General features: G+C 36.0%; 2 protein-coding genes, 1 long non-coding RNA gene and 1 pseudogene across 42 annotated transcripts; all 4 read right to left on the bottom strand.

Moving 5' to 3' along the window:
* Positions 1 to 21,861: 21,861 nt before the first annotated feature.
* On the bottom strand, positions 21,862 to 36,372 carry LOC132639542 (membrin-11-like; annotated as a pseudogene).
* A 5,727-nt stretch (positions 36,373 to 42,099) lies between these two features.
* Positions 42,100 to 50,244, bottom strand: LOC132641035 (uncharacterized). 15 transcript variants are annotated; one of them, XR_009582624.1, is made up of 10 exons: positions 49,290 to 50,244; positions 47,128 to 47,277; positions 46,158 to 46,349; positions 45,865 to 46,004; positions 44,983 to 45,103; positions 44,823 to 44,865; positions 44,019 to 44,287; positions 43,777 to 43,907; positions 43,560 to 43,683; positions 42,100 to 43,003 (listed from the first exon to the last, which is right to left on the bottom strand). It is a non-coding gene; the product is annotated as an uncharacterized LOC132641035 (long non-coding RNA). The 15 variants fall into 15 exon arrangements; XR_009582619.1 differs by having other exon boundaries at positions 44,019 to 44,304; XR_009582617.1 differs by lacking the exon at positions 44,823 to 44,865 and having other exon boundaries at positions 44,019 to 44,304; positions 49,290 to 49,325; positions 50,035 to 50,242.
* A 1,884-nt stretch (positions 50,245 to 52,128) lies between these two features.
* Positions 52,129 to 57,734, bottom strand: LOC132641033 (uncharacterized). 19 transcript variants are annotated; one of them, XM_060357892.1, is made up of 7 exons: positions 56,879 to 57,430; positions 56,694 to 56,775; positions 55,800 to 56,000; positions 55,662 to 55,720; positions 55,389 to 55,416; positions 54,868 to 54,912; positions 52,129 to 52,593 (listed from the first exon to the last, which is right to left on the bottom strand). In XM_060357892.1, exons 3-7 carry the CDS (start codon positions 55,992 to 55,994, stop codon positions 52,312 to 52,314), a joined length of 609 nt encoding a protein of 202 aa, XP_060213875.1. In that variant the 5' UTR covers positions 55,995 to 56,000; positions 56,694 to 56,775; positions 56,879 to 57,430; the 3' UTR covers positions 52,129 to 52,311. The 19 variants fall into 19 exon arrangements, 15 of the variants coding, with proteins under 15 accessions (XP_060213875.1, XP_060213874.1, XP_060213870.1 ...); XM_060357891.1 differs by having other exon boundaries at positions 56,694 to 56,782; XR_009582613.1 differs by lacking the exons at positions 56,694 to 56,775; positions 56,879 to 57,430 and adding exons at positions 53,328 to 53,464; positions 57,522 to 57,733 and having other exon boundaries at positions 52,364 to 52,593.
* A 5,028-nt stretch (positions 57,735 to 62,762) lies between these two features.
* On the bottom strand, positions 62,763 to 69,153 carry LOC132641036 (uncharacterized). Of its 8 annotated transcripts, none has more exons than XR_009582633.1 (5): positions 68,860 to 69,153; positions 66,814 to 67,707; positions 66,009 to 66,055; positions 64,084 to 64,227; positions 62,763 to 63,128 (listed from the first exon to the last, which is right to left on the bottom strand). XR_009582633.1 is itself a non-coding variant. In XM_060357904.1 (4 exons), exons 1-4 carry the CDS (start codon positions 68,681 to 68,683, stop codon positions 66,049 to 66,051), a joined length of 321 nt encoding a protein of 106 aa, XP_060213887.1. In that variant the 5' UTR covers positions 68,684 to 68,845; the 3' UTR covers positions 64,234 to 66,048. The 8 variants fall into 8 exon arrangements, 1 of the variants encoding a protein (XP_060213887.1); XR_009582629.1 differs by lacking the exon at positions 68,860 to 69,153 and adding an exon at positions 68,584 to 68,845 and having other exon boundaries at positions 67,565 to 67,707; XR_009582635.1 differs by lacking the exon at positions 66,009 to 66,055 and having other exon boundaries at positions 67,565 to 67,707.
* Between the last annotated feature and the right edge of the window lie 2,936 nt (positions 69,154 to 72,089).

Below are 72,089 nucleotides of genomic sequence, written 5' to 3' on the forward strand. Positions count from 1 at the left end.
CAGATTGTGTATATACTGTGTATAATTTATGTATAATTCTAACAAAGATGTATACTGATACTATGGAATATATATAAAGCTTAACTAACGCATGTTCACTTATTCTTTCGAAAAGACTTCAAGATACTTCGAACATACAACAAATATACCACTGCCCCTGTTCTAAAACACGGGCAACACGAAGAAAAAAAAAGCTGCACGACAATCCCCTTATGTTTCTCAAAGTTTATCCTTGGCATGGTTTAACCCAATTCATAACAGTAAAACAAACATTGTGTTGAACTTTTAAACTTCAAGAAGAGATGCATGTACGTACAACATAGGCAGAGAGCAACCATCAACCTGGGTTCTATTAGAGCCAGTTGACTCGGGTTATTCACTGCTAGAGGATGTGAACACTTGGAAATTATAACAGGGTGTGCCAAAATTCAGTCTAACCAATCAGACTTTGGTTATGCATGTTAAACTATAGGAAAGGGGATGGGGAAACATGAAGATGGACCAGCCATGCTATGATAGTTATCCTAATCTTATGGGCAGTTTCATTCTTCAAAATTAGCAGGCAAATGCAAGACAAGAAACAGGCTGATACATTGAGACTCTCACATAACAAATAACAAAAAATGACATGAGGGATGCAACACTTATATTCCACATGAACTATAAGGAATATTCAGCCACAAGTTAGATTAAACTAATGAGACCAGACTCTGGACAGAAACATAGGTTTGTTTAACTGGACAACTACCATTCTAAAATGATTCCATGAATTTGACACAACTAGACTTAAAACAAGATTTATAGCAGCAAACTCACACACCAGGCACCAACATATTGACAGTAAGTAGGATGCAGATCTATTGTGAACTACTTCCAGTTTTCTAAGGGTTAAATGAGTCAATCATAGATTCTCAGGTAAATAAATAGTTATGTCAAAGTTGAATATGTCGAAAGGGAAGAACAAGTGTAAAGAAGGTAGCATGCCATTACTTCTGCCCTGCCTTAAACATGTTTGAAGATAGGGCTGAAATACAAGCCACATTTATTAAAGAAAGGGTCAGACTTCAACTTAAGCTAACAGTCAACAAGTCTTGAAAGAAACTGATGCCTCAAACAAAGGTAACCTTGAAAATCGTGCTGAACCATCATTCTTTACTCAAACAGAACAGTAGGTAAAATTGCAGATTCATATTCCCAGTGTTAAAAGTCTTGAAGAGAAACCAAAATGTCTTTGAGGAAAAACATGCATCTTTGAGAAAGGTAAACAAACTTCTCTTAATCTTGTTACAGGGTAACAACATGGAGACTCTGAATCAAGGCTCAATCCCAATAGTTGTCTGACTTCACAAAACTTAGTGTTATCACTTCAAACTTTCAAGATTAATTCCCAGAAAACTTATAAACAGCATCAGATAAATATTAATGACTAGAGCAGGATTAGTCATGGTTTAAGGCTAAATCATTTTAGAACCTATCTAGATTACAAAACATGTAATGGACTGGAAAGACACAAGTTGAGTTGGAGTTAAGATCACAAGTTATTGATTTGTCACTATTTTCATTTAGGATCATAACAGGGATACATCAAATACCCAAGGAAACACTAAGCAGAAATATAACTAGATATGCGTTTAAGAAGATTCAAGACTTGATAACCCCTAGTACATAATCTACATAACACATAAAACATGCTTAATCATGAAGACACATTTAACAGTCATACCAAGCATTGTGCTAGGATTAGTTATTGGAATACACTTAACAAATTAGAACTAAATATATGTGTATCATCGAGGCTGCCAAACACCACTTTGAAATACTATCTCTATTGGATAACATACTACCTTATATCTACTTGAAATGAGTTTATGCTACCAAATATCAAACAGCCCTTTATAACATCCTACAGAGATTTAGTAAGCTATTAAACGTACTATATAAGTATTTTAACAATTTTGACCAAAACAAATATCCTAACTAGCATAATATAATCATACTGTGAATAGGCAAATTTCTAATGGATAGTATGCTCAGGCCAGGGAGCAGACCAATTCGAGAACTTGGCTAACTATACTAATACTAATTTTAAACTAAATGATCATGGTGACTGAGTTTCGAATGGAAGATTCAACCTATTCGCATTCATATAAAATTACTAACTTGATAAGGTTTAACAATAGAAAGCCCATACATCAATTGTTAGCTTAACCTCTACCTAAAGCATGATATTTTAATCATAGGGCCTAAATGAACTTTACAATATAGACCTAGAAAATCAGATTAGCAGCTACGTTATCAACCGTTTCAGATCATAGCTTCAGGAAAAACACACTCTTTAACTACTAAAGGCTAACTATTTAATAGACGACAAGAGCAGATTCAAATGAAAAAAGACTGTAACGTAAAAACTAAACTCATATGCAATCTGAAACTAAATCATATCATGGAGCAGCTTATACTTTGAGTTAATCCTCTTAAACTAACTCACCTTTTAACAGACAAAGGGTACTAAAAGCTGTAAATGGCCCACACTTCGCAAATTCGAAGAAAAGAGAAATAATCTCAACAAAGGCGCAAAAGATATATGCATCCATACAAAATCGAAACAAAGCTGAAGCAACCATCAAACAGACTAAACTCATATTCCTAATGAAATTTAGACAGATAAACCTTAACTAACATGCTGGAATCTATAGAAAACTAACAAAAAAAAATATATTAAACACGACGAACAGATCTAAAAGTAAAAGAGAAGGAGAATTACGAACCTTTTTCGGGTGCAGCGAAATGAGACCTCGAGTCTTCGATCTACCTCGAAACAACACAAACTCCGAGTTCTTGGCACTCAGATTCGAACGAGCAAAAAAAGAATGGATTTAGTATTTTTGAGATAATATCAAGAAAACTGAAACTAATATTTTAAAAGGTAATTGGAACGATTAAAGACTTTGTATTTTCAGAGGTATTCAAAGCTGAAGAACTGTTTTTCAGGGAGGGTTTTATGCGGCTGAAAACTTTCTTTTGAGTCGATTTTTAGGGTTCAAGAACTCGTTTTTGTAGGGGGATTCTTCGATTTCCAGGCCTGTCTAATGAATTAACAGAAAACGATTATTTATAGGGCGGATTAGGGTTTTCGTTTGAGAAGGGCGGGGACAAAGGGAAGTGGAAGAGAGAGAAAAGCGTGGGGGGACAGAAAGAAGTGGGGGGGGGAAGAGGAGCGTGGGGGACAGAGGAAGGTGGAAGTGGCAGAGGCAACGTGGGGGGAGATGAGGAAGAGACGAAGTAGAAGAGAGAGACGAAGGAGGAAGGGAGGAGAGAGAACAGGAGAGGGAGGCGGTGATGACAAAGATGAAACCCCTAGGGTTTCATTTTTGTTAAGAGGCGAATTGGGCCGGGTCATCGGGTTACTGGACCGGGTGTTGGGCTTAAATAGTGGGTTGGGATAAAATGTGGACTGGTCTGAAAATTGGGTTGCGGTGAATTAAAATGGGTAGTGTCCTATGAAAATTGTTTTGGGTTAATCCGAAAATATTGGGGTAAATTGGGCTCGTATTTGAACTAATAATAATAATAATAGCTAGTAACTGTAATAGAATAATGAAACGCCGATATTGATAAGAGGCTAATAATTATAGTAAAAATATAATTATATTTTTTAATTTGCCAAAAATATTAGAAGCTTAAATAGGTATTTCAGAGGAGAGGCGGGACAAAATTGGGTGTCAACAAAGTTTTCCTAAAGTTTTTTTTCATCTTAATCTAATATGCATTAAATTCTTTAACTGCTGGTTCTATCCAGATCACAACACTACAAAAGTCTTGCTGGATGTTATTCGGAGGCTTTATGGCGTTCATTTTTATACTTCATGGGGTGAAATCCCATATGATACTCGACAGGCTATGTTTAGAGAGTTTAACGTATGCATCTTACTATACATTTCATAACTTGAATTTACTTTTATATAAATCATCTAACATTAGCTATTTGATTTGCAGATGTATTGTACATGGGATCCAATGGACAATGATAGGGTTGCTGCAAACTTTGAGAGGAAGGGGAATGCAAGGTTGTGTGATTGGTTTTCGAGGGCTAGAAGGTATATGAAGATGCCCCAATGTCTAAACGCTGAACAGTGGGAGAAACTTAAGGCATATTAGCGAACTCCTGAGTTTATCGCCAAGTCTGAGTAGGCAAAGGCTGCCCGTGCATCCCAGAAAGGTGGCTCTTTGCACACTGCGGGTGCAAGAAGTCAGGGGCACGTGGCTAGGACAATGGTAAGTAATTTTATATTTTTAAAGTTACCTACGATCAATATATCATTATTGAGTTATTAATTTTATGTTTAACGCTTTTTTTTTTTGCAGAAAAACGCTACGGGACAGATGCCAACTCAGGATCAGCTATTCCTAAAGACCCACACAAAAAAGAAGAAGCAGGAGTCGGATCCGACCGTATGGGTTGAGGACAGGGCTCGTAATTCCTATGTAAGTGATAATTTTACTATTTAAGTAATTATATATAAGTTTAATTATGATATATTCATTATTTACTAAGTTTCATTTTTTAATATATAGACGCAATTTATGGATAATGTGAACCAGTACAGCCAAATTCAGCCTGAGCATCCGAGTCGTCCTCCACCGGAATTAGAGATAGATTTTTGGTGTAGAGCAGTTGGGGGAGTACAAAAGGGTAGAACGTACGGTCTAGGCCCAAGGAACAACTTAAGTCGCCTTCGGTCAGGATTGCGAGGTGAAGGGTCTTCTCGACAAGCCGAGGGAGTTGATGGTGTTCAGGTCGCAGCTATGGGGCAACAAATTGCTGAACTTAATAGGAAATTAGCTGAGACTGAGGAAAAAAGAGTTGAGGAAAGTAACACCATGAAAGCAAGCTTTGAATCGCTCATGGCACAAGTTAAAAGCCACATTGCATGTGGACAATTTGGTGTGCCCCCTTCTCCCGCCCCCTCCGACCCAGAAGATGATGATGACGGTGATTACGTAGCCCGGACACCGGATGATCAGTTGTAGTAGTTTGGATTTAATAATGGACTTATGTTAAAACTAGCTAATTACTTTTGGTTGGACATTTAAATATTTCTGAACTTTGAAGGTCTATTTAGATCGTATTTGATGTGTTTAGATAGTGTTTGATGTGTATTATTATTACTTAGGGTGATTTTATGTGTTCTAGCTCTTTTAGAATTGATTTGGAGCATTTTAATGCTAGTTTTGAGCAGCTTTTGGTACTGGTTTCTGTGCAGGTGTGGCTACAGAAAATGCATGAATTGCATGCAGGAAATTTTCTAGAAAACCGACTCAGTCCGTTGGTTTTATGGAAATTAATTTTGGAAATTTTCCAGAAAACCAACTCAGTCTGTCGGTTTTCGGTTTTTTATTTAAAATAAATAAAAAATCGACGTAGTGCGTCGGTTTTTTCATAAAATATATATTGTTTTTATATAAGATCAAAAATCAGAAATTAAAAAAACCGACTCAGTCCGTCGGTTTTTTTTTTTTTTTAAATTATTAGATAAAACTCGACGGACCACGTAACCGACGGTGTCGATCGGAAAAAATCGACATTGTTCGTCGGTTTCCAAAAAGCGAGGCTATGTAAACCGACGGACCGTAAAGGATCGGTTTCCCGTCGGTTTCATTAAAAAAACCGACGAGTTCCGTCGGTTTTCGTCGTCGATTTTTTCTCGTTTTTTTAGTAGTGGGAGATGTTGTGTGCCTTACCCAAAAGAAGGGACACAATGTATTCCTTGAGCTCTTGCGATAATTATAAAAGGAGAATTAAAGTGTGGATCATTTTTAATTCTATATATACCTAAAACGGCTATCATTTGAATTTGGTCATAGTTTTGGAGATAAAGTATATGTTAATTTAGTTCTGGACTTACATGTATCTGTTCTTGCTTGGTAAAAGATGCATTTGCAGTGATTGATGTCGCTTTTCAGCATTCTGAGATCGTCTAGATGAGTTTTAGGTACTTTGTTGGATTAAAATTTGTTTTAAGTAAGAAAACGATATTCTTTATATCGGTTATATTTATGTTAAATCTGGAACACGATTACACATGATGATTCAACATGAAATTGATATATGATTAGGATATAGATCAGATTATGTTTTCCTTAAATCACCTGAACCGGTTAATTTCGGTTTTGGTCATAGTTTTGGAGATCAGGAATTTTACGAACTCCGATTGACCTGAAATTCAGTAAGTTCATCGAAAACGACCCAGTAAGCAATACCCATTGCGTTGCAATGAATCATGTTGTTTTTCGGTGATTCGGTGTTGTTTAGATGGTGTTTTGGGCAATTTTTGTTTTCTGAAAAATTAATTTTTTAGGTAAAATTACTTGGCTATGATCTAATGGTGATAGATATTCTTCCTTATGGTTTTCATGACTAAATGCTAGTGAAATAATAAATTTATGTGTTGACTTTAGGTCTTGCTCCCCATCGGATAGATTTATTATGGTTTGTCCCTATGTATGATCACTAGTTACTGATAACTTGTATTAACTCTCTATCTGAGTTACATGTTGGGTCAATGGAACTAGAGATAATGATAATGATATTCACTTGTCTTAAATTAGCAGCATACTCTTCGTCTGAATTAGCTTTGGTTTTAAATTTATAGAGTGAATATCTGGCATCACATACATATGTTGCATGAATTGTTCTTTTATATAATTTGTTGTTCAATATGCATGAATATCTATGTGGTGTGTTTTGAATTTTATATTCAATGATTACATAAACATGCGAATTTCCAAAAAGAAACACTAATATTATGTAAACATCTTTTAAAATTTTGATTGTTGTTCTTGATTCATGTATATTAGTACGCTAATGATGATATGTGATAAGAACTACTGAACAAATGTATATGTTTTTTAAATTCTATTTTGGCTGGGACAAAAAAAGATTTTTTTTTATCCTAATTGGTCATGGTTTTGGAATTCTGATTTTTGACGAACTCCGATTCGAAATTTGGAGATTCATCGGAAACGACCCACTGAGCAATACTCCCTCGTGAACTGGGCCCTTTTTGGCCATCCGGGGTCGTTTAGATGGATTTTTTGGTCGTTTTTTCTGTTTTCTGAATTTTTTTTTGTTAAATAAAAAACTTATGTCTTCAAACTGTGGTGGTAGGGCTCATTCTCTATGGTCTCCATTGTATATAACAGTGATATAATGAGTTATATGTCACGACCCAATCCCGTGGGCCGCGACTGGTGCCCTACTTGGGCACCCAGACAGACAAACATATCAAATCGTAACACATTTATCCAAATAGCATATACGGCCATAAATACTATATGCCGTCTCAAACTTCATCAAACTGTATCGGACACATTTTAGCACAACCATATCCATATATATAACAAAAGCCAACAAGGCTATCAAATGTATCAAAAGCCGACAAGGCTAACAAATGTATCAAAAGCCGACAAGGCTAACAAATGGCACAACGGCCCCAAAACATATACAAAATGCACGCCGACAAGGCTGCCATCACGAATGGGTACGCCCCAAACATAAGTCATGTTCATACAACGCAACAACAACTATATACAGACCCACACAGATATCCACAGACCTCTAAGAGTAATGACCGTATCATATGGCGGGACAGGGCCCCGCCGTACCCAAATAAACACATATGAATTCAACATAAGGGAGTTATACCACAAGCTAGGCTCCGGAACAAAGGAGCAGTCAAAAATAGCTGAATAAGTATCATAAGCTGGCAGATCTCTGAAACGAGCGTCTGTACCTGCGGGCATGAACGCAGCCCCCCGAAGAAAGGGGGTCAGTACGGAATATGTACTGAGCAAGTAAAGCATGAAACATAGTGATAGACTCATACTGAGACAAGGTGTGTAGGACCCAATGCAACAAACAGAATTTTATAAAACTTGCCTTTGAACATATTTCATCTGTATCATTCTCATATCAATATCAATATCAATATAGAATTTTGTAATCAAAGCTGCAAAATCATTCTGTATATAACATATATAACGTGTCCCGGCCCTTTAATGAGGGACTCGGTAATTAAAATCATATCATCATAAACATAAACATATACGTGTCCCGTCCCTTTAATAAGGGACTCGGTAATTAAAATCATAGCATCATAAACATAAACATAGACGTGTCCCGGCCCTTTCCTGAGGGACTCGGTAATAAGGAATATATGCCCTCCTGGCCACCATCTCCATATCATCATATCATCATATCATCACATCATCACATCATCATATCATCATATATATATATAACGTGTCCCGGCCCTCTAGTGAGGGACTCGGTGATTAATATAGTAAACATGCGCACGAAAACGTGTCCTGGCCCGGGACTCAGTGAAGGATATAGCGGTAAGCACGAGCAGAATAATAAGCAACCACATATATGCAAATCATCTTTTGAGACTCAATAGATAAGTAACTGACCAGCTCTAAAATATTAGGATAATAATCATATTCAATTCTTTTCAACTCTCATTACAAGCCATAGCAAGGAACGTTTCAGCTTTCATGTACATGTATCAATTTCCATGATGTAGTTTTTTTTTTTTTTTTTGAAAGTCAAGTATGCTTCTATTTGTGCAATTCTTTAAGAGTAGGAACTTCTATACATCATTCATTAGTCAATCATATAGTAGGCTTGTGACAATAGCATTAAGGAAATATAGAATCATAAGTCATGCATGGAACTAGAGAGTAGAATTTACCCCAAGGTTCATATCATTTCATACTTACGTCTAGGACATGCCAAGAAAAGAAAGAATAAGCTTTACATACCTTTAGCGTTTAGTCGTATTATAACTTGTACTTGCTGCCCAAAAAAACTTATCCTATATCAAGATATCAAGAGCTACAATTAGTCTACGAGGGAATTCAATACGTACTTTAACGTTAACAATCCCTTTCAAACATTTAGACCACGTTTCGTTCGCATTCAAACCAACTACATACAACCGATCCAACGTCAATAATCATATGCTCAATACCAATCCGGACAGCCCACATAACATTCCAAATAGCCCACATTCACAACATTCCATAACGATTCACATACGGCTACTACATTCTCAAGTTACTCCTAATAATCCGTAGCCTTAACGTTTTCGTGTAACAACTTTACAACAACCCAAACAACGTAAATACAATATATATTCTTAACTATCATTTGTCTTTCCAATTTAAAGAAGACACATGTACAAAACAGTTCCTAACCACAACACGTCCAAAACAGTCCCTAACCAACAACACGCCCAAAACAGTCCCTAACCAACAACATAAAGATGCCCGGAATTCTTGCGAACGTTTACGAACATACCAAGCAAACCACATATGATTCTTACACATTATTTCATGTCTTCATTTCATATAATTTTAGTAAAATACGACCAGCAGTCACACGATAAATATATCAACAAATTCGTACGCAAATAGCTACATTGTCGACACTAAAACCTTACAACGACAACAACATGTTTAATGACATTACTTTCATGATTCTTGGAACTGTTTTAGCATCATTTCCATTCTTACAACAGCCCACAATTCATCTCAATTTAAACTTGAATCATTATGCTTCACTTCCACTAAACGTTCATAACAAGAATCAACACTCAACACATACAAATTCACCTCTAGCACTAAAACAGTCCACTGTTTTGGACTGCTCGTATACTTCAACATAATTCATTTCTTTAACACCTTAATTCACATATTCAACATGCATACAATACACCACAATGTCCATAACAACAACAATCAAAATGTGACACAAAACAGTCCATAATCTCCCCTAAAACAGTCCCTTTACACGGCTTCAACACTATTCCAACAACTTCATGATTTTCATCCTTTTATCCAAACTACAACACATTCAATCCACTTCCAATATATGTAAAAGAAGATTAAACATGATTTCATTAGAGTCTTCGACACACGGCTCATTTTAATTTTTAGAAAAACAGTCCAATATCCAACATGCCACATCACAAACAAACTTCTACAATCTTTGTTCATTTACCTATGTTGATACATATTCAATTCATCAACAATACAAGCAAAATGAAATCAACCATGACTTCACCAATACTCACGGCTAACTCTCTACTTCAACTACAACAACAATCCAACAACAACCTTCATGAACTACACATTCAAATCGTCATGAAACACAAGAACAATAAGCATTCTTACCTTACAATCTTGTTCTTCACTTTGGCCGAATCTTCAACACTATTGAGGTGCTACACTTCTTTGTTTCGTTTCAACAAATACTACATATTCTTGTACACTAAATGAGGAGTTGATTTGATGGAAGAAAACTGATTTTTTTTTTTTTGAATCTCACTCACCACTCTCGGCTAGCTCTAGCCGAGAGCTTCTCTTTCTCTCACTATGTATCTTCAACTTGTAAGTGTTGAAATGAGTTGTTAAGGTGGAGTAACACAGATTTTTTTTGTGTATATGTTTCCCCCATGCTTTGGACATGTGTATCCCACTAACTTGGGTCAAGAACCTTTGACCATGGCACTATTATGCACGGCTACACATGGAAAATAAAATATGGGCAGATTTTTGTTCCCAATCCCACTTATGGTTAGTTTAATCCCATTTTTTTCCATTAATATATAAATGCCAAACGAAATTTGTAGTTAAATTGTGACTTGAAACGAAACCGGAAGTTAAAATCTCTACTTCGTATCTTAAAATAGTCTTGTCTTTAACTTGTCACGTTTAGTTTAAAACGTCCCAATGTATGAAAATATGGGATATAACATTATATATGTTGACGTAGGTCTTCTTCCCCATCTGATAGATTCATTATGATAAATTACTGTGCTTCAGTCCCTAGTTAATTGATAGCTTGTCTTGACTCTCCAACTGAGTTACACGTTAGTTCAATGGAACCAGGATTTATTAAAAGTGATATTTACCTAACTTGAATTAGCAGTTTACTCTCAATCTGAGTTGGTCCTGTTTTAATTTATGGGGTGAATTATCTGGCATGACTCATATAGTTTGCATGAATAGTTAAGTATCCATATCGAATCTAGTTATTCAGTATGCATGGTTGTATGTGGGATGTGTGTTTTGAATTTTATTATTCTTACTACATAACTAATGATCTATTTAATTATTATATCTCAAATTCTCAATAGACTTTATCCAGCCCACTTACTTCTAGTCAGGAACTTCGTCTGATAGAGATAAGACATTAATTTAAAGAATGTGTTATATGTAACTTCTATTAGAAAGAATTCTAACCAAACAAGAGATGGATAGTTAAACTCTTGTGTTTCTTGTAACTCTTGTGTTATTGAGTTTGATAAACATTTTATCTCTTGTGGTACATTGATGCGTGGACACTTGAAATTAGTAAATCTTCGGAACTGAATAATGTTAATATGTCCCATAAGAGATTTTTTTTTTTCGTGAATTGAATGAACTTATCTGTGGAACTTGTGTCTAGGTCATTTTAATCTAGATAGGATTTCAAAGTTGATCAAATGATGAACTTTTGAGGTTCAACGAAAGTGGAGGCAATACCAACTTGTGAGTCTTATTTAGGAGGAAAAATGACTAAGAGACCTTTTCTCTTAAAAGGAAATAAAGTTAATGATAAGTTAAGCTAATCTATTCTGATTTGTGTGGTATAATGAACTTCAAGGCAAGAGGTGATTTTGAGTATTCTGTGACATTCATAGAAGATTACTCATGATATGAATATATTTATTTGATGCTCTATAGGCCTGAATGTTTTAAAAATTTTAAGGTATTTAAGGCGAAAATGAAAAGCGTCAGGGAAAATACATTAAGTCACTGTGATTTGATCGTAGTGGAGAGTACCTCTTTGCAGAGTTCATTAGTTACTTATTAGATAGAGGGATTGCATTTTCAATTGTCTACACCAAGTTTCTACAATAGATTGGTGTGGACGAGAAAATAAATATGACTCTTTTGAAGGTGGTAAGATTAATGATTGACTTATTTATATTTGCTTTTTCGTTTTGGGATATGTCTTAGAAACTGCGAGTTACATTCTTAATTTAATTCCTTCTAAGTTAGTACCTTTGATACCCATAGAACAGTGGATTGGATGTAAGCCAAATCTGCAACATGTTCGGATATGAGGTTGTCTAGCACATGTGTTCAAAGGGAAAACAGATAAGTGGGAATAAAAAACGGATGTACGCATGTTTATTAGATATCCAAAGGGAACGAAAGGAGGTTTATTTACTGTCCTAAAAGAAAATAAGGTAATTGTTAATACAATTGCTAGATTTTTAGAAAAGGACTATTTAATAAACCAAGTTCCTAGAAGTAAACTAGTCTTATAGTAACCGAGCAAAGAAATAGCAAATGATTCATCTAAAAATTCAGAAGTTCAAGAACATCTAACTGACAAGTCAGGGTTGACGTTCCATTGAATCTAAGTAGTGGGACAAACGTTAATAGGTGTAAGGAAATTCACTACTTTTAAGTAGTGGGAGTGATGTTGAGCAAATAACATTATATGAAGTCGTTTTGCTAGTTGTGCAAAAGGAATAAATGTGAAAGTTGTAAATGCATGATTAAAAGTCTAAGTAGCAGATTGTTGGGGCATATACCATTAACCATGTATTTAGACATGGTATATTCTAACAATTATCATGGTTAAAAGTCTAAGTGGGAGATTGTTGGAATATATACTATTAACCATGTGTTTGGATATAGTATTTATTATAGAACAATTATTTATTCATTTTTTATTAAAGAGTTAAATAGATCATGTACTAGTATGTGTGTCTTTTACTTATATAGTAGATGATTAAGTGTATAGAGTTTACCTTATACACAGAAGATTAAATCATCGGTTCTTATAAGTATAACGTTTACGTTCACAATCTAAGATGAAAATTCGACAAAGCCATCGGTATGATTGTAGCACAAGATTAAATATAATGTATCTTCATTATGGGAACGGTATAGTTCCGTCTTCTTGTGCTAGTACATTTTGTATGTATTGAACGGACCAAATAGAGATAAGTGTTTTGTACTGAATATATAAAACAACCTCTCTAGCTCACTAAATGTACTATAGTCTTAATCTTGATATGATATATTATGATCAATGTGATTTGTTCATTATTTTGATTTATTAAAAGGTATGACTCAATTGCTGGTCTATGTATTCCTGGTAAATTGGATAATGACAAATTACATTTGTGAAATAATAATTAGTTGATAGAATTCATGTCTCAACTTTGAGATTGATAATACCCCTTTATGGATGCATATGAGTTTCATGTGAAAACCCTACAGGTGGATTTTGTATCCTTCAAATGATAAAAGTTAAGCGGAAATATAAAGGATTCAATTAGTTAATGAATTAAATTGTCAGTAATTTAATTTAATTGATTGATATCTGTAATCTTAACACGGGGAGTTAAATAAGTTTTAATGTATGATTTCGAAATTGAACTGAGGAGTGCAATTACGAATTTTTAGTGGAATAATCATTAAATTATTATGGTAGGATTAATTCAGCTATTTCGAATTAATTCCATAATAGGAAGCCTCGTTAATTAAATTTTGTGATCCCTGTTGTGCCCGAATAATAAAGAATTAGATGGCATCCGATTTCTTGGTGGAAAAGAAAGACCTATCAGGTTTGGGAAAAGGATTTAAACCATAAAACCTGTAGTTATAAAAAAGGTTTTATTTCATAAGGAGGCTAGAGGTTCTACAAGTTTCTACACTTTTTCCATAGAAATTCGCTCACACGAATTTCGCAGATTCTGGTATTATTCGGGTTACACAGTAGAAGACCGTCGAACTGGAAGATGAACGCGTGGATGGTTTTTGATCATGCTTGAAGGCTAGATTTGAGATTACATTCACGCTTCAAAAGATAAGTATCAATTTTATGTTTGATTAATATCTTGATTATGTGTTGTCTATATTACATGCAAGTTGATCCTGGCTATTTTCTTCCACTATTTATACCTGTATTCCATCAGTAATTTCTAACTCACTCTATCTATTGACGATTTGATCATGTCCAAAATTCGAAGAAAAACAGAAAACTATAACAAGCATTGGCAGGCAGGTATAACAAGTTCATATATTGCTCTGAACATGCCTGCTCATGAAAGCATGACTACTAGAGCAACAAACGGATCGTGGACATTCAAGAGGGTTAGTAACATAATATATAGATGGTGATAGTTCAGTTAGAAAAAGGGAATAACTGATAGTTAGGATCTAAAACTCGCGAAAAGGGTGATAGTTCAGGTATGTTTTTAACCATTATCTCTTCCAAAAGATGAACTTCACGAGATTGGAATTCTGGGGTGGATGATCCTCATATTTGACATTCCCTGTCTCAAAGGTGAAGAGAGATTCGCTCAACGAAGCAATGAGTTTTTCCCCCTTATTGAGGGGCTTATAATAACCACGTGTTTCCCTGTTTAGTAGGTTCTTTTAGTCTAGGAAGCATTTGTAGAGGGTTAGGGGGCAGAGTCTTGCATTTTCTCGAAGTGTTCCTTGGATATGTAAGCCTTGAGTACATTTAAATGTGACATCCCCATCGGAGACTCCATGTAGTTGTTAAGGATGTCCTCCAGTTCTATAAACACCCAATCGTTTAGGTATGAAATTCGCAAAATGGTGATAGTTTAAGGGGGTTTTAAACCTATTCACTCTATGAGAATTTTGGAAAAAAGGATTTCTTATGGAAGAAGTACATTTCTTTCCTTAATATTCCAATTTGTCCACAACTTATATTCTGAAAACTATCCTATCTCCCCTCGACGTAAATAAAAAAAAAAAAAAAAACCAGAGACGAATTGAACTTAGTAGCACAAAATAGTCACGTGTTCTTACTTTCTCACAAATGAGATGCATGAATACAAGTAACAAAAATCCAATAAAAAGAATGACTTCCTTTCTGCATCGATCTTACTAATTTAACAAGAATTCTCAACAGTTGCTTATCATTATCATATCATATATCATCATATCTCATATAATATGTCTATATATATTAAAAATGGGAAGCTTCAATTGTCAAAGTTGAATTACAAGTAGAATACACGTATCTTCCTTTAGAAATTTGTGATATATTTTTGTATCCTGACCATATTCATGTAATGTTGTGCATTAAGTTGGATATTAAATTTTAAATTGATTAAATGAAGGTAGTTAATTATTCATATTGGCTTCTTTCTTGACCATTTAACTTCTTGTTAGACGCTTATATTTATTATAGTTCATAGAAAAGCTCTTTGTCAGATTGATAAACTATTTTAATTCCTTATTATCTTCTTTTATAGATCATTGTTTTAAAAGGCAGTGTCAGGACTCGCCTCGGGGCAGGGCAGTGGCAAAACGCCCTGAGGCTAACGTGCGGGGCTTAGTTCCTATGAGGCTTACGCCCTAAGCGCCCAACCGTACGCCCTAAACACGCCTAACGCCCAACGCCCAGGGCTCGCCTAACAGTTCTTACACACATTATATTTTAAATTCCTTAATTAAAATCATTCACCCTCATAATTGTTTAACAAAATAATGATACTTAATAGTTTTTCATCTATAGAAATAGAAGATTGGGTGTAACTCATATAACAAGTCGTAGTATTGGATATTTACTATTTGAGAACATCGTGAGGGTGAATATCACTTAATTTTTTTAAAAAAAACACATAGCGGAATTGTATTCACTTGTCATTGGTCATAAGTCCTATGTATCAGAATTATCATATAATTTTATTTTTTGTTCATGAAGAAGTTATGTTTTAATTGTAATATTGATAAATTTTATTGATTATTTGCTTATAGGGAGATAAAATGAATAGTATGATAGTAATAGTGTTTTAAGAAACTGTATTTTTTTCCGTGTTTGAAAGTTAAAATGTTAGAATTGTTTTGCATTTCATAATAGCTTTTATTTCATTGTATTGTTTATACTTGTAAAGTTATGTTATATATAATTACAAGTTATAAGCGGTGTATAATGGATTGCTTTGATCATTTTTTTGTGAGGATCAAGCGCGCGCGCGCTCACACACACACACACACACACACACACACACACATATATATATATATATATTGTAATTATATTATTTTAATGTTTTCTTTTATTTTTTTATGTAATTTTACCTATTTAAAAATATTTATTGTAATTATATTATTTTAAGAAATACTAAAAATTAAATACCCATGGGGCTTACGCCCCGTGCCTCGAGGCTTACGGCTCGTCGAGGCCTATGTAAAACGCCCCGCCTTACGCCCCCGCCTTTTAAAACACTGTTATAGATTACGGATGAAGTCTCATTTGTGGAACATACGGCAATCTATTTTGCGAGAAACATTTTTGGTTGAATTTTCAAAAGTTGAAAGTGTTGATGAGCAAAACTTTGATGAAAGTGGCGTTAAGACAATTCTTCTACCTCTTTGAATACGGTATGTGTGAATTGCGGAACCCTTTTTTTGAAACCTTCAACAGCATATAGTCAATAGAAGATTTTAAGAATATTATTACATTTCGCCTCATGAACGAAATGGAAAATACTATTTAGACTTCCTTAGCATGTTAAGATTTTTATTCTCATACTTATTGTGCATGTTACAATATTTTGAATATAGTGCAGTGGCCTATTTGATTTATTTAAGTTATGGAGTTTGCAGGATGCTAGAAAGTTGGAATATGCAGTATTTGAAGACGTCTATCAAGTTGTATACTCATATATTAGAAGACCTGCATAATTCAAAAATCAAAACCAAAATTCAAAAAAGAAAGAACTTGCCGTATGGCCGCTTAAGTGGAAATTTCCGTAAAGGCAACCGGTTGGATTTCATTTATTGCAGTATTTTCTATTCATTTCAATATTTTTCATCTCCCATTACTTATTCATTTGTTTCTCAATACTTGTTCAATAGTTTTATGTTATTTACTAAATAATGGGGATACACATGCAGTGTCGAAAACTAGTATTAATAAGTTCACGTATGATTATTTCTGCAAATCTGAGTTATCTGAAATTTCAATTCGTCAAGCTGATCCAAGTAGCAAAGATAACGGAGGACCACACTCCTCCAGAGGTCATGGTCAGTACCATATATCTGCAGCTTCTTTATATTGAGAAGTAGTCTAAAGACAAACGAAGTACAATATGCCTCATTTCTGAATTAGTTGGAGTCATCTCTGTCCCTATGCACACAAAGGGAAGAATCAGAGATATTTGGACTATTTGTAAGGGTGATCAATATATTTTCTTGTAACATCCGTTGCCTCTTGTAATTAACAGCTGTATATCAACAACTATTCGCAAACTATATTCTCTCCTTTGTCCTCTGCTTCTTCACTCTAAAGAAATTCCTTATTTTCCTATATAATTGTGAAGTTCAACATCTTCTCTGTATCATTTCAATTTTTACTAGATATACCTGAAGGAACAATTATGGAGTCCGGCGATGAAAAAGAAGCAAATAAACAAGACTTCAAATTGGATGATCAGATCAGAAACAATTTTTCCACCTTACCACATGAAGTTGTCCTTGACATACTTTGCAGACTGCCGATAAAATTTATCATCCAGTTCAAGTCTGTATGCAAATCCGGGAATGAAATATTGTGTGATCCTGAGCTTGTTCGTTTGCAACTATCTCAAGCAGTGTAGAATGATCCATGCTTTATTTTTCACTGTGATTACCCGATAAAGAATCAGCTTTACTATATGGAACTATCTGATCATGAAGACAAAGGACTTGTAAGCAAAGTACTTAACCTTCCTTTCTCAACATCTATGTCAGAGTTCAATTTGGTAGGCTCCTGTAATGGCTTATTATGTTTATATGATTCGTCACTTAACGATAGATTCGTTCTGCATAATCCTTTTACTGGAGACTACAAAACCCTCCCCAAATTCGTTGAATTTGAAGAGCAAGAAGTAGTATATGGATTTGGATTTCATCCTTTTACCAAGGAGTACAAGGTGATCAAGATTGTGTACTATACTAATTCATCTAAGCATCGTAATGTTAAAGTGTGGATGCTAAGTAGAAGCGACGTTCAAATATTTAGTCTTAGTAGTGGTCAATGGAGGAGCATCGGGGAAGTACCCTACTTTCTTGACCCCAAATCGCCAGGAGTTTTGGTGAACGGAAGGCTACACTGGTTGAATAAAACGAGATTGTGAAATGGCCATTTTGACAGAAACATTGTTTCCCTTGGCCTATATGATGAGATATTTGGTCAGGTTCCTAGGCCTAATTTCAGGTTTAACCAACTAGACACGTCTGATTATCATCTTGCAGTTCTAGGAGGGTATCTTTCTTCTGTTTTAGTAAATCGTGGTGTTAACGGTGGTTGGGGACAGTGGCGGAGCCACATGCATTCAAGGGGTGTCAACCGACATCCCTTCGCCAAAAAATTACACTGTGTAAATACGTAAAAAGAATTTTTTTATGTATATATACTATGTATTGACCCCCTTAATTTTGTCGTATGTGTACTTTTTTATATTTTGACACCCTTTTGTAAAAGTCCTAGTTCCGCCATTGGTTGGGGATTTGGGTAATGAAAGAGTACAGTGAAAGAATCTTGGATGAGGCAAAATATTTCATTCGGGCAAATCACCCATATTTCTATGCATGCTAAAGAATGGAGAGATCTTGTTGGAGTACAATGGTGGAAGTTTAGTTTCTTATGATCCTGACAGTGGAGATTTTAGGAACTTAATGGTTCGAGCAATGCCTAGTCGGGTTCAAACTATAGTCCATGTTGGTACCCTCAACTGGATAAATTTTCTGTAAACGTCATACTGCCATTGCAAGACTATTGCTACCTGCTTATACAAATGTTCAAGTTTCATAAGTATTCATTATCCTCAAATATTACTATGAACACATATGCTAAGTTCCTGAAATTTCAATGTAATATTGGTCGTCTGCAACTTCATTGTGTAATATGATTTCCAGAAGTTCATGAAACTGATACATTAAATTTCCACGCTATAGCTGTATGAATAGAAACTACTCTGCATTTCAGGGACATCAGATGAAAACGAAATTACTATATCCCTTTTTTTTTTTTTTTTTGAGAAGGTAAATATATTTATATAAACAACACCTGAGGTTGTGCTGAAACCATATTTACAAGTGAGAAGAAAAACTGCTTCAGAAACCTAACAAAAAACAAGGGTGTCTATCATTGAAGCAATATCTTCGATATATCTCTGATTGGACCAAAAGCAAAAGAGTCTAAAGCAATTCAACTTAATCTTCTGAGTTGAATTGCTAATATCATCAAAACATCTGCAATTCCTCTCTTTCCAGACTGTCCGCCAAATACAAGCTGGGAGTCTGGGACAATCCTCCATCTATCTCTGTATATCAATCCTGCTCCTGCTTCTTCCCAACTTGTAAACTCAGAATGGCACACTGATATGTCACATGAATTCCTTTTTTGGTTTTTGTTTTCTTTCCAATTTTTCGCTTTCCTTTAGTCACATGAATTCCTTTAGCTCATACTGCTGAAATCTATAGCCTATGGATGTATATATATTTATACTCTGCATCCAGTGGCGGACCCAGAAATTTGTATAAGCGGGTTCAATTGAAGATGATAATAAATGACATTATGAATGAACGATGTTGAGCAAGACAAGTTAAATTTACATGCAGTACTTTTTTTCTCATTTTCATAACTCAACCTCAGCATGAAGTCATTTTAAAGTTGGAGCTCTTTAGCGTGGACAAAATATGTCTTTCCTAAAAAAAAAAAACGATTAAAAAAACTTTAAATTTACATAGGACCTTAGGAAAAAAAATTAAAAGCCAGCAAAATCTTAGTTTTTAAACCAAAAACTGTACTTTAATGTAAATAATTGTAAAGTCTAACTTCAACAAAAAAAACAACCTTTTAAACTTTAGAAGACACTTTTTGACAAATTCAAAATTTAATTATACTCTAAGAAACTTAACTATCTAAAATCTATCTTGTTTATAAATGGAAAAGTTTTAGTTCATAAAAAATAAGAAAAATGTAAATAGTTTCCTAAATTACATGCATATATATGTTGACTAAACTGACAGGAGCAGAAAATAATAAAGAAAAGTAATTATATACTAAAAACCAACAATATTTAATGTAACCTAAATATACAATTCGACTAAACTAAACTAAAAAATGAACAACCCTACAAAAGAAAGAAATGATATCACTTAAGTTTTAACTTTTCTTAAAAAAGAGTAAAAAAAGTAAAATGGACTTTAGATTTAGAATCAATCTTATTATTAAAGAAACAAGTAGAATACCTACAATTACAATTTACAAAGTAGATAGAAAGAACAGAGATTAGTAGAAAGGAGGGACCCTCGCGTGCAAATTAAAATAACCAACAAAACACATAAAAAACCGCAGAGGTTCGAACCCACGAGTGATGGGCCATGACCTCCAAGTGCCTTTTGAACCCACTATAACCATGTCACCAAAGTAGCAGCAATGTTTTAGCGGGTTCAATAAACTAAATAATAGTAAACTTTCTGCTTTAAGCCAAATTTTCCATGTAGATTCAACATAATTTCCAGGTGAAGTGGGTTCAATTGATCCCACTAGATACCACGTGGGTCCGCCCCTGACCCTCGCGTGCAAATTAAAATAACCAACAAAACACATAAAAAACCGCAGAGGTTCGAACCCACGAGTGATGGGCCATGACCTCCAAGTGCCTTTTGAACCCACTATAACCATGTCACCAAAGTAGCAGCAATGTTTTAGCGGGTTCAATAAACTAAATAATAGTAAACTTTCTGCTTTAAGCCAAATTTTCCATGTAGATTCAACATAATTTCCAGGTGAAGTGGGTTCAATTGATCCCACTAGATACCACGTGGGTCCGCCCCTGTCTGCATCCACCGACTTAAATCGCAGATCCAAAGTGTAATGAATGTAGTGTACTCACCAACTTAAAACTGAGATTCTTCTCTACTAACATCAGTATGTACGCAAGGCCGCATCTATTCCAAGAGGTCCTTGTACCAGATTGTAGCAGAAAGTATGACCTTCTTTTGCTAAGGTTGTCTTTTTGCTCAGGACCCTTATCCTTCCTAAAGTGGGATCATGGAGATTTAGGGATCGTTTGGTTGCTGGTTAGCGAAGTATTCCATGTATTAAAACTAGCAAAATTACATATATTGTTTAGTTACAAAAATGGGGAAAATTAATCTCCTCGTAGAAATGTTTTTCTTTTTCACATAACTAATACATGTATAAGTTATGAGAAAATTATGTATTATTTTATGCATGGTAGAAAATAGAATGACTATACCCTGCATTACAGCTACCTGTATAACCAACCCTTGCATTACTAGTACCTACATAACTCTATCCGACAACCAAACAACCCCTTAGGCTAAGAAAGACTTGGAAAATTCCTGCTTGGAGTAGTTTGGCATAAATACATTGCAGTTTTCCGAAAAAGAGATTACAATGCTAGATTTAACAGGAACCTTTGCATATAAGATTATGCTGCAATAGAATGTTACTTGCCTTATACTTTAAGTTACTAATTCTATTTATTACTGTATTTGATAGTTAACTACAATTATCTTTTAAGTATGACCTGATAGTGTCAAAACAGAGTTGAAATCTTTTACTTTATTTCTGACAAGCACAAAAGGCGAATTGTGCTACTCTTTAGTTCTGTTTTCTAGGATATCATAAAACAAGCAGTTCATTCAACAGATACTCTACAGGATGCAGCTAAGAGTTGGTTTATTTGCCACATGAAAAAGGAAAGAAAAAAGGAGAAATACTGATAAACAGGCCGACTTAGATGGAATGGAAAGAATAGTACTTGTATATTTCTATCAAAGCCTCATATACAGATTGCATTCAATCCCAATTGCAATGCAATGCTTATCAAGATGTGCGTATAAGTTTTAACTTCTAAACGGGCTCTGAGTCAACTTTTTTTCAATCTTATCAAATTTCAATGACTCTTTAACTAAGAATTCATCCTGATGGTCCAGTCGACTATAAGCATCTATCATCTTGTCCACCTCCAAATGAAAATGAACACTATGATCGTTAAGATCATTCCACCATATTTGATCCATCTATCAACACGATTCCTCTTTTCAATAAGTCTCATTACAGAATTTGATAACCCCAGTGTTAAGGACGTCTAATGCTTTCCGTTGAGCTCGCTGCAACACATAATCATATAAGATACCAAGAGTTCAATCATAGGGGGAAAGAGTTCAATCATAGTGGGAAAGACTTAACACGCAGTTTTGACAAATTTGTGGACACAAACACTAATCATGGCAAGGGTTTTTCTTAAAAAGAATAAATAGGAGACCATCTTATATTATAGTATGTATTATAAGGAAGCTTTTCTCCACGTTAACAGAGGGGTTTACCACCCAAGAGCCTACATAATTACCCTGAATATTCTGCATTGTCAAACTAGGATAAGCAAATTTATGCGATAAGCCAACAATTTTTGCCCCAGATTTGGGAAAAGATTAAAATACTCAATGAACCAGAGCCAACCAACAGGAGCTCAGACAATATGACCTGCCAACAGTCCTCAATTTACATTTTCGCTTAGTTGCTGCCTTCCTTTTGATAGAAAAGAGGCAGTAGTAAGGAGTAAACTTGATTGTCATGCTTCATTCAACGCCCTTATGTTTGCCAAAAAAAGGATACAAACCGCCATCATCCAAATTCTCACCCTTCCCTCCTTGAACCCACACCTAAGCAGTTCAAAGTTAATTAAGAAAAATGAGATGACACACAGACTACCAAAAATGTAGACATTTTCCTCGTTAAATTAGGAGCATTTCCCAACAGTGTTTCCAACTCAGAGATATAATTGTAATAACAAATAAATCACGTATCTAATCTAGTACAATATGTAAATGATTGAATGAGGTGCCTGTTAACCTTTATATATCTAATGTATATAAAATGTAAATCAGGTGATCTATTATAGGTACCTTTAAACGATCCCTTTGCTCACCATATTTTGAAAAAATCGTTGCCCCTGTTGCCAAGGTTTCCTCAAGCATTCTGGATGAGCTACGGGCAGATTGCATTGCTTGTGCTTCGTCATCAAAAATCCTCAGAACATGAGATGAATCACCACTCTAGAACATTAACAAAATAAATTAGATGGAATACGTAAAAGTACTGAATGATTCATCACATCAGCACAGAAAAGGTTACATACAGCTCTCCCAAGTAATTCTGCCCTCTCCCGGACTTCTTGCATCCATCTCTGATGCCGTAAGTTATATTTATCCAGACTATCTCTATAAGAGTCAGCCTCTTCAGCCACTTGTTCCACTTTCCTGTACAAGTAAGACAGACTTTTAGTTATGGAATAACAACTTGTAATTTGAGCGAAAGACCAACTACGACTGAGCATACACACTGCAGAAAAGAATGACTCTCTTTGACTACCCAAAGAGTAAGCGAAAATAAATTGGTTTATGGAAAGTTGTGCTTTCTCCAGTGCATCTCATTCCACCATTCACGATTATTCTATATGAGAGATAAAAGTTTCTTAAGAAGTACAGGACTGACAATTTTGCACTTAGAAACCCTCATGAACTCATCATCACTTAACTTTTGGTTTTATTAATCAAAGGGTTGAGAAACTAATTCAGCCCCATCAAATTTGATGAGCCCTAGCCAAACTAGAATCATCAATATGGTTTGACTTAATTTCAAAAACTGAATACAAATCCTAACCAAATTTTCTCCTATGAATCACACATTGCAGTATAACCTAGGCTGATAAGATAATCCCAAATCTGGAAATCTACCAAATAAATCAGGTGTATCTTTCAAAAAAATCTGATTATTGATGGATCCTACCAAATCATACGACATCATATTACCTCAAAACTGAGACATTTACAAATTTGAGCATGTCAAGGACCCAAAGAAATGCATTTTGTCTAATTTTATACTAACTCGATAGGAGCATTTTCTTGTGAAGGATTATCATCATATAATCTGACATGCGTCGTGTCTAATTCGTTTTTAAAAAATTGATAGCTTCATCTCAAATTAATCGGTGATAAGACTCCTGTCACGACCCGTCTAGAGGGCCGCAACGAGCACCCGGTGCTAGCCCACCCGGGCACCCTTGGCTTACACATATACTTACATCTAGGTGAGCCATACGATTAAAAATACATCTTTTTTTTTTTAATCACGCTAATCCCATTGGACGACAACATCTTTAAATCATCATTGACATCTATGCCACATCAAATGTATATAAGCCGACGAGGCTATCAAAAGATATACAAAATATAGGCCGACAAGGCCGGACACGTCTAATCATACACACGTGACTACGAGCCTCTAAGGAGAGTATAACATATCACATGAGCGGGACAGGACCCCGCTATGCCCACAATTATGTACACAAAAGAATAAGTACTCAAAAGCTATGGCTCCGAATGAAATGGAGCTCTACTGTGAAGTCTCTGAGAAAGCAGCTATGGATCAAGCCTGTCTCCCTGTGCACCAGCGGGCATGACGCAGCGTCCCCAAACAAAAGGACGTCAGTACGAAGAATGTACTGAGTATGTAAAGCATGATCAATATCAATATAGAAGCATAAATAGCAACATAAGAAGTAGCATAGGATGGGAGATGGCAATATTGTCGTCATATGCACTTACTTGCCTTTCATATGAACTTTCCCTTGCTAATACGTATTTGTGTACATACATCATTATCCGTATTCCGTGATAGTACCCGTACCATATTTGTGCTCGTATTCGTATACAGGCCCTTATTCACATTCATATACATAGTCATATCATATTCGTACTCATATCATATACATAGCATTTCCATAGCATACCCGACCACGTAGGATCGGTGTTTCATACATACTTGGCCAATCAAGGCTCAAGGTTGCTCATACCTGGCCCTACCAAGGCTTCAGGGTTATCTGTACCCTCTGCAGAGGTGCGCGCATGTTACGTAATCGTATACATACTTATTTACATATCATACCCGGCCTCATAAGCTCGGGGTTCTATAATAGTCGTACATATACATAATAGCTCATAAACATCTTTACTTTTAATCATCATTATAATAATTGTCATCGTTATTATCATTATAGTCATCATCAATAGCATTATCACTACTATCGTCATCCATCTCTTCTACCTTAATAGGCCTATTCGTAATACGAGAAACTTAGTACAATCGTAGTGTATCAAGAATCGTGAGCTTACAAGCTCGGAAGATCAATTCATTTGGAAGACAACATACTCGTATAGAGGATTTAGATGTTTGGCCAAAGAACCATGCCTTATGAAAGAAGGGTTAGCCTTACATACCTTTCCGTCGCACTATTCTACACATGCGCGTTCCCCTCCAACGTTAGCGTTTCTACCTTCATTAAAGTCATACTATCATTAGAATCGATAATTATCACACATGGCTAAAACTAGGGGAAAACGGACAACATTTCCTTCATCATCATAATTCAACTACCAAACGTCAACAATACATTCACAATATCATAACAATGGCCATTAGTCATTCACATTATCCACATTCCTCAATTTACTTTCATTTGCCCATATCTATGACTATAACACATGATTTCGTCCATTCACATACAATGTCTATTTCATGGTCTTTCAACGTCATTTATAACCCATTCATGTCACAATATAACAACAATCATGATTCGATTCCAACTAATTCTCTAAATGGCACTATTCATCATTCATGACCCATTTTACCATATTCTTCTACACTCCAAGTATTTCAACTCTCCAATATCTTAAAAAACATATAAACATCATGAATCTTACCTTAGATGTTGTAGGAACAATCTTTAGTTAATAATACTCCACTTTGAGCAAAACCCTAGTTTATCTCCATTTGGATTTCTTGACCTTGGATGATCTTTGATGGTTTTCTTACTCTTGATTTACTTGTTTTATGTTGTTGGTCACCAAATATCTTTGAATTCTTGTGGAATAAATGTAGAGAGATGGTTTAGAGAGAAGGGGTGTGATGTAGAAGTGAAATGAAATAAACCTTGGCCCCCTTATTTAATGACTTGAAAATCTGATTTGAAGAGCACAGTGGTTGTAAACTTGGTTTATGGTCCGTATTCCAGTTTACGGATCGTCCTTCATGGTCGTATTTAATCATAACAGAACCAAAAACTCAGGCTGAAGCATGGTGATTTACGATCACGGTTTACGGGCCGTAAACCACTTTACGGTCCGTATTTTAGGTCGTATTTAACCATTTGATCAATTGGCAGAAAGTTGAAGTTTTGGAAGCCAAAATACGACATGGCAGTTTATGGACCGTATACCACTTTACGGTCCGTATTTCACTTTACGACCAACTGGCCAGGATGCAAGCCTGCAACTTTTCACATTTCCAAAACCTATAATTAGTCATTGTGGAGCATAACCTATCTCTTATCGCAATTGTCTTGGAATCTTATTTAGGGTCATCAAATGTCGTTTCTTACTCATGGAAACATCACACACTCGTGCTCATCACTAGGTCATTCACTTGCGTACCAACGGAAGATTTTCCGAGGTGTAACAACTCCTCAATTATAACTATGTAATTTAAAGAACTACATCATTTGCTGATAGCTAGAAAAAGTGAATCTTACAACATTTTCAGCTTAACCAATCAATCAACTATGCCTCAATATCAAATCAGTTGGTATGGCAGCCATATGAGTCCTCAACATCCACTCCATTAACTTCTATTTCTTTCCAATACTAAATTGTTTTCCCTCTTAGTCGAAATAAGGATTCTCTAAGCCTCACGAGAACAGCTAATTTAAAAAGAATTTTTACAAAAATATACAACCCACCATAATACATTACACCTACATAGCCATTTTTTCAATTTACATTGGCATAATCAACTATTTTTTTTTTGCAACAGTGGTTATACATACGGTATCCAACGACATTATACAGTATTAACAACAACAACATACCTAGTATCAAACATTATATAACAGTATACACGTACGGTAACCAATGTGGGGAAAATTATGCCGTCTATTTTTGAAAATATTTACGCCATGTAGCCCATGCTTTTTGTATAAACACCCGATGTAGCTAATATTTGTGTATAAACACCTTTTATACACTTTATACAAGGTTGATACATTGTATAATGCTCCCCCCCCCCCCCCCTCGGTATAATGTTGTATAATATTGTATAATGGGCTACATGGTGTAAATATTTTCAAAAGCTGTATATTTTTTAATTTTTTTAACAATGTGTCCACCTTGTATAATATAATTTTGTGTAAGAGGTGTTTAAGGGAAAACTAGGGTAACCCAGGTAATAAAGGAAAAACTAGGCTAAACCGGGTAAATATTCTTTCCCAGTAGACATAGAGCGTAACTTTCCCATCTCAACTATAGGAACCCTTAATTCGAAAATATCAACCAACAGAGAATAAAACTGCAATAATAACCGTTTGGAGTTTTTCGAATTCCGGAATTCAACTTAATTCTATGTCCAAACAGTTTTCTAGAATAATATTTGGGAAAAAGGTGAAAGCGATCCATGGCCAAAGAGGCAGTTAGGATTCTGTAAACCTCACACGAACAACTAATTTAAATGTTAACTATAAGAATCCTTAATCGAAAATATCAACCAAAAAAGCAGTCTCAATCCTTTTCTAGAGATCAGGTTAAGATATAGATCTGCAGAGACATTCTATTTGGGAGCAAAGTGAATGAATTTGACTCACATCTTTTCTCAAATTCTCAATGGAAGGATCACTCAACACGGTATTTGAAGAAGAGAAGTCAGTGTATTCTTTACGTTCGAGTCTCTCCAAACCATCTCTTGTTTTGAGCAACACAAGCCGGGAACTCTGCTACACTGCCGATAACGTTCCCTATCATGATCTCAATAATTATTAGTAAATATGTGTTGTCAGCCAGGTTCGATGTTTAATACAAAGGGAGGAAGAGTAACTAACATTTAAAAGAGACGGCTCACATTAAAACATTATTAATGAGCAGCAAGGGTGGAGATTATGCCACGTGGCCTAGTGTAACACTCCGTAAATTCGGGTTAGGTGTGAATATGTAAAAATCTAGTGTTAAGATGATATTATATCTATATAAATCCATTTTTTTATGAATTCGGGTGGAAGATGGTCATTTTGAAGTCAAACCAACAATTGAAGTTCTTAAGGGCTCTTAACTTCGCTTAAGTTTTGATAGGACTGTCGTCTGGGCGATTTTCAAGAAAATTTGTTGGTTTGACTCTCCAACTGAGTTACACATTTCCTTCATCATCATAATTCAACTACCAAACGTCAACAATACATTCACAATATCATAACAATGGCCATTAGTCATTCACATTATCCACATTCCTCAATTTACTTTCATTTGCCCATATCTATGACTATAACACATGATTTCGTCCATTCACATACAATGTCTATTTCATGGTCTTTCAACGTCATTTATAAACCATTCATGTCACAATATAACAACAATCATGATTCGATTCCAACTAATTCTCTAAATGGCACTATTCATCATTCATGACCCATTTTACCATATTCTTCTACACTCCAAGTATTTCAACTCTCTAATATCTTAAAAAACATATAAACATCATGAATCTTACCTTAGATGTTGTAGGAACAAGCTTTAGTTAATAATACTCCACTTTGAGCAAAACCCTAGTTTATCTCCATTTGGATTTCTTGACCTTGGATGATCTTTGATGGTTTTCTTACTCTTGATTTACTTGTTTTATGTTGTTGGTCACCAAATATCTTTGAATTCTTGTGGAATAAATGTAGAGAGATGGTTTAGAGAGAAGGGGTGTGATGTAGAAGTGAAATGAAATAAACCTTGGTCCCCTTATTTAATGACTTGAAAATCTGATTTGAAGTGCACAGTGGTCGTAAACTTGGTTTACGGTCCGTATTCCAGTTTACGGATCGTCCTTCATGGTCGTATTTAATCATAACAGAACCAAAAACTCAGGCTGAAGCATGGTGATTTACGATCACGGTTTACGGGCCGTAAACCACTTTACGGTCCGTATTTTGGGTCGTATTTAACCATTTGATCAATTGGCAGAAAGTTGAAGTTTTGGAAGCCAAAATACGACATGGCAGTTTATGGACCGTATACCACTTTACGGTCCGTATTTCACTTTACGACCAACTGGCCAGGATGCAAGCCTGCAACGTTTCACATTTCCAAAACCTATAATTAGTCATTGTGGAGCATAACCTATCTCTTATCGTAATTGTCTTGGAATCTTATTTAGGGTCATCAAATGTCGTTTCTTACTCATGGAAACAACACACACTCGTGCTCATCACTAGGTCATTCACTTGCGTACCAACGGAAGATTTTCCGAGGTGTAACAACTCCTCAATTATAACTATGTAATTTAAAGAACTACATCATTTGCTGATAGCTAGAAAAAGTGAATCTTACAACATTTTCAGCTTAACCAATCAATCAACTATGCCTCAATATCAAATCAGTTGGTATGGCAGTCATATGAGTCCTCAACATCCACTCCATTAACTTCTATTTCTTTCCAATACTAAATTGTTTTCCCTCTTAGTCGAAATAAGGATTCTCTAAGCCTCACGAGAACAGCTAATTTAAAAAGAATTTTTACAAAAATATACAACCCACCATAATACATTACACCTACATAGCCATTTTTTCAATTTACATTGGCATAATCAACTATTTTTTTTTTTTTGCAACAGTGCTTATACATACGGTATCCAACGACATTATACAGTATTAACAACAACAACATACCTAGTATCAAACATTATATAACAGTATACACGTACGGTAACCAATGTGGGGAAAATTATGCCGTCTATTTTTGAAAATATTTACGCCATGTAGCCCATGCTTTTTGTATAAACACCCGATGTAGCTAATATTTGTGTATAAACACCTTTTATACACTTTATACAAGGTTGATACATTGTATAATGCTCCCCCCCCCCCCTCGGTATAATGTTGTATAATATTGTATAATGGGCTACATGGTGTAAATATTTTCAAAAGCTGTATATTTTTTAATTTTTTTAACAATGTGTCCACCTTGTATAATATAATTGTGTGTAAGAGGTGTTTAAGGGAAAACTAGGGTAACCCAGGTAATAAAGGAAAAACTAGGCTAAACCGGGTAAATATTCTTTCCCAGTAGACATAGAGCGTAACTTTCCCATCTCAACTATAGGAACCCTTAATTCGAAAATATCAACCAACAGAGAATAAAACTGCAATAATAACCGTTTGGAGTTTTTCGAATTCCGGAATTCAACTTAATTCTATGTCCAAACAGTTTTCTAGAATAATATTTGGGAAAAAAGTGAAAACGATCCATGGCCAAAGAGGCAGTTAGGATTCTCTAAACCTCACACGAACAACTAATTTAAATTTTAACTATAAGAATCCTTAATCGAAAATATCAACCAGAAAAGCAGTCTCAATCCTTTTCTAGAGATCAGGTTGAGATATAGATCTGCAGAGACATTCCATTTGGGAGCAAAGTGAATGAATTTGACTCACATCTTTTCTCAAATACTCAATGGAAGGATCACTCAACACGGTATTCGAAGAAGAGAAGTCAGTGTATTCTTTACGTTCGAGTCTCTCTAAACCATCTCTTGTTTTGAGCAACACAAGCCGGGAACTCTGCTACACTGCCGATAACGTTCCCTATCATGATCTCAATAATTATTAGTAAATAGGTGTTGTCATCCAGGTTCGATGTTGAATACAAGGGGAGGAAGAGTAACTAACATTTAAAAGAGATGGCTCACATTAAAACATTATTAATGAGCAGCAAGGGTGGAGATTATGCCACGTGGCCTAGTGTAACACTCCGTAAATTCGGGTTAGGTGTGAATATGTAAAAATCTAGTGTTAAGATGATATTATATCTATATAAATCCATTTTTTATGAATTCGGGTGGAAGATGGTCATTTTGAAGTCAAACCAACAATTGAAGTTCTTAAGGGCTCTTAACTTCGCTTAAGTTTTGATAGGACTGTCGTCTGGGCGATTTTCATGAAAATTTGTTGCGAATTTGGAAAACCTTCCTTGATAAAAGTTGTAGATATTTGAAATAGCTTTCCAACGGTAGGTTGTCTGGCCCGAGAAAAGCTATGTACAAAAGGTTATGCCTGTTTTACTGAAGGGCACAAAAGCTGGAGAATTCGGCCAAAGTACGCCTGGAAAGTACAGGCCGTACTTTAAAGTACGGGACGTCCTTTTGGACGTACTTCTTCCGTTATTCACTGGTCTTGGCAGCCTAAATACGGGCTACAAGTACGGTACGTACTTCAAAGTACGGGACGTACTTGTAGGCCGTATTTTCTCCATTTCTGGCAGAAAATTGGGTTTGAAATGGGCATGGTCTTCTTTTGTTCCCATTTTTTTCATCCTTCCAAACCCTAAGGACGAAAATCATCTCTCCAAATCTTCAAATAAAAGGTAAGAACACCCTTAACATTACTAATCTATTCTAACATCAAACTCATGATTCTTACCATGATTCTTGTGATCAAAACCTAGGGTTTGCAGCATAATTCTTCCCAAAGTGATTCAAGCTAGGGTTTGGGTGTTCTTCATTATGAAAGTGAATTGTTAAACTTTGTTTAACGTATTAAGGTATGTCTCTTTAAAAATAAAATCTTTTTTGAATATAAAGGTAATTTGTATGTCTCTTTAAAAATAAAATCTCTTTTTAATATAAAAGAACTTCATACTACACTGCTTCTTGAAGGATCTTCAGTGAGATTTGATACCATAGCACCTGGTGAGAGCTTGAGGTGACTGATAATGGCATCAATCCAAAGAAGGAGTGTTCTTGTTTGCAGTTTTTCATTGTTACACTTGGCTGCTCAAACAAGGACTAGGCTTTTCTTTCATTTCCTAGGATAGAGTAGTATAGATTTTCTTTTTTCCTTCATTTCTTTCCATTATATTTATCTTTTTTCTGTAAATACTATTATTCATTTTAATAAATTCCATCAACATCAGGCTGATTGGCTTTGATTAAAAAAAAGGTAATTTGTATATCTCTTTTAAAAAAATCTTTTTGACTATGAAGGTGTTTTGTATGTCTATATTCCAAAAATCATCTTTTCAACTATGTCTACTTGTGAAGTGCGCTTATATTGTGAAAGCATGAATTGTATTTGAGAATCCTTGCTTGATTGGTTGTATAAGTTATAACTCTTGTTTGGTGGAATTTATTCTGGAATTAAAGATGATTTCTTTTAGACAAGGTCATGCGTGTGTAGGGTCAAGCCCGCATCGAACCTTATACAAACTATACTACTTTGTGAAACTCGCTTTTCCCATTATTGGATGATTGAACTTAATCTTCTAAAGGTTGGACCTTAAACTTGTTATGTTGTTGAATCAGGTACGCAATTCCCTATCTATTATGTAAGTAGAACTTTGGGGGATGCGGAGACTCGTTATCCCCACTTGGAAAAATTAGCATTGGCACTGGTAAGTGCATCTAGAAAGTTCAAGCCCTACTTTCAATGTCGTTCGACAGCTTATTAGAACTGTTAAATTGACTAACAATGAAGCCGAGTATAAGGCTATGATTGCAGGTTTGGAACTGGCCCGAAGTATGGGGGCTGAAATAATCGAGGCAAAGTGTGATTCTCTCTTAGTCGTAAACCAGGTGAACGGCGTCTTCGAGGTCAAGGACGAACGGATGCAGAGGTATCTTGAAAAAATCCAAGTGATACTACATTGGTTTAAAGAATGGACCATGCAGCATGTACCGAGGGAACAGAACAGCGAAGCCGATGCACTGGAAAATTTGGGATCCTCGGTCGAAGGGGAAGAAATCAACCCCGGGACTACGATGCACTTGTTGAACACGACAATAGAAAACGGACATGCCGAAATAAACACAATGGGTTTGACTTGGGATTGGCGCAACAAGTACATCAACTACTTGCGTGATGGAAAGCTCCCGAATGACCCAAAAGAATCACGGTCATCAAGGACCAAAGCTGCGCGTTTCTGCTTGGTAGACGGCCAATTCTATCGACGATCTTTCTTCGGTCCCCTGGCTAAGTGTTTGGGTCCCGGAGAGACGGAGTATGTGTTGAGGGAGGTGCACGAAGGAACCTGTGGCAACCACTCCGGTGCTGAAGCTCTAGTCCGAAAAATCATCAGGGCCGGTTATTACTGGAACCGGATGGACAAAGACTCAAAAAATTTTGTCCGAAAATATGACGGGTGTCAGAGACATGTTCCGATGATTCACCAGCCCAGGGAGTTCCTGCATTCGGTGGTTTCACCTTGGCCTTTCATGAAGTGGGGAATGGACATTGTCGGCCCATTACCATGGGCACCAGGTAAAGCCCGTTTCATTCTGTTTATGACTGATTATTTCTCTAAGTGGGTTGAAGCGCAGGCCTTTGAAAAAATCAGAGAGAAGGAAATCATTGACTTCATATGGGACCACATCATCTGTCGCTTCGGCATCCCTGCTGAGATAACCTGTGATAACGGACCCCAGTTCATAGGTGGCAAAGTCAACGGTTTCCTCGAGGGGCTGAAGATCAAGAAAATTGTATCGACCCCGTATCATCCGTGTGCAAACGGACAAGCGGAATTCATGAACAAGACAATAATCCAAAATCTGAGGAAAAGACTTGAAGTGTCAAAGCATCACTGGAGGGAAATATTACCGGAGGTGTTATGGGCATACAGAACCACATCTAAATCAAGTACGGGAGAAACTCCTTTCTCGTTGGTCTACGGGGCTGAAGCCCTTATCCCCGTGGAAGTTGGTGAACCCACTCTCCGGTTCAGCTATACCACCGAAGAGTCAAACGAGGAGGCCATGGCCGTAAAACTCGACCTCACGGATGAACTTCGCGAAAACGCGTTAGTCCGTATTGCAGCCCAGAAACAGAGAATGGAAAGGTACTACAATCGAAGAGCCAATTTTCGGCATTTCCAAGTTGGGGACTTGGTGCTTCGAAAAGTTACCTTGAACACCAAAAATCCCAACGAAGGAAAATTGGGTCCAAACTGGGAAGGTCCATATAAGATAACCGGGATCACGGGCAAAGGATCGTATCAGTTAGAGTCCATGGACGGGCAACGGTTGCGCAACAATTGGAACGTGGCCCATCTGAAATTATACTACTGCTAAGGTATGGACTCCCCGTGTTTTCTATCTAACCTTTCACTTTTGCAGAAAAATCGAGAGCCGAATAAAGTTAGAATTTAGGCCTGAAAACACGTGTTGCACTCTTTTCCTTAGTGCGGTTTTGTCCCAAAATGGATTTTCCGACAAGGTTTTTAATGAGGCAACAAGTACAACGTGTTACTCAATGAAGACGAAGATAGACGCCCAGAAATTCGGGGTCACACCCAACGAGTGGGGACTTAATAGCACTCACCCGATCTTGCAGCTTGGATAAGAGCTAGGGGACTATCACACCCACTCCGAAGTTTACCCCGATTAGCTGAAACCGGAGGCCGCCCTCAACAAAATATTACCGGACCTTCAATATTAGGCTCCGATGTAAGGACCAAACGATCAAAATGAATCGTGTCCACATAATATTTGCTTCGACAAAATCAAGAACCGGATCTTCTACATTAGGTTCCGATGTAAGGACCAAACGATCAAAATGAATCGTGTCCATTTAGTATTTGCTACGGCAAAAGCGGAAGGGAAAAATTCATTCTCATGTACACAAACACTTGCAATGCAAAAATTATCGAAAGTTTGGATAAACGATATCTCGGATGTCTTTATGTTAAAACAGTTCACCCCGGTGATAACCACCGTATTTCGGCACTATTTTCATTCATACACCTTATGCCGGGCACTACGGTCAAAATTCGACAAAGGCAACAAGGTTATGGCGAACCGAGCCAAAGTCATTAATCCCACGGATGGGGACTTTTACATCAAAATCTAGCTAAGGCTGAGATTCAGGTGTCCAAAAAATACCGGCCCTAAAAGATCAAAATAGCCGAAAAATTCCGGCCCTAAAAATGCCCGTCGTGATTCGGAGACGTCCGAATTCACAAAGTATAAAGTAAGTCCCATGGGCAAAACCTCAATAAAATTCTTGGACAAAATGTGCTGGATGAAGTGAGAAGCCGATATTCGGGCATAGTCAGAAATAACGACTATTTAAACGAACCGACAATCCGGACGAAGGTCTTAACAAACAACCATTCAAAGAAAAGAATCAAGAAAAACACATGTTCTATTTATATATAGAGGATTTTACATCAGAGACCCCTACAAAGGCGAAAAATAAAAAGCTAAGTACAGGCCCTAAATCTATCCGGAATGGCTGGAGCCGGAGTGTTTAGACACTGTCCACTCGGAGTCATCCCCGAGGTCACCCTTGGCCTCTTTCTCAATTCTTCTAGCCTCGAGAATAAGGTCCGGAAGATCCATGAATCCATGCTCGGCTTGATCAAGGGTGATCCTCCGAGACTTCCATTTTTCGTACTCAGCAGCAATAGTGGCATGAGCCTCGGCGGCCTCCACGCTCTTCAGAGCTTCCTCTAAATCAGCCTCGGCCTGGGATAACTTTGCTGCCAGATCATCCCGAGCCTCTCCGAGGACATCTTGCATGCGGGTGGCCGACTCGATCTCAGCCTTGAGGGTGTCATTAGCATCGACCGTCTCCTTAAGCTCGGTTTTCAGATCATCGCATATCTGGGCCCTCTGCTCCGCCTTCTCCTCGAACACCCTCATGCGCTCTTTGTACCGGGCACTCTCAGATTCGAGCAGCCGGTTCCTCTTAGCCAAGCTCGCAGCATCAGACTTCATCAAATCCAACTCCCCCCGGAGTTGAGAAAGGGTGGTTTCGAGCTTATCGAGCCTCGAGGAAAATTGAGCATTATCCCGGCTGAGGCCGATCTTGTCCACTTCGAGACTCCGGTTGTATTCGACCATCTCGGCCAGCTCTCCCTTCAACCGACGGTTCTCAGCCTTTGTTGCATCGAGCTCGGGTTGGAGGTTGGAAAGAGCAACTGCTCGACTCAGCTCAACCTCCTTCACCCGCAGAAGGTGCTGAAATTTCTCCGTCTCTCGACTTTGGGCATCCAGTTGGCCCTTAAGATCGTCCACCTCTTGTTGAGCACGGACGAAAGCCTCGTTGACAAGAACCACACTCTGCAAATGAAACAAGTTAGCATCTTGAACAAACAAGGCTAAAAGTCTCAGTGGAATTATGCGAAGAGGGCTAATAAACTTACCCGATTACCCGTGTGCATACCCTCATTAATGAGGCACTGCCAAGGGACCCCGTTCATCTTCCGCTTGTCCGAGTCCGAGACCAAGGGTTTGAGATAGCTTGCCACCCCCACCAGGCGAGAGAGAAAACTACAATCTTCCGGAACGGTGATCATAGCCGACCTTGTCCTCCTCGGCTCCACACTTGGGGCCGGAAAGGTGCGAACTAAGTTGTCCCTAGTGCCGGACTCAGTGGTCCTACTAGCCGCCCTCATGGCCCGGGGAATTGGGAGATGACCGAATCCAGCAGCTTCGCCGGTTGCGGGGGGAGTATCCGAAAACATGTCTTCGAATTCATCCGATCTCGAGGGCTGAATTGGGGAAGTCGGAGGGACCTCAGCAGCTTCTGTAAAAGCGGGGATCTCCGAAGACGTAGCAGGCTCGTGCTCGGGCATCGGATGAACGTCAAGGGGGACTTCGGCCTCTATGACCGGTTCGGTCCTTTGACCGGCTTCGGTAGCAGCCGCCTCCTTGGACCTTCTTGTCCTTTAAAAGGGGGTCTCCTCGGAAGAAGCGTCGCCTGAAATATCGATGAAATCAATCGACCTTAGAGGAGTTGGGAAATGAATTTCTTCCTCACTTGTGTATAAGACGGGAGTCGAGGGTCCTTCCCCGGTTGAAAGATGGGGTGAAACAGTGACAACCCCTTCCGGAATAGGGGCCACGGAAAGGGTCGCACTGATACTCCGGACGAGGAGCTCGGGCTCTGCTTCGTCCCGTAAAGTCCTAACGACGCTCCTTGCCCTTTTCTTGGCTTTCTGCCCTTTGTCCGAGGGCCTTTTTCTTTTGGCAGCAACAGCAGCAAGGATACGAGATGCACCTGCTGAATCGAACTCGAGTGCCGATGTCATGGGTTCGGCTACCGTCTCCGGTCTGGGATCCACCGAGCCCTTGGGCAAACCTGAAAATCGAAGACGCAATGAATACGCGCAGCAGAAGATGCAGTGAGCACGGGTAGAAGCAAAGTATTACCATGGTTCTGGGCGACCCATCGGCCGCGTGACAGGTGGCCCCACGTCCAGTCGTCGTGGACATACTGGCTAAGGAGTGCAGTGACCCATTCGTTCAGATTCCGGAGGACCGGAGGAATCCATCTATTGGCTAATACAAATAAGAAAAGCAGTGAGAAAAGTGGGATCGAAGTTTGACAAAACATACAAAAGCAATTACTTAGAGTTCAGGCTTACGCTTGTTGTTCCACGCTTCCGGAAAAGGCATATGACTGTCCGGAATGATGTCTGAGGTCCTCACCCGGACATATCGCTCCAACCAGCCTCTGTCTCTATCCTCGTTCATTTTCGAGAAAAATGGATTCCGGCTGCGCTTTGCTAGTTTTATTATGCCACCCCGGAACACCCTCGGGGAATACAAGCGTATAAAGTGGGCCAGCGTGAGCTCCTTCCCGACATTGTTGGCCAGCAACCGGAGGCATGCCACGACCCTCCAAATGATCGGACAAATCTGTGCCAAGGTCACGTCATAGGTCCGGCACATGTCCAAGATGACCGGATCGATTGGAGGGTCGAGCTTAAGAGTGAAAGGGTAAGTGTACACGTATAAAAAACCTTCCCGGTGGTCGGTGACTGATTCACTTAGCCTGGGGGCAAAAAATTAGACCGAACGGGTGTCACCCGCAATCGGCCCGGACTAAGTCGAGCTTTTCCTCAGTGATGGATGAGGGATATCGCCTCACATCAAACCCCCTATCGGATACCGAAGAAGGTTTTTCAACCTCAAGGTCTTTGTTAAAGTTAGGCTTGGCCGGTATAATGTCCGAGGCAGTGGGCTCGAAGGTGCTCTTTGCTTTAGTTGGAGAGGCAGGTTCGGTTCCTTGGGATGAAACCGAGGGAATATCATGGGAAGTGGTTTCCGACATTTGGAGATTACGTAGAATGACTTGGTGAAATTCGAAAGGAAAGTTAACAAATGGAGTAGGAGAACAGATGGTTCAAGAAATGACAGAATGAGAAGCAGCAACACTCAAACAAGAGCAGCTAGTGAAGATGTTGGCAAAGTTGTTTCCTTTCACGCGGTATAAACGATGAATCAGCAACAAACTTGATATAGAGGATAACCAGATGTGGTGAAGATGAAGAAATGCAGTATAAAGTGGAAACGAAAAGAAGTGGGTCGTAAAAATGGGAGAATGAAGAAGTTAAAGACATTTTATAGGTGTGGGCTTCAGGCGATTACGGTTTCCGGCCAGCCGAGGGCGCCACGTGTCCCCATAATTAATGAGGAATGACTTGAAACGACGTGCGTACGGCAGTTGTCAGAGCGGGCCATCCGGGATAAGACACGTGGCCGATGGCAAAAGAACGTGGCGCAAATGTTCCCGCAAAAAAGAAAAGGCAGCAACGGGCAAATGGTGTCACCGGTTTCGTGATTCATCCACTTCCCGTTACTCCGATAAATCTACGGACCGGGAAGTGTGGGGACTATCTGTATACGGTAAAAATCGGATATGCGTTGAACCGGTGGGACCCGGAACCGAGGGAAGAAGAGGACAAGAACGTGCATGAAGACTTTCATTCTGAACCGGAGGAACGCCCGAACCGAGGCCAAGGTCGAGGCATTATTTGGTCCGGTTTCCTTCGTGGCCGAGTTGGTCGTTGCCGTTGGTCCGTTTGGTCGTTGCCATTGGTCTGTTTGGTCGAGGCCGTTAGTCCGTTTGATCGTGGTCAGTGGTCTGGGAGATCCGTTGCGCGGTTGCCACGCGTCGATAACGTCCTGCCATGTTCAACTGCCAACCGTACGGGTGTCAGATCGTACGGTCAACTTAATCCAACTTAACCCAACTCAGAGCTTTTTCATTATTATTTATTGTTCATATTGTATGAAGCCCATGGGGCAATACTATAAATAAGGGGCATTGTCCTCCTCTTAAAGGGTTGGCTCCTTAATATCAAGAACATTCTTTTGTACTAGAAATATATACAAATCTCTCTCATTATCGTGTGCAATCCGAATTTATTGTGTTCATCCCTATTACATTTCTTCAATCGAGTAACACACATATATTAGTAAACATTCAAGTCCATAACAAACCACCAATTATTAGTTGCTTCTCCATAACACATTCGTATATTTCTTTTCTCTATCAAAGGGATCCAAGGCATAACCACATATCCTATACCTCACCCACAAATTTAATTGATTATCCAAATTCGGGGTAAACACTATGTTTATATCAAATCTTACTAGTTTATCATGATTAAATCATAAACTAAGATGGGAATTTTGTTATAATTTAGGATACGAGTATATGTGAACACATGGGTCGTGTATTCATTCAATTGATGTAAATACGAAATGCAGGTAAATTCTTATTTGAAATTTCTATGGTTATAAAGCATGTCGTCAAGGTTAAAACATATGGTTAAAAGTTAAGTTATATTCAAATACAAAAGTTATTTTATGTTTTAAACAAACTAATAATTAATAAATGACACATAAAATAAAATGGAGTTGCACTTTAATCCATTAGCACAAAAGCTCTCGTCGACCCTTAATTAAGATACCGTTCTCGAATTTGTAAGGAGACCCCACTTTTTATTTCTCTGGTTATACTCGCTTATTTAGCTTCGTTCTTTTTTCTGAACCCCTGAATGAAAATCTTGAATTCGCCATTGGTTGTCAAAGACTCAAGGTTAAAAAAAATGCTTATTTTAAAATATTTGTTATTTTATAAAATCAAGATGAAATTAGTTATCGTCTCATTTTATTTTTAATAAAGTATTTTTGAAAATAATCAATATTAATTAGAATACAATTTATTAGAGAGCATAAGGATAAGGTAGTAGATGTACACTTTTGACTTATAATTTTTTAAAGAGCGTGTAAAAGGAAAATGTGACAACTAATATAGGACAAAAAGCATACAATTTAATAAGTATTTTGACTGGTAGAATGTGTATCTTTGTTGCTGGACCTATCTGCAAAGACCAGCTCAAAGTAATTAAGTTAAAACGGAGATTGGAGAGGTCCACATTCGGACATAGAATACTTCAAAATCTAAACGAGGTCCACGGCGGCATTTCCACACTGAGGACATGATTAAACAGCGAAATTGGATTAAGTATCTTTCGAATGTCCAAAGAAAATGGCCCTCTCTGTAGTTTCTTTTACCTAATAATTATCGATACAAGACAAAAGACTAAAAAAGATTCTATTTTAGTACTTTCTCTATCTCGTAAAAAATAGACTTTTGAAATTTATTGTAAATGTCTAGAAGTTTTGCATAATTTTTCAGGTCAAGTAAAGCTTACTTGATGACATATAGTCCTATGTACCCGGATGCCCACGAGATAGTGAAATGTTTGGGATATGTTAATATGTGTTAAATATGACTTGAGTTGGAATCCAAATTAGTCGGGTCTCAAGGCGGATACCAAAGTACCGGATGGGAAACCAAAAGTTCGAGTCAATAATGGTGTCTTACTAATAAGACGCAATGATAGTCCAATAGTCCAAAGGTTTATTCATGAAAGTTCTTCGAAGGATATATCCTCGACCCTCTAAAAACTTTAGCTCGAAGTCTAGAGTTTGCTCTAAGGTGACTCCACAGACAACTTTAGCCTACTGGTCAAAAGTTTGCCCATGTATAGTTTGGAAGATATTTTCAGCCATGTTATCAAGTAATTGCACGGTATCCCTTCAAAGACCAGCACAAAATAGGGGCAAAGGTGCAAATGACCCGTACAACATTAGTCCGATGGTTTAAAGTCTAGGTCAGCCAACTCTGTAAATACCAGGGAAAACAACAGAAAATACTTCTAAAATGTAAAATATTTATCCGTCGATGTTTCTTCCTAAACTAATTTCGCTCTTACCCAATCAGCCGAAAATATTTACCTAAGTACCCGTAGCTCAAAATCCTTCCTCCATGATACCATCGCAGTATATTTATATATCATGATGGTATCATGGAGGACTAAGAGAAGGACTGAAGTAGTCCTCCAAGATACCATTTCAGTATATTTATACACCACGATGATACCACGGAGGACTGAGGAGTGCCTCATTGAAGGATTGAAGTAATCCTCCACGATACCATCACAGTATATGTATATAAGATGATCATAGATGTTTTTTTTAGAAAAGCGTATCTTTTGAATAAATGATGATGATACCATCCTAGTATATTTATATACCATGTTTGTATCATAATTTTGAGGGCATTTCGAGTAAATAATTTTAGGGGCATGAAAGCAAGAGGAATATGAGCGGATAATTATTTTGTTTCAAGGAGGAATGGCGTTCTTTCCCCTAAATACCAAGGTTGGGCCAGGATAAGAGAAACCCGCTTTGTTTTTCCTAAAACTTAGAGAGCTTTTGAAGGGAAATTCTACCATGGGGTGCTATAGAGTTATCTAGAGTGAGTTTTTATTCATATTTTGTGTTAAATTATTATATAACTAATTAACACTAGTATTTGTTGGGATATATATACTATTGACCATGGGATATATACTACTAGCTGGGTAGCACGGGCCCAACATGAAAGGGTGCTTCATGTTTTTAGCAGTTGAAGATTAAAAGTTACACAATTCAACGGAACACATAATCACACAGATGCATAGTCAAATACAAACTCGTTACTTCCTAATACATTTCATCTCCTTCACTATATATTATATATTTAACATAAGGAGCACTACCAAAATATCACATTCACAGAGGCACAGGCTACCTAAAAGATTGAAGATGTATAATATACGTGTAACGCCAGAAATAACTGATGATTGAACAATCACATCAATATTTCTGCCGAAAGGAGGTTGCTCTGATGACAGAAAAATCATACAAATAAACCTTCAAAAAGGGAAGCTGCAAATGATTTTAGCATAACAAAAGAAAAACATATGATCACATAATACATTAAAGTGTAATATTTCGACAATGTTGCTTCCATCATGGGGCAGAGGATTTTATACATTTTGCATTCAAGGCTTAGGAATAGCAGGGCATCTCTAGTTTTGGCAATGTTGGAAGTTCAGGCTTTCAAAAATGTTGGCAGCTTTGCCTCCAGATCCTTCATGAACTCGCATCCCCCTGCGGCAAAGCAGGTCTTTGGAGAGCTAGGCATCACTCGACTCGATGTTAATTTATGTATTTTAACTTAGAGTAGTGGATCAATATACACAGCATTAGAAGGAGAGAACCACGATGAGACTCTTGAAGAATAGACTAACCTACTGAAACATTTCACGAAAGCAATTCACAGACATTTTCTTGACATGAATTGAATGTACGAATAGCCCCTTTAAGCAGCCAACAACAGAGATGAATGGATATGAAAATTGACTGCTACGTAGGATGACAAATAAAAGAAAATTTTCAATAACTGCAAATTATTCAAGTGATTAATGTCATTAAAGGCCAAAACACTAATAACTACAATCAAAGATGCAACGGGAATCTGATTCCTTCTTAAACCAGTGTATCTCTACTCTTAATTTTTGCTCTAGATAAAGCAGCTTCACAAATAAGCTTTTGAATGGATATGTCAAAAAGATAACTTGAGTATAAATAATGCAGATTTTAAACGATAAGAATATACCAGTTGACTGCATAAAATGGCGGTGTGTAACATGGCAGATCTCTCAAAATGTGCAACACTGTGACAAAATAAAGATTCTATTGAAATTCCGAAAACTTGTAATTAGGAGGTACCAATGTATATAAATTAAACTACAAAAGGTTTGTTACTGATTCAATCAGGCATAGACTCTCCATTTCTTGGTCTTAATAGCACAAAGTGTTAGTCAACAGCCAACTAATTCCAAGTTTTCATAATAGTACCCAGAAAATGAGAATGATATTAAGACAGTTGTACTGAACAAAGAATAGCAAAAGATCTGACTACATTAAAGGTTATTTCAGAAATTGTCGGAAGAACTCACATTGAAAATCAAGCTTTGGTATAGGCTAAAGTTAGGCTAATCAAGTATTTTGAACTATAAAATGGAATTTACATTTTATATATTCTTTAGCGGTGTCTGTGATTCTAGGCGTTCTGCTTGACTAAAAATACGGCAAGTTCAATATACAAATACAGTTTTAGGTAAATAAACACATTGATAAATTACAGGATGTAGAAACTACTGTGCTTATCAAAGTGCATTATGGTGGAATCCTAAAAATTGAGTGATGCAGGCAAGAAGAGCAAATTACCTGTTCCATTTTCTTCAGGAAAGCGGGAAAAGCTTCAGTCAATATCGTCATCAAGTTCTATGGTTAACTCTACATTCTCTTTTTATCAGCTTCGACACCATAGGGTAATGTATCACCAATCAACCTAAAATTGTAGACGAAAGTAACACTATCCAAATTAAAAGAAAACATAAAAAACCAGTTGTGATATCGCAAAGCATTAAAATTAAAAGGTAACCTGAGTAAGGTTCCAGATCTTTGGAGCAATTCCTTGTTACATATCCCCAACTTATGTAATTTGTGCCAACAGAGTCTTCAAAAGCACTGTGCACAGAATGAATGCTTAGTCTGCCATACACTATTTAAAGCCTGACAGTCATGCATACATCATTTTCCATTAGAGATGATTTCTCAATTCTTTCTTTTGTTTATATGCAATATATATAAAACCTAAAGCTTCTATCCAATGCTACGTAATACCATTTTTTGAAGCTTTTCATGTTTTGATAGCCCCTTTCCACCTTGGCAACTCTTCTACGTGCTCCAACTCATCGCAAGACAACAATTTCTGGTTTGTCCACATTAAAGAGTGACCCAGGCCGTCTTTTCAGAGTTGCCAGTCCAAAGCCTTCCACCTAAAGCAACTCTTCTACGTGCTCCAACTCATCGCAAGACAACAATTTCTGGTGTGTCCACATTAAAGAGTGACCCAGGCCGTCTTTTCAGAGTTCCAGTCCAAAGCCTTCCACCTAAATATATCACACAACTTGAACAGTATAAACACTAATCAAGATTCAATTTTCAAAAGGTAAGACCACAAACCATAGCTCTTCAACCACGACAAAATATAATCTTCAGGTTTCATCTGGTGTCGGAATTCTCCGATATTTTTTTCAAGTTCACAACAGCAGCATAGACTCCAAAATTTAATAACATGTTGCTTGAGGAAGGAACTCTACACATTTTTTCCTCGTTTTCTTATAAGAAGTTAGGGGTTTTAATCGCCTTTCTGTTTTTTCAACGCATTAGCGGGTCCAAAGGCAATATATAAGAGGAAAAAGGACATAAATTAGCTATACTATGGACATATGTATTACGATGACTAAATAACCCAGAACTAAAGCATATTCCAACTACTTTTTCATAGCAAGAAAGAACCGACACATTTTAGTCAATTTTCAAAGTAGGTCCCAACGATATAGAGTTATCATGCACTTTTATCATGTGTTCTTAGTAAATTAAAGTGACAGAAGAACATATGGAGGATGTTTTCTTTTGCCTTACATCAAGGGATGAAGAAATAACATCTTTCCATATTTTCATCGGCCTGCAGAATGATAAGATCAATAATACTATTATCTTCTCAGCCTAAAGTTGTAAAGTTTACAGGAGTAAGTATAATTTGAGTTATATTTTCATCAAGGGATGAAAAAGAGAAACATACCATAGCACCTCAGATAGCAGGGAGGGAGAATGGATGGTGCTTTCTTAAGAGCACATATAGCTCCTAACATAATATTGCTATGCTTTCCATCAGTTGCACCCCAATTTTCCAAGCTTAGTACCTACATCCATAAAAAATGCTCCAATGATCAATGAAGCTGTCACTAATGACGTTAATAACAACATACAATTGAATATAGTAAAACATTCATGAATAAAATGGAATGAGAAATATTATTATAGCATTAATTGAATATTTCTTGTCCTGCTGTTCTTGGGTTTTTCAACTACCCATCATTTTTTTTAATTTATATTGCCACATCTAGTATCTCCTTGCAAGCGCTTCGATGGGGAAAATTAACCATTGTTAGGCTCTTTTTGGGGGTGGAATAAAACTTTACATCGTCAACAACTATAGCTGGATTCTTTTAGACCCAACAGAATGCCAGACTTTTAACTGGCCAACCACACATTATTTAGATTCTTTGTTAAAAAAACAAATAAAGAAGAAACACTAATATTACATGTAATTCCCCTTAAATCCTAAAAGCAACTGAATTTTTAAATAACAGGAATATTAGAGCAAATTGCATCTCAAAAAATGTAGTTTAAGCTAAACTACAAATTTTGGTGATATTCAAATAATCAAGCTACAACATCGAGTATTTGTTGACTTGAACAGTGACGAATTATTCACAAATGAACTTCAGATCTACCTAGTTTAAGCTAAACTACAAATTTTGGTGATATTTAAATAATCAAGCTACAACATCGAGTATATGCTAACTTAAACAGTCGACGACTTATTCACAAATGAACTTCAGATCTACCTAATGAAGCTAGTATAAAGTTTTCATAGACATTAAAAGAAACTGTTACATACCTAAGACGAAGACTTAAGCTTGGAGAATAACAGGTTCAAATCTTTCTCCAGATGGACTTCCAACCTATGAACACCAATTCCTAGAGATCCAGCGAGACATGTCGCTATAGCTCTATTTACACACTTATAAAGTGTAGAACCTACATATGGTAATGAAATTTTAACTCCAAGTCACTATAGAACCTACATATGGTAATGAAATTTTAACTCCAAGTCACTAACATTTTCAAAAGTATTATGCACAATGAATTAAATAAAAGAAAGAAACATAGGTGTGACATATGAATACTCACCTAGAGTGAACTCAAATACTACTTCAACTGTCATAACAGCCCACATAGCATTCCATCCTCAAAAGTCACTCTCCTACAACAGGTGTTTCAAAAACGTTTGCAGGTTAAAATATATATGGTCCCTTTGATGTTTCAACTCAATTAGCGCTTCTCAATTAGTCTTCGTATTCAAACCATAATGAGCATTAGGACCTGTACCATGACGTAGATGAAGCAGGAAATTAATACGCATGTATCAAGAAAAAGAATTAGAAATATGTTGTGTGAAAGGGGGTGTAAGATGCAGCATAGATAATAAAAAATGTTACTCGCGTGAAAAGGGAAGTATGTAAATAAGTAAGTAATTAAGAAGCGGCATAGTTGATTTAGGTATCTGGAGTATTCAACAGTAGAAAATTCATTCAATAACTTTCAAGCAGTAACCTTCTCCATTTAACATTCCAATTGCACAAATTAGGTCCTAACAGAAAAAACAAAAGTTCAGCAACAATTCCAACTCCTTCAGTTTTTACCACTACCTGCCAGAACATGGCATATCTAAGCTTAGCTTTAAATTTTTTGGCTTCATGCTTCAAAAAAGGTAGGCATGATATCAGTCACTTGTTTGCCGTTAATAAAAAAGCATGCTCAGCCAAAACCATGAAGAGTTGTGGAGAAGGGAGAGGAAGGTTGTATTCAACAGTAGAAAATTCATTCAATAACTATCAAGCAGTAACCTTCTCCATTTAACATTCCAATTGCACAAATTAGGTCCTAACAGAAAAAACAAAAGTTCAGCAACAATTCCAACTCCTTCAGTTTCTACCACTACCTGCCAGAACATGGCATATATAAGCTTAGCTTTAAATATTTTGGCTTCATGCTTCAAAAAAGGTAGGCATGATATCAGTCACTTGTTTGCCGTTAATAAAAAAGCATGCTCAGCCAAAACCATGAAGAGTTGTGGAGAAGGGAGAGGAAGGTTTCTTACTGGACTTGCCTGTCTTGATTTTGGAATGCATCTATGAGAGATTCACCAACCGTCTTTGTAGTATGGCTGATTGCAGTTCTTTGAGAGAAATGCACAACTGATCATTTTGGGAAAAACACATGAAACTATGGTGTGCATTAATTGGTTTTGCTGCTTTGACGTGAAGAAGGATAGCAGTAAAAAAAAAAAAAAAAAAAAAAAAAAAAAAAAAAACCAAAAGAATACGTGTTAGAAAACATAAGGCTAAAGTTGCACAAGTTTATATATGTCCATATGATTGACGCAACCAAATTCTAACACGTGTTTTTTTTTTCTCCTTTTCTAAAAAACTCATATCTCACATGAATTTAATGAATCAGGAACTATGAAGAAAGAGTTGAATTTTTTCTATATAGTAAACTGAAGAAGTGTATTTCCAACTATGATATACATTTAAACTCGAAGGAATTGCTACAAACTTGCAACGCATGCATCATGAATTTGCCAAAATCAGCAAATGTGGAATAACTGAAGGGATAACTGCTTTAGATAGAGCCAACACTGAGAACTCTTCCCCTGTTCAATTTATTCAACAGAGCAATATCCAATATCTGTAGTAAGGTCAGGCCGTTCAATAACCACAATACTTTCTAACTGTAGTTGTTTTCACTTTCTTGAATACCAATTTTTCATGTATTTAAGAAATGTTAACATAAATCAAGCCCTGAAGCATCTAATTACTTTCATTTACTATCTTTGAAATGCATAACAGAAACCATATCTCATGCCAAGAAAATTTGAAAAAGAAAGGCACATAGACAGATTAGCAAACCGGGAGAGGAAGTGCTATTGCAACATCAAACACAGTTTCTCTCTAGTAGAAATGTGATTGTCTTGGCCAGTTTCTCCGTTTCTCCGTTTAACAGTTTGTTTTCAAGGTGATTATATATTAGGCTTATCCCCAATATGCCATATTCATCAAAGACGGAAAAGAATATATTCAAATAACTATACTTAGTGTTGACATTGGGCAAGCTTGCACCTTTAGATATCCAATTGAATTGCTCTATAAGCATTGCTGATTTTTGGTCTGGTGATGTATGACAGGAAATTTGTAGTAAAGCTATTAGCAGATCACCCTTGCATCTACCACACTTAGTATAAGCAGAACCTTAGAGCAGAAAACTAAATAAATTTCTAGACCACAAGAAAACAGGTATTGTTATTGGATTAAAATTAAAACATATACTCAAGTATTCATCCATTCGACTCTCCAAGCTTAAATTTTTTTCACAATAGACTAAAAACTTTAATTATTCAATGTATAGGTAGTTCACTTTAAAAAGAAACTCTTTTTTCCCAAAAAGTATATAGAACCACCTCCAGTTCATATTATTTGTTAGTTTTTGGCACTGGATTTGCTCTAAACTACACTGAATCAGAGTAAGCAACACCAAAAAAATTTAAGATGACATATTTTGGATTAACATTACTTGAATGATAAATGAAGATTTATCACCTACTAAAACCTACGAAAACACATGATATAAGGCAAAACCATTACTCAAAATGAACTACCAAACTCGAAAATTTACCCTCACTGCCGGATTTAGACACTCATATAATAAATGAACATCACTTAAACTGATTAACAAAGAGAACAAAAACAGAACATTACAGAAAATTAGATCATATAATTTGTAATACCAGTATAGTTCATTACCAAGAGAGAAGAAAGAGCGGAAAAAACTCACAAAGACGGGAAATGTAACCAAATAAGAACCTAATGAAGAAATTTCAAAAGGACGGAGACAACTTCTAAAAAAATCAAAGCATGTTGCTGAATATATCATTGCTTTTCTTTGCAAGGAATATCAATTCAATCCCATCAGAGACCTAATTCCTTTTCAATTGGACCTGCTGCTTGAATCTCATCAATATTATCTACAATACTGCTATCTTTACCTAGCCTGTTTTGGTTTACATTACCAGTTCCATATTGTGCATTGATTACCCTTCCTCCTGAAACTGCCTTTTTTTTCCTGGGAAGACTTTAACATTTGAGACAAACTAAAATATTGAGACAAAACTAAAATGAAGGCAGTCAATCTGTTAGGCACAAATTGCAGAGCCGAAAGGATAGCCCATCATCTAAAGTGGTCCACTGATGCAATCATAAGTACCTTAATATCTTCTGCTCAAAAACAATTCCTGTAACACTGAAGTAAAGTATTCAAGGATTAAAATCTAGGTAATGTTTTCATCAGCTAATCTGATTTTAATTCTATTTCTACCAAAATAATCATCTTTCGATAAATAGGTCAAGCAATTTTCTCAAATGGTCGGAGCCAACTTAGCAGTTCAAGAATTACATAGGATAAAAGAGGGATAATAATACCACTGGGCCTTCCTAGTTCATATAATCCAAAACATGACTAAACTCATATTAGTTTCTTTGCCACCCTGCTTAATTGAAGCCATATCATATCAATTCAAAAATATAAGCACAATGGATGCCGAGCTATGGTGCATAGATGATGGACAATGTATTGAAAATTTTATCAAGCCAAATTCTTGTGATTACTACTAAAAATTTATGCTTTAAAGGAACTTACTTTCGTCTTAACAAACAATTTTCTTGAACCAATTCTGAAGAAAAATCCAACAGTTCTTCTAGATCATATGAAGAATAAAATAGACACACTCTTAGCTAACCCTAATTCCAAAACCCAAAAAAAAACATTTTAAATGAAAAAACCCATTCCTAAAAGTACACAACATGAATATGGCGTCACATTGACTCATTGAGTGTCATCTACTTGTAAAATGTAAAGAATTGCATAGATTGAACCAATTTAGAAGGAATTTCCCATTGCATATCAATAGAAACGAATTAATTTATTGAAGTCGACGGTGAAATCAACTTACAGTACCACCGAAATACAGCAACACCGAGGGCAAACTCGAACAAAAGAACGACAATCTGAATTGAATTACAGCAACACCGAGGGCAAACTCGAACAAAAGAACGACAATCTGAATTGAAGAGCAGTATGAGGTAGAAGCAGAGAAGAAGAAGCGAGCTGTTTGATGGGTTGGTTCTAGAATAAGGAAGAAGAATGTGTGCATATACAGAGTACTAGTTGCATATAAAAATAGTAATTTTAATTAAGAAAATATAACTAGTGTCACATTTTTCTAGTGCATAATTAACTTAATCTAATGTTACATTAATCTTTTCTTGTTGATAAGTCTTTAAAATTATTAGTTTCTTAGTCACAAATTGAATATTTTTTAAAAGAAAAAATTATTTATGAGGAAGTTTGGAAGGAGATTTAATAGATACAAAGGAAAGCAAAAATTCAATATTCTATGAATAACATGATTTAAAGTATGAAAATAATTACGATTCGATGAGGATCATAAATTGAAAAACATTAGCATTTTTATGAATTTGTGTGCAGATAATTTTTTGAGAAAATTATACTGTATATCAATTAGGGCAACAATGCTATCAAAATTAACTCATTTTTTCAATTCTTACAAAAAAATGGCCCAAATTTTCTGTATATGTTGGTATAAGTGTTTGTATATGTTGGGCTATTTTTTGCATGTAAGTTTTGGGCTATTTTTTTACAATGTAAGTGACCAACTTGTATATTTCTGAAATTTTCCGTAATTGTTTTTAGTATAAATGGAAATAATTATTATGGTATTTATTAAGTTTTAGTTTCACTAATAATTTTATGTGACAAGGTTTTATGTTAGTTAAATGTGGCGATTTAAGCTTAATTTTAAACGAAATTAAAGGAAAAATAAAACCATAAAATGCACCTCAATAAGCAATTTAATTCTTCATGTATATTTTTTGTGCTTAAATATATTCATTCTTATTTAACCAAATAAGAGATTTTAAAAAAAAAATGTGTTGACTGATAATACTACCTTCATTTTCAACACTATATGACACCAATTAATAACTTTTACTTTTAGTATTTGTAATACATCATAGATCGTTCAAAGGTGATGGATAAAATTGTTCACAAAATCTTCTTATACAGTTTTAAAAAATTAGTTAGGAAAAAAATCAATTACATGAGAATCGTACTGATTCAACACAAATGCAATATGACTTTATACAATCACTAAAATTCAAGATAGTTATAACTTCTTCAAAATGATAATTGAAATATATGTGTTTCTAATATTCCCTCCATCCCAATTTATGTGACATCGTTTGACTTGGCACAAAGTTTAAAAAATAAAGGAAGATTTTTTAAATTTGTGGTCTAAAACAAACATTAGACACTTGTGAGTACTGTAAATCATTTCATTAAGGCAAAAAGGAAATTTTAAAGTTAAGTTGTTTCTAATTATAAAAAGGTAACTTTTTTTAGGACAGACTAAAAAGGAAAGGGTGCAACATAAATTGAGACGGATGAAATAAAAGATAAGAAAAATCCACAAAGTTACACCAATTAAAAAGGCCTATGTGGATTGTCTTAAGAAAATGAATGAGGGAAAAAAATGAGAATACAAAAGTTAAAAGTGACATCCACGTGGAGGAGCTTCATAGGATCAATTGGTATTGTGAGGACGACAAAATTTCTTAGATTGCCGCTTATATACTATAGTAAACTTGGGGACTTCAGTTCCAAATTTGTCCGAAATAAACATTAAAATTATATCTTTGCCCCTGTTCGTCCTTGTTCTCCTCCTCAACTGTCACTTCTATATTCTACTAGGCCTGTCATGGTTAATTTGTACCTTTGTTTTAGACTAAGTAAGAAGTAGACTAAGTACAGCAAAACAGGCCTTACTGAGAAATTCTTCAGTCGTGAGTAAAGCCTTGGCCTATTTTTTGTACTTGTAATGTGCAAGGTTCTATTCTCATTTGGCCTTCCCGTTTTGCTCTACGCATGCCATACCCAAAATAAAGAGAGAGAAAAGGAGGGGAGAAAAAAAACAAGTTGATTCATAAAGCATAGATAAAATGTGGTACCTACAAGGATGAGAACAAACTGACAGCAAATGATTTTCTTCCATATCAACATTCTTAAAACTCACTGTATATTAACACTTAGCTTCTGGAAATGAAATAACAAAGATCAATTTCGTCGAAGAAAATTTGTTTGCACCATTACCTAAAGATAGGGGTTACACACGGTTAGAAATTGCTTTTGACAGAAGCAACTGTATATATTGCTAGCACCTGTCCATTTGCAAATATGCTATGTTTATATGCGCAATAGAGTGATTTCTGGTGTAAGAGTTGGAAATTATTTGAGAATCACATTTGCTTGATGTCAAGATGATTGACTGAGTACGATTTCCACCATTCCAAACCAAGTATGCTCTCTGTACATTTAGCTTCACATTCCAGATGATCCCTTCCGCACCCTGAGCTGCAACTATATTTCGGATACCTTGACTAATATGAAATACTTCAGTCCTCCTTCTGACCAGATTGTCTCTATCCATGCAGTCCTGAAAGCAATAAAAAAGCACACTATAAAAAGAAAGTGCCTCTATAAAACGGTTAAAAAATAAAGGTTAATTATTGTTTGCTTCAACCTCACAAACAATAACCACAGATGATCTTATCCCTCTGACTCGCACCATATTGTCCAAAGAAATATCCAATCAATCAAAGCAAAAATACAAAAAAAGACCCCAAAATAAACAAAAAATAAGTATGAAATCACTTGAAGTGTTATAATAGACAGCCACAGTTTTATGAGTTCATTTTTTACATAAAGACTATAAAAAATGAAAAGGACAGATTTTAACGAATTGGAAAAACTTTGTAATCGCACCCCCTGTTTTTTCGATTTTCTCTTTTTCTTGGTGTCCCATGATGGTTATCTTCAGAATCTCAATTGGACAGTTCCGTTGTGCTGAAAGAGCTTGCATCAAGCCCGTACTCTGCGTTCCAGTTCTGATGCGAACATTAACCAAATCGATCTTGGTTACACCTTTAACATTTTCAATTATTGATTGAACTCCTGCAAATTGCATCATTGACTGAAGGGGATTGCTTAGTGACAATTTAAGGTTTCTGGTGTGGTACCTAATGCCAGAGTGCTTAAAAATCTTAATTTTCTTTCAAAATCGGGGACCTTGATATATCTCGATCAATCTCAAAGTCTCTGGATGTATAGTGTATCCACTCTAATAGCTTAAGCTTTTAGATGAATTCATCACACACAGTTCAACATTACCTGTAAAATATTTCTTCCATAGGCAACATGGGATAAGATTTGCTAGGCAGATGAAGTTGTTGTTGATCCACTTCTTCTGCAGCAGCTAGAAGGATCATGAGATGCTACCAATACTCCACATAGCTGCATAGGAATAGCTGCTAGATGGAATGCAACAACACATAAAAATGTAGGACGTTATGCACTTAAAAACTGACTAATCATTATTTTGAATGAGCTACTGTAGCCTGAAGGGCTGCTGTGTCCCTATTCCCTCATGGTAGTTTTGTGCTACTAAAGGATCGCCATTGGTCACTGCCAAAATTTGATTAGAGCTAATGGACTTTCATTGTTCCATCAAAATATCTGATAAGATACAGGAAACACATAAGACCTTAGGCATTTGGAAAATTAGTGAGATAGAGTACGATCTCTCTTACAGAAACTTAAGTTGTTAAGCACAATTAAGTCGTTACAACTCTCGATGCATTTGAATTGAAAAATATGGACTATGCTATTCATCAATGATCAACGATAGGACATATCAGTGTGGTTAATCCATTAACACCTGCTTTTCATTATCACGATTCATTAGAAAGTTAGTTCTAAAACTGATCTGTAAAGAGATGATGGCCAATGCACCCAAAAATGGACGCGGAGGACAATCCGGCAGAAGTTTCTGAGAGGCGATCCTTGCAATCTAAACTTAATGCTCGCCACCGATTGATGAAGCTCTTTTATCGCGGAATTAGACCTGCTATTAACGTCGGCTTATCTGTCAGTCGCGGAACCTCCACCGTGCCGGGGGAGGGGGACCACCACCAAATCCTCTTACCAAGTTAGTTCTAAAACTGATCTGTAAAGGGATAACCATGACAGAGAAGTTTTGTGCAGCAAGGGGCTAATACTCTAATCATACTTGCAATGTCAATCAATTTCAGAGAAAGTGATTTTTTTTACTTGATATTGATGTCTTCCTGTCTAGATATGCTTTTGGGAATGGATTTCATATCATTGGTGCTCACAGATTCGTCCCTTTCTGGAACCGAAGTAAGTTTCTTAGGTAACTTGAATACTTAATTTTGTTCAAGGAAAATTCAGGGTTTCATCTCACTCTCTTTCAGTCCGAAGACGATACGAAGTGAAAGTCGTGGAGGTAAGTTTGAAATCATGCTAATTTTTTCCTTATTTTGGTGCATCTCTTACCCTGGTTGTGAACAGAATTATGAACATTCGGACCATGCTTTTTTTTTCTCTTAAGAAATAATATTAACTGTATTACACAAAAATAAAATTACTATATGATGTAGACCTCCTTAATTGTATGAGATTGGCTGTATTTTATGACTATAGACTCAGAGTAGCTACTGAACATGTATTTTGTTTCTTTTGGCTACATTACAGCACTGACAATGCATATATATGAGAGACTAAAAGCATCTGCTTTGAAGTTTTCATAGAATTTAACATTTTATAGGTTAATATAATCTGGAAATAATATTTCTTTAACACAACTACATATGAGAGAGGCTGATGTTGTCCGGCAGAAGTAATAACATACCTTTTGAGTTATTGACTGATGTAGTACAATCTTTCTGTAAATCTGCTGAAAAGAGATGTAGCAAAATTTTGTTAGCAGTTTTGACGTATATGATCAAGCACCTTGAATGTGTACAGTGCAGAAGTACTAAAAGTCATTTATACGATAAATAAGCTCAAAGAGGGAGGAAACACAGGTAAAATAAAAAACTAAACATGAACTGAACAATCTCCATCGCTAAATGCATAAACGAAATATCACATTCCAATTTTAACGGGGAGAACACATGTGAAATTTGAGAGGAAGATATTATGTCAGACACTAAAAGTCATAAACTGAACGTCGCTTTCCAATTTGCAGTGTCTTGGATTTTGGTCATTTCTTTCCCGAGTACTCTATAATAATCTTTCTTGCTAACGTTCAGTTCGAGGAATAATAGCAAGAGAGCAATAGAGATACACAGAAGGAAACAGAAGAAGTCAACCATAAATGTATCACATACACATACCAACATTGTCTGTTAGAATTGAATAAATATGTACCTGATGAGAGGTGAATTTGTTGCAGGACCTGTAAAAAAATAAAATCCAAACACACTAATTTAGTTGTTTCACGCATATAATCAAATACCTTAGATGTATTTTGTGGATAATGATGTTATAGTACTAAGTCAGTAACATGAGTATGATATTACCGAAACTACTCGCAAATCTGGCATGCACAACCAGATTTGGGAACTCACTTAAATGAAATACTAAAGTAATCAGAAAAGTACAAAAACTTCTCGTGTTCTTAGACAGTGAAAGTTTATTTACATGATGTAGTACTGGTGTAAAGCATGCAGACATTGTGCATATTCTTGACTTTGATTGGCCTAAACAAACAGGAAGATGCAATGAGAGATATGCGGGGAATTTGCTCATCCTTGATAGATTAAGAAGCCAAACACATACCTTAGCATCATAGAATTTCCGGAAAAATTGAGATTTGGGGATAGACAATTTGGTCTCAAGTGTTTCAGCAATTGCAGCACTGAATTTCTTGTTAACATCAGCATTTAAGCCCCCAATGGAGACCAACTCAGCATAGGCAGCGGGTTGTTCTGTACCCCCAAAAGATATGGGAACAGATCCCTTCAACACAATCATGACATACTGCACAAAAAGGATAAAACAATCTTAATGTACTATAGAGAAACCAACCTAACAGAAAGGATGCTAAAACATGTCAACTGAGCTTCTCAAGGGAGACTAAAAGGAGACAAAAAAACCTACTTTCTTAAATGTTAAATGTTCATCAGCTAATGCATTTTCTACAAATAGGCCATTATTTTCTACTTAGTGAGACTTATGACTTAATCAAGGCAGAGACTGATTATCTTTTCTGATTAAGTGCCAGAGAATGATTATCTTGTAATACTAATAGCTTTCAGAACTTAATTGTGAAGTTAAACCCTGTGTAGAAATTCTAGAGCCGGTCCTTCAGTGCAGAATTACCTTAAAAACATGATTGGTCATTTCAAAAGTTACTATATAATCAGTTAATTAACGCAGTCTCTATTCCAATGAAAATCCATGATTATTTTAGTTGCATCATGCATGCATACATATACACACACACACACACCACGAATGTACTCTTGCAGAAAATTCCTGAGCTCCACAAACTGACACTTAGCCCGAACAATGCACAATACAGACACAAGCAAAATTGTCTTCACAAGTCAAAAGAGATCAAGAGCAAGAAGACGCAGACAACCAAGGTGGAGACACCAAAAGAGGTCCGCTTATTATCAGTGTTATCACAAATTTGAAGGACTAAAAGAACAAAAAGCCAACATAGATTACCAATCATGACCAACATCAATTCCTCTTCTCCACCATTGCCCACGGCCCACCTTTACCTTTACCCACTCTTTTAAAACCTACCCTGCAACCTAAAACAACCTTAGTGAAACCTCTCCTTTACTAGAATACTTCTACAGGTTAGAGTTGCAGCAGCAGAAGAACTCTTCTGCTTCCCTGCTAGATACCTCATAATCCAATGATCTCAGGCAACTATCAAAAGCGTTTTGTGCCAACACATGAGATCTAAATCAAAGTAACAATTAGCCATATAAGATACAGCTCCGGATTAACACAGCAATGAATGCTTGTACTAAAAGTTATATAAATTGTACACTTTAACCAACTACTTTTTTATCTCACGTGGACATATGTCATAGTACTGAATATTTATTCTCTTCTTCTAATGTATACGTGTATGCACTTCAATTTTAATTCTCCGACACGTTTATTTTCTCCGTGCAAAAGAACACAACGAAAATGAAATAAAAGTGCTAATTTAGCGGCGTGAAAATATAATAAGCAATTTTCCAGTATAGATTGGGAAACCATCGGTAGAGATTAATTTCATTAGCTTAAACCATGAAAATCTATTCTCGTTGAAGTTTATCATCTATATATCTTCTATGATGTGATGTCCAATTGAAACCTAAAACGTTTCAATTACCAAAATAATCATCAATTTTCTTAGATTTTGATTCAGATACAATTGCGGATATGCACTCCCTATAAATTCAAGAAAGAATGAAAATAGCTACCATTGAGTTGAACACATTGAAGAAGAGAGAGCGGTGAAAAGTCAGGAAAGAAGAGGGAAAACAACTTACCTACCCCGGAAATACAACAGCAGCAGCGAAATTTAAGGCGATAATCTAAATTGTGGAGCAGTAGGGAGGCCAGAAGCAGAAGCGAAAGAAAATACATCTCTTTGATCGGTAGATTCTAGAACAAAGAAGAAGAGTCGTATATAGTAGAGATGACTTTAGTTCCACAATAAAATTACATTTTTGCCCCTGTTCGTCCCGTGTTCGTCCTCCAACTCTCATTTCTAATATAAGAGCCTGTTTGAATGGGCTTAAAAACAAAACAGCTTATAAGCTGAATAAGTCAAACTATTTTTTTTTTTTTGCTTATAAGCTGTTTTCAGCTTATAAATTACTTTAAATAAGCTAAGTCAAACTGGCTCAATTATTTTTTTGGGTTTATTTTAAGCACAAATTGACTTTAAACTGATCAGCCAAACACTAAAAAAAGCTGAAAACAACTTATAAGTCAATCCAAACGAGCTCTAAGTCGAGACGAGATGATACGATACTATATATATATATATATAGCAATATATGCTCGTGCGATGCACGGGCCGAATATGTTTATTCACTCTAATTAGGCAGTCTTTAAGGTTTGTATTTTGAAAATGACTTTTAAAAACATTCTAATTAATATTATATACATCAACATATACAAAATGTATTTTATGTACCATTACTTTAGTTATTATAATTAGAAAATGGAGTTTAAAAATTAAAAACATATGATGGAATTAAGCCTTTGAGATGGAAAGAGTCAGACGTGTTTCTCATTGTCATGACAATGAAAGTTGTTCAACGATGTGAAAAAGAAAATTAGCAAGAATATGAGGGAAAATTAATATTTTGATTCTAGATTTTTTCTTTTAAATTGTTTGATATCTTATGTGTATACCGACAGGTTGATACCCATCACAATTAACTAACTGTTCAGATCCAAATATAAGAACCATTATTGTATATATTGGATTTTTTAAAAGCAAAATTAATAAAATATTTTTATTAAATTAATTAAAAAATAAATTATAATTTTTTATATTAATAATTATAGATAAAAAGAATTGTTGCAAAAAAATCAAAATTAGAAAAATATATGTTATATCGTAAATCACCAAATTTTAATTCCGAAATGAAAATATAAAGTAATACAGTACATTTTATAAATATAAAGAAACAATAATGAGATCAAAGGAGAGTAAAATAAATAAAGTATTGACAAAGAAGGAAAATGGGGATAAAAGTCACTCCCTCCCTTCACTTTTACTTGTCCACGTAACATATCAGGAGAAAGAAAAAAATTTTCTTATTATTTTACCCTTCACATTAATTACTCATTTTCAAATCATTTTCTAAGGTTATTGAGACTATACACCAATAAATATGGATATTATTTATAAAATATATACTTCATTTATTAATTCTTAAATAACGTGAAAAGTCAAAAGTGGACAAATAAAAGCACGCGGAGGGAATAAATATGCGGAGGAGAATTAAAATTGAAGTGCATATGTGTATACATGAGAAGAGAGTAACTACTCAGTACTATGACATATGTCCAAGTGGGATAAAAAAAGTAGTTGGTTAAAGTGTACAATGTATATAACTTTTGGTACAAATTTGCATTGCTATTATTCGTCCTCTCTTCATGTTTAAAATATTGACAAAGAAGAAAAACGGGGATAAAAGTCACTCCATCCGTTCACTTTTACTTCTTCATGTTAACATATTAAGAGAATTTTTTTTTTTTGTTCTTATTATTAATTTTACCCTTCACATTAATTACTCATTTTTAAATCATTTTCCAAAGTTATTGAGACTTACACCAATAAATATGAATTTTACGATAAAATATATACTCCCTCCGTCCCATATTACTTGCTGCTTTCCCTTTTGCACGCCTCTTAAGAAATCATAAATAAAAGATTTATTTTACTATCTTACCCCTATCTCTCTCCAATAAATACATTCGAATCAAAATTCACTATTTTCAAGAACATTTATTACTAAGGATAAGATGAGAAAGATTTAATTAATTTTATCTTGGTTTTGTAAATGAACAAGTAATTTGAACATATATTTTTAGTAATGTGGTCAAGTAATATGGGACGGAGAGGGTAAGATGAGAAAGATTTAATTAATTTTATTTTTGGTTTTGTAAATGAACAAGTAATTTTGGAATATATTTTTAGTCCTGTGGCCAAGTAATATGGAACGGAGGGAGTACTTTATTTATTAATTCTTAAAGAATGTGAAAAGTCAAAGGTGAGCAAGTATAAGTGCATGGAGAAAATAAATATGTATCAGAGAATTAAAATTGAAGTGCATACGTGTATACATGAGAAGAGAATAAATATTCAATACTATAACATATATCCATGTGGGATAAAAAAGTAGTGTAGCAATGTGGCCAAATAATATGGGACGGAGGAAGTACTTAATTTATTAATTCTTAAAGAACTTGAAAAGTCAAAAGTGAACAAATAAAAGTGCACGAAGGAAATAAATGTGTCAGAGAATTAAAATTTAAGTACATACGTGTGTACATGAGAAAAGAATAAATATTCAGTATTATGACATATGTCCACGTGGGATAAAAAAATAGTTGGTTTAAGTGTACAATTTATATAGCTTTTGGTAGAAGCATTCATTATTGTGTTGGCAATTATTTTTTCTTGCTTTACCCTTAACACTAATTACTAATTTCCTAATTATTCTCCAAGTTCAATAAGACTGATACACCAATTAAGTGAATAAGTCTAAAGAAAGAAAAAAGTGTGTAAAACACGTGTGACCAAGAATTACAGGTCGTGGGCTGTAAACCAATTTGAAAAAAAGGAGAAGTCAGCACAAAAAAGGAAATATAGCAGAGGACAAATTCAATCACCAACCAATAAGATATGTCCACATTTAAAGTACAATCTATAACCACCCAGTTATTGTACAATTTAGGTAACAAAAGGTACAAGTAATTTGAGCAGTGTTCGTCCCATTTAGGCACTTATATATATTAGAAAAGTGTGGAAGAGGGACCAACACAACATTGACTGTTTGTACCAAAAGTCTTATAAATTGTACACGCAATGAATGTTTGTACCAAAAGCTATATAACTTGTATACTTAATCAACTATTTTTTTATCCCACGTGGACATATATCATAATACTTAATATTTATTCCCTTCTCATGTATAGGCGTATGCACTTCAATTTTAATTCTCTGACACATTTATTTCCTCCGTGCACTTTTACTTGTTCACTTTTGACTTTTCACATTATTTAAGAATTGATAAATCCCACGTGGACTTATGTCATTGTACTGAATATTTATTCTCTTCTCATGTATACATATATGCATTTCAATTTTAATTCTTCGACACATATTTATTTCCTCCGTGCACTTTTACTTGTTCACTTTTGACTTTTCACATTCTTGCTGAAAATTTATTCCCTTCTCATGTATACATGTATGCACTTCAATTTTAATTCTCCGACACATATTTATTTCCTCCGTGCACTTTTACTTGTTCACTTTTGACTTTTTATGTTCTTTAAGAATTAATAAATGAAGTACTCCCTCCATCCCATATTACTTGGCCACATTACTTGACTTTTCACGTTCTTTAAGAATTAATAAATGAAGTACTCCCTTCATCTCATATTACTTGGCCACATTACTATACTTGACTTTTCACGTTCTTTAAGAATTAATAAATGAAGTACCCCCTTCGTCCCATATTACTTGGTCACATTACTAAAAATATATGGCTATTTTTCTATTCTATATTTTTCTTATTTATTATATATAAATGCCCAAGGTGGACGAACACAACAACAATAAGTTGTACAAAAAACAACTGAAATTGTACTCTAAGCAGGGACTAACATGTGTACATTTCAGTAGTTGAACATTAATTCTACTTCTTGTGTGTTTACTTTTTAAGTCTCCACGGGTCCACAGTGTCTTAATTGTCCTTTCATTTCCTTCATTTGGCATATACTCCCTCTGTCTCAATTTAAGTGTCTACGTTTGACTAGACACGGAATTTAAGAAATAAAGATAGACTTTCAAATCTTGTGGTTCTAAATTAAAAATGTGTATAATATAATAAAATATCCTTTGAATTTTGTGATTATAAATTTGACATGTAGGATATTTAAATTGTCAACTTACTAAATATAAAAAGAGGCGGACATAACCAAAATAAGACAAATTTTAACAAAATTGAGAAATTAAGGGGGAAAAATAAAAGGAAAAGAAAAAAAATATGGAGACTCACTAAGAAAAATTGCAGTATCCTTTGTAAAATATACAAACCATAAAGACTAATTATATTAAGTAACCAAATTAATCATGTTGGGCCCCGTGCATCGCACGAGCATAGTTTGCTAGTAAATAAATAAAGGTAAATTATAATTATGTGTTTAGGTATATTTAGGATTAAAATAAATATGATTCTGATTTTCATTCTCCTTATAATAATTATCCATGAGCACAAAAGCATACAATATGTCCTTTCTTTGGGTAATATACACGACATCTCCATACAACAAATTGTCCTCTCGACTGTACACCTGAAAATTCAAGATACTATGTAATATAGACAACAGTATAAAACCCCCATTAACATCCATAATTGTTAGATTTCATCAAACCTTGAAAAATTACCAAGAACACCAAGAAAATGGATTTTATAAAGTTTGTGTCAAAAGGTAATGTTCACTACTTAGAACTTATTTATCATCATACCATTCTTAAAGTAGGAGGACCAAAGTTTAAAAGTAGAATTGCCAAAATGCCTATTAAAAGTTAAACGACATTTTTAGCCCTCATCTAAAGACCCCTCCTATATTATTTTTACACCAAATAATAGATTTACATACCAATAAATGATAAATGAATCAATGAAATGGGAAATAAATCAATTAAATGGCAAGTTCCTCTAAAAGAAATTCTATTTAAAAAGTCTAGAAGTCACTTTTTATTTACATTCTCTTAACTACACTAATAAAGCTTTAGAATCAAAATAAAAGAACAAGAATACCTTTTATCATTTTACCGTTGCATAACGTCTAAAACTTAAAACATTTCTGTATGAATTATAGCTACTTTAAAAATTAAATTAAAGATTAAATTAAATGACTCACATAAACCTACCTCCCCAGCTTTTTGTATTAAAGACAACCACATCAACCAAGCTTTTATTGTATTACTAGATGGTGATGCTCGTGCTGCGCACGGGCCCAACACTAAAATTTACTCATCAGATGTAGGCTCTATATTTTCATTCCTTCAAATTAATTAATAATTTTGATATGGTTTAACATAAGAAAGGAAAATCGCAGATATTTGTATTATCTTCACACTTATTCATGCGTTCTCATTCAAACAGTCCCATGCTTCAACTGAATCGCCATATTTACCTCCCAACAGAGCTAGCATAAAAGGGCGATTCCCGACGAAAATAAGTTTCATAGACTGGGAATCTTGTCCAACTCCTACATACGAACTTATCAGTGTCGTTGATAGTGCCTGGTGGAAGAATTCCATCAAAAGACAACTCTCACTTGCATAGAGGCTGAAAAATCACATATCTCCACTACTCAGCTTTCAGAATATCCACACCATGCAAACAGCTACTTCAAAGAATCAAAAAAGCTAGGTAATATTAGAAGTCTATTAGCAATGATTTGTAGATACTAAACAACATTTGAAATTATCAATAAAACGGAAAACGAAAAACGAAAATATTATTGACAGTGATATATGAAGAATGAATTCATACAATTGATGAAATGATCTCTTAACAGAATCATTAAAATGTAGTGTCGTATAAAAAAAATTCTAATATATACATCTACAAAAGCTGTTGAAAGGAACTGAAGGATGCTACTGCGTTTACAGAAAATTCTAAATTGATATGAACAACAAATTAAAGTTAGCACTCAAAAAGAAGAGTCCAAAATCTTATCAGCTTTGTGCGATGGTACATATGTGTGTATTGTGAATCCATAAAGAATGAACTACTTTATTTTTCAAAAGAATGGTATTTTGCAGTGGATTATGAAAGCTATTTCAGCAAAAGGAAACATAAGGGAACAAATTATATGCTTTTCTTCGATGTGTTCTTACAGGGAGGCCCTATTAGTACAAAATTGCTGGAGTTGGAAGTTCCTTGGAACATACATTTTATTCTTCACATCAAGTGAAGATTATGAGTACAGGATCAGGACTTCAAGGATGGGAAGATTGTGAGTACAAGATATATTATATACAGTAGCTTATTAGAAAAGAATCCCTATGAGAATGTAATATTCCTCAAGGTCTGAAATTTGTAATAGTTCCTTGTTTGGATGTATTGTAAGAGTTCATTTCTAGAACAACAAAGTTTTTTGAACTCGAGTTACAGTGGAAGCCCCAACAAATATGTGACTTAGCAGCCAACAGATTTAAGAAGTAAAAGCAGATTCAGTGAGCTTTTCAGAATGCATCACCAGAACTGGACTTCAGTGACACATCAATTATTAAGTCCACATAGAGAGCACATAATAAGAGGTTAACATGCTGAAGATGACATCTATTAAAGGATACCTGGCCAAGGGACTATTGAGCTACTATAGTAGCAAGACATTTCAAGATTTTAGTTGTCATTTCCTATGTGGGTGTCCGAGCTTGTCAACGCCCACACCGAGGCCCGACGAACTCAACTAAGACAATACCATTGAAGTTTACCACCTGGATGCATTAAAAGCTGAAGATTATTCAAAATAATTTAAACAAACTTTCATGTGAATGCAAATGTATGATGAGAATATCAATCACAGTAAGTTCTTAGAAAAAGACTGCAAGGTACTCCAAAAAGAGAATATAAAACACATTTCATGATTTAGAAGGATACCCCAGAGAACTTTATTTTTCATACAGTTACAATAAAAGCTTAAAACTGATTCATGTTTCTAGACTCTGTTAATGATTCAAATTAACAAAGTCAAGTTTGTAGCATGAAGGCATTCTACAAATTATCATCATCATCAATAGCATATCAAATTTATACCTGAGTGTAACAAAGACTTTCCAATCAGTATTGATGTATATATACTTCACTAAGCTTCTTGCATTTGTAAGTGAGCAATTATTAGAGTCGTATTAGACAGGGTTGACAACTTACTACAAAAGTTAAACATTCCTGGAAAAAATAAGAGCTAAAACAAAATGAAAGATCCAACTACTTGCATTACTCACATGGACATTTATCTTCTATAATTTTCATCTCCAAACCTTCCATTTGACCTTCTTATAAGATTATAGTTTGTCAAATATTCCACATTAGAGAAGTACTCTTCAGTTGTATTCTGCAGTTTTTTCTCCGCGCACACCCCCCAGGGAAAACAAAGAAGAAAGAGCACTCTTGTTGATTTTGAGTCATTGAGACATTTCGAGCTCCGTTACAGTTTTTTCTTAAAACTGGATATTTAGGTGAAAATGCTCTCTAATATCATTAATTTGTACAACCTAGCTTCTTCCATCTTTTTCCATGTCTAGTCTCCCCAAATGCTTTCACAGCAATTCCCTTATGTAAATTTTATCTTCATCTTCTCATATATAGGTTACTTCAGCTAAAATTTTCTTGGAGCTATATTGCACCAATGAAACCAACTTTGAAAAGTCAGCCTCAAAAAAGCAGAGAAAGAGAAGCGCTAGAGAGAAACAGATTTCTAGAGCAAATTCTAGAATCTACCGATGTTAATGAAGAACAAAGCATATTAGTGTATTACACAGCACATGCAACAGTTGATTTACACGTTTGCCCTAATATGCCCGTGCAAGCACGGGCCCAACAATTTACGTTATTAATTATTATACTTCTATTTGTTCGAGCAGTTATTTAATACTTTTATTTGTCCAAGCAAGAACATACTATTTGTTTTTGTTTTGTCAGATATAAGGACACAAGTCATATTCAGCTTTAGGCTATATTATGTTAGCTTCTTGCAATTGAAAAGGGCAAGGATCGATGGCTATGCAGATGCAAAATCGTCACAGATCATACTGGTTTCTAGGTGAATACCCACGGCAAAGTACATAAATTCAGGTAACCATTTTTTTTTTGTGCGCGGAACCACATTTTATTTGGTTGAACATTAATACACACGTGTCGGGGAAAAAAAGAATATTAAGACATGCATCAACCCAAGCTAATAACGCTTTCCCCTTCTTTTTCTTTTCTTTTTGCCCTTCAAAATTTTCATTTGGTCTCAAATTGTATAAATAAAAGCTATAGGTCCTTCTACATGAGGTTTCCAGCGTCTAACATAATTAAAGAAAAAAGGAGGAAACATTGTCAAATGAGTTATATATTTATTAAGCAACAAAAGCTCATATCTTCAAAGCAGTTCTGTTACTTGGCCAAGCCACTAAGAGAAGAAAAATACTCTTATCTTCCATGAAAGAAGCTTTTTGCATACTGGGTATATGGTGATGCATACACTTGGAAGATCGGTCACTTTATCACTTACCTTATCATAAGCTTCCTCTTTAAACTCTTCGACAAACATATCAGAACCTGTCAATTACATGAAAAAGCCAAGCAAGATATCTTGTCTAGTTTATCATTAAAATAACTTTGGTACTAAATAGGGAGAAGCTGGATTTGGTATACAATATTACCAAGCTTTTGTATGGAATTATAATGGGAAAAATGTTGGGAGAAATGTAGTGTAGGTCAAAAGTAGTAGATAAAACTGATTATACAACTATGTTAAAAAAGGCTCACAATATAGATTAAGAGACAGATCTAGGATTATGAATGGGAAATTTGTACTTGTTTGATGTTATTCCACCAATTTAAGAATTTCAAATTTAAAGGTTCTGCCTTCAGTAAAGCATAAATTCAAAATGTAACTAAAAATTAATAACAGAGAAGAACCAAGGATCTTCACAAATCAGTAAATAATTATAGGAATACTCTAGGAAATGATAATTCATTAAACCTCAAAATACATTTATTTCCAACTTCAAATTCATTCAAATAACATTTTTATTTCAAAAATAAGCATATCATTATTTTGTAGTCTCACATAAAATTTCTAAAGCGCAAAAATTCTCTTCGCAGGGAGTTTCACTGTTTGCTCAAGCATATTGATCTAAATGTTTGAAACATAGGTGATAGGACCATGTGCTACTTTCTAATCTTTCTTACATGCTTTTCATAACTCAAATCGAAGCAATGACGTCAAATGAATATGCATTGTGGTTTCAATGTGAGCCGGACACCACCGGACAAAATAAATGCGTAAGACTCGATTAGGTGGTGAAACTTACCTGGTGCACAAGAATATGAGAAATAGTCGTCTCAGGGGATGAGCTTCTAACAGCTTCACCATGACTAACAACTGTATTCAACCAGCAGCTTTTCTTCAGCTCATTTTTTAGAGCTTGATAATTTATGATCGACAGAGTGATTTTGGGAACTGACAATGAATGCATGCTGCAGCTTAAATTGGCAGCACCAACTATGTAAAAATCCTAGGCCAAATCCAGATATTAAAACTCTGTTCGTGGATCATTCTTGTGGACAATCAAATGGTGCTCGAGCACCAGTGCCAAAACCAGGCAGCTTCCCTCCTCTTGGTGCACATGGGTTTGGTTTTTTGTACAGCTTAATTCCTACTTATGTTTAACCTCTAAGAGTTCTGCTTATTCTGTTACAAACTTTTTTCAGCCTTTCCAACCTGGGCTAGCACCCGTGGCAGCTCCTCTTGCTGGGTGGATGTCCAATGTCGCTCATCCAGCAGTTTCTGGTGGACCTATGGGTCTTGGTCCTTCATCTATTCCAGGTATCACCTAAGGGTATTTATATGAGGTGAAAGGCTATTTTTTTTTTTTAAAAAAAGTAAGCAAGTGAAAATCACGGTGTCCTATGGAGATATGTAGGCACTTGGTGCTATCTTTTGTATTAAGCATTTTGATTGTTACAAATCAGTCTTCTCATGGCTGATGGCATTTATGAGTATGTTCAGATATGCAATCGTGAATGAACAAAGGCTTAAAATGTCCAGCAATCAGTCATCACCTGGAAGATGATTTCTCCACACCACCAGCAAATATATTTGTCAAGTGTATCTTCACCTAGCGGCAGTCTTGACTTCTTAGGTAGAATCCACTTAGAAAGCGGTGCCTCATCTTCTGTATCTACTTGTTCTGGCAAAAGAGCGCCTGCAAACAAAAGAAACTATAGCAATTTCTAGTTCCCTTTTAATAAACTATTCACTTAATTTAGTAAATTCATTTACTTAATGAAAGACGACATTCAACAAAACTAGATCTGTCAACAGCAGGAATACCCAATTTTAACCCTCCATTTGGTACTTCCTTGAGTATCAATCGTATAAATAGTATTAAAAAAAGAACCACGCCTCTCAACTTTCATGATGCGAGCAAGCGAAGCAAAACACAAAGTCTCTAGATTTAAGATTGCATAACTTCACCGAGTATCAAGAGCATAGATACCGTGAGAAAAAACAACGCGCCTCCACTTTCATGATTCGAGCAAGGAAAGCGAACACACGATCTCTAGATTTAAAATTGCACAAACCATTGGGTCATGAAACTCAAAGCTAGCAAATGTTTTGGGCTACGATGGGGCATAAAACCAAATCCTATTTCTAATTACAATGGTTCACTTTCCTCGATTAATTTCTCCTGGCATTTTTCAAGGCCAATAAATGTTCTATTACTTTATTAGGTAATGGAAATGTTTCCAAAATTCTCGAATAGACATATCCTAATAGCTTCCAATAAACCCCTTCTCCATCCAGCTTTCCACAAAATATTGAAGATGACAGAGAAGCAAAAGATCTGGGAAGGGAGAAAGATTAAGTAGCAACAAGTTGGCAACAATCACTAATCAGTGAAAGACAGACATATGCGTAAAATAGAATTTGGCCACTTCCATAAATGATACTCCCATGATAATCAAGTACTAAGCAAGCAAGCATCTTAATTTTTTTTTAACATAACCATTGAGTTTGTGCTAAGAATCAAACTGAAGTAATATGGCAAATGCATCATCTTTAGAAAAACTAAATGTACCTTTTGTCACTTTGTTATTTGTCATGTACATATCTTCCGAGTTGTCAGTCTTGGTATTCTTAGTTAGAGATGTTTCAAGAAAAACAGAGAAAGGTTGCATTCAGTAGACAGCATACACTGATACACACATACATATTGAATCCTAAAAAATCCCAATAAATTTGCATAAATTGCAAAGAAAACAGAACTATGGAAACAGAACATTTTTTAACTCCTCATCAGAAAGAGATTTCACTCAATAGCACATACAAAGTAGGTTAAAATTAAAATACTAACTTGGTTATTTAATGAGTAGAAACCTTGCTTCAAGTCATTAAAAATTGAAAAAGCTGGCTTCTCCTAAAAATTGAAGAAAGAATAAAAATAGCCACCATTGAATTGGACAAATTGAAGAAGATCAGGAAAAAGAAGAAAAACAACTTACCGCAACTCAGAAATAATCTGAATTGCGGAGCAGATCCAGGCTATAAGCAGAGAAGGAGAAGTGAGGGAGAGTAGATGTCTTGACCGGATATAGATTCTAGAAGCCGATGGAACAAGAACGTTATGCGGGTAGATTCTAGATAAGAAGAAGAACCGTAAGGGGTATATACAAGTTCTTCAGTTCCAAATTTGCCCCCAATAACATATAGAAATTACAAAACTGCCCCTGTTTTGGACGACGACGGACGACAAAAGGGGCACCAACTGGTGCTTCTATATAGTAAAAAAATAAAAATAAAAACTATGATTTATGACTATGAGCTTCTCCGTTTCTTTCCATTCTTTTGTTTCTCTCTCTCTCTCTCTCTCTTTTTTTTTTTTTTTTGGTTGAAAACGAAATTTTATTAATGCTAGAACATTATATCCATATTAGTATTAGTAGAAACATAAGTACTTCCATCCAAACTAGGGGATATAGATAGGGGCGGAGCCAGAACATTTGATAAGGAGTTCAAGAAAAAGGGACTGGATGAAAAAGGGTTAAAAAGATCATGGGCTCAATAGTAGGCGCCTCAGCCGCTGAGCTAAGTTCTCCATTATGTTAATAGGATGCAACATTAATATTTATGCATGAATCAAAAAATTGACCCTATATATATAGTGCAATTTTCCGACGAAGGGGGTTCGATTGACACCCTTGCACCCCTGTAGTTCCGCCCCTGGATACAGAGACACTATCAGTGAGTATGAGGACACTAAGGTTTCCATAGCTAGCCAATTTATTACATATAGACATTGATACTATTTTTTTTTTTATAAACTACACCCTCCTTATCAGCTTGAAATTTCTTCCATGCAGAGTTTGGAGGTGACGATAACACAGTTATTTGATTACACAGTGGTAGCTTGGATCCTTGCTTAGCCAAAACATCAGCAACCTTGTTCCCTTGTATAAAGATGTGCCATAGAGCTGGACTCCCCAATTTCCTCAGTAGGGACCTGCATAAAGAAACAACGGGGGTGTAAATAGATGAGGATGATCAAGAAGTTGTATTACCTCAATGGAATCAGTTTCCACTTCAATTTGTGAAATATGATTTTACGCAGCTAATTGTAGTCCAGTATGCAAAGCTTGAAGTTCAACCATTGTATGATTGGGCACCTGATTTTTTTTAGCAAAATCAAGAACTCAGTTGCCAGTAGCATTGCGTTTGAGGCCCCCAATAGTAGCACTATTTGTAGTGTTAGAGAAAGCACCATCTACGTTTAACTTAAAATGATTTGCGGGGGGGGGGGGGGGGGGGTTCCATTTGACAGCAAGTTCGTTAGAAGGTTTGTGATTATTTGAAGGGGTGATAGATTATGTAAATATTAATTAGAATATTTTGTAATCTCCTATTTTAGGATAGAATATTTTGTATATTTTGTAATCTTCTATTTTAGGTCAGAATATTTTGTATATTAACTAATTCAAGGAATGAAAGGAGACACAGAAAATATTTCCTACATGGTATCAGATTAGGGTTTCTTTCCTCTTCCTCCTTCCGCTACGCCCTAGTCCCCCTTTCTTCTTCCTCTTTCCGTCGCTCTTTTTTTTAAATTTTCCGCCATGGCCGACGCACCTACCACTCCGGCTAAGACCTTGTTCCACCCGGCCCTCTCGGTCTCCAATATCAAGAATCACATCTCTGTTACTCTTGAGATGGAGAACTCACAATATAGAACATGGGCCGAGCTTTTCAAAATTCATGCTCGTTCTCACAAGGTCTTTCATCACATCATTCCTCCACCCAAGGGTAAGGAGAAGCCGGCTCCCAAAACTGATGAAGAAGTCGAATTATGGACGACCATTGACGCCACCGTGTTTCAATGGATATATTTGACAATTTCGAATGATCTGTTAAACACCATCATCGAACCAGACGCTATTGCCATGGATGCTTAGGTTCTCTTGCGTGATATATTCCAAGATCATCAAACCTCTCGTGCGGTGACTCTCGAACAAGAATTCACGACGACTCGTATGGAGGATTTTCCCAATGCCTCCGCCTATTGTCAACGTCTCAAGAGCCTTGCGGATCAACTAAAAAATGTCGGGGCTCCCGTGACGAATAGACGCCTTGTCCTTCAACTGGTTTCGGGTCTCACTGAAGCGTACAAGGGGGTTGGGACACAAATTCTCCATGCAAAGCCGCTCCCCCCATTCTCAGAGGCTCGGTCTTCCCTTGTTTTGGAAGAACGTGAACTTGCGGAAATGGTGTCTCACGGGTCTGGTTCGGCTATGGTAGCCACTGTTGACGACGCGCCACTGCCCTCGGACAACACGAGGTCACGCCGAGGAAAACCAAAAAATTCCCGTGGCCAAAATTCTGGAACTGGCCGAAAGGGAGGCTCTGGCCGCGGCTCAGGTAGCAAAAAATTCACCGGCGGACGGGGTGGTTCAGCCCGTAGCGGCGGCGGTCAGCAGCCAGCGGGCTCCCCTTCGCAGCAGTGGACTGCCGGCCAGTTTGGTCACTGGCAGTGGGTCCCGCAGCCTCGCTGGGCTGCTCCTCCCCCTGCCCGTACCCGACGACTGCTTGGGCTCGTCCCCCGCCTGTCCTGCCACTGCAGCAGGGTGTCTTGGGTCCTCCTCCAGCCCAGCAGCTCTACACGACAGCAGTGGCCCCTCATGGGTCGTATGTTCCAACCGACATCGAGTCCGCAATGCACACCATGACTTTGAACCCGCCCAATCAAAATTGGTACATGGATACCGGAGCCACTTCTCATATGACATCCTCGGACGGTAATCTCTCGTCTTATTTTAATTTGAGCAATCAAAATAATGGTATTGTTGTGGGAAATGGTCATTTGATTCCAATTCGTGGTTGTGGTCATGCTAGTTTGCCTCCCCTAAACCCCCTTTATCCTTACGGAATGTCTTACATGCTCCTAAACTCATCAAGAATATAGTTTCAGTCCGGAAGTTTACTACTGATAATTCTGTGTCTGTTGACTTTGATCCATATGGGTTTTCTGTGAAGGACTTCCAGACGGGGATGACACTAATGCGGTGTGATAGTCAGGGAGATCTTTAACCAATC

This window comes from Lycium barbarum, chromosome 5 (assembly GCF_019175385.1).
Source record: "Lycium barbarum isolate Lr01 chromosome 5, ASM1917538v2, whole genome shotgun sequence".
NCBI lineage: Eukaryota > Viridiplantae > Streptophyta > Magnoliopsida > Solanales > Solanaceae > Lycium > Lycium barbarum.

Bases quoted from the DNA above. Each gene is read 5' to 3' on its own strand.
- LOC132641033 (XM_060357887.1), bottom strand. From the start codon at position 57,614: ATGTATTTTCTTTCGCTTCTGCTTCTGGCCTCCCTACTGCTCCACAAT. The intron at 56,001-57,521 runs GTAGGTAAGTTG...CTTTTTGTGCAG, and splicing joins GCTGCTGTTGTATTTCCGGG to TATGTCATGATTGTGTTGAA. The intron at 55,721-55,799 runs GTATGTGTTTGG...CTGTTTGTTTAG, and splicing joins GGAAATTCTATGATGCTAAG to GCCAATCAAAGTCAAGAATA.
- LOC132641036 (XM_060357904.1), bottom strand. From the start codon at position 68,683: ATGCAACCTTTCTCTGTTTTTCTTGAAACATCTCTAACTAAGAATACC. The intron at 67,708-68,583 runs GTACATTTAGTT...TTTTGTTTGCAG, and splicing joins AAATAACAAAGTGACAAAAG to GCGCTCTTTTGCCAGAACAA. The intron at 66,885-67,564 runs GTGATGACTGAT...GGTTGAATACAG, and splicing joins GTGGAGAAATCATCTTCCAG to TTGTTAGTCATGGTGAAGCT.